This window comes from Semicossyphus pulcher, unplaced genomic scaffold (assembly GCF_022749685.1).
Source record: "Semicossyphus pulcher isolate SPU_LCO1_2020_fin unplaced genomic scaffold, fSemPul1.0.p SCAF_13, whole genome shotgun sequence".
NCBI lineage: Eukaryota > Metazoa > Chordata > Actinopteri > Labriformes > Labridae > Semicossyphus > Semicossyphus pulcher.
Window position 1 is genome coordinate 176,635 of NW_027211637.1, and position 63,366 is coordinate 240,000.

Consider the following 63,366-nt stretch of genomic DNA (forward strand, 5'->3'; position numbering starts at 1 on the left):
CCGCTTGTTTACAGTGTTAACATGAAGCGTGTTTACAGTGTTAACATGCCGCTTGTTTACAGTGTTAACATTAAGCGTGTTTACAGTGTTAACATTAAGCGTATTTACAGTGTTAACATGCCGCTTGTTTACAGTGTTAACATAAAATGTGTTTACAGTGTTAACATGAAGCGTGTTTACAGTGTTAATATAAAGTGTGTTTACAGTGTTAACATGAAGTGTGTTTACAGTGTGAACATGCCGCTTGTTTACAGTGTTAACATGAAGTGTGTTTACAGTGTTAACATGCCGCGTGTTTACAGTGTTAACATGCCGCTTGTTTACAGTTTTAACATGCCGCTTGTTTACAGTGTTAACATGAAGCGTGTTTACAGTGTTAACATGCCGCTTGTTTACAGTTTTAACATAAAGTGTGTTCACAGTGTTAACATGAAGCGTGTTTACAGTGTTAATATAAAGTGTCTTTACAGTGTTAACATGACGCGTGTTTACAGTGTTAACATGAAGCGTGTTTAAAGTGTTAACAAAGTGTGTTTACAGTGTTAACATGACGCGTGTTTACAGTGTTAACATGCCGCGTGTTTACAGTGTAAACATGAAGTGTGTTTACAGTGTTAACATAAAGTGTGTTTACAGTGTTAACATGAAGCGTGTTTACAGTGTTAACATGCCGCTTGTTTACAGTTTTAACATGCCGCTTGTTTACAGTGTTAACCTGAATCATGTTTACAGTGTTAACATGACGCGTGTTTACAGTGTAAACATGAAGTGTGTTTACAGTGTTAACATAAAGTGTGTTTACAGTGTTAACATGAAGCGTGTTTACAGTGTTAACATGCCGCTTGTTTACAGTGTTAACATGAAGCGTGTTTACTGTGTTAACATGAAGCGTGTTTACAGTGTTAACATGAAGCGTGTTTACAGTGTTAACATGCTGCTTGTTTAAAGTGTTACCATGACGCGTGTTTACAGTGTTAACATGCCGCTTGTTTACAGTGTTAACATGAAGCGTGTTTACAGTGTTAACATAAAGCGTGTTTACAGTGTTAACATGACGCGTGTTTACAGTGTTAACATGAAGCGTGTTTACAGTGTTAACATGAAGCGTGTTTAAAGTGTTAACAAAGTGTGTTTACAGTGTTAACATGACGCGTGTTTACAGTGTTAACATGCCGCTTGTTTACAGTGTTAACATAAAATGTGTTTACAGTGTTAACATGAAGCGTGTTTACAGTGTTAATATAAAGTGTGTTTACAGTGTTAACATGAAGTGTGTTTACAGTGTGAACATGCCACTTGTTTACAGTGTTAACATGAAGTGTGTTTACAGTGTTAACATGCCGCGTGTTTACAGTGTTAACATGCCGCTTGTTTACAGTTTTAACATGCCGCTTGTTTACAGTGTTAACCTGAATCATGTTTACAGTGTTAACATGAAGCGTGTTTACAGCGTTAATATAAAGTGTGTTTACAGTGTTAACATGAAGCGTGTTTACAGTGTTAACATAAAGCATGTTTACAGTGTTAACATGCCGCTTGTTTACAGTGTTAAAATGAAGCGTGTTTACAATGTTAACATTTAGCGTGTTTACAGTGTTAACATGACGCGTGCTTACAGTGTTAATATGCCACTTGTTTACAGTGTTAACATGAAGTGTGTTTACAGCGTTAACATGAAGCGTGTTTACAGTGTTTACATGACGCGTGTTTACAGTGTAAACATGAAGTGTGTTTACAGTGTTAACATGACGCGTGTTTACAGTGTTAACATGAAACGTGTTTACAGTGTTAACATGCCGCTTGTTTACAGTGTTAACATGCCGCTTGTTTACAGTGTTAACATGAAGCGTGTTTACAGTGTTAACATGCCGCTTGTTTACAGTGTTAACATTAAGCGTGTTTACAGTGTTAACATTAAGCGTATTTACAGTGTTAACATGCCGCTTGTTTACAGTGTTAACATAAAATGTGTTTACAGTGTTAACATGAAGCGTGTTTACAGTGTTAACATTAAGCGTGTTTACAGTGTTAACATTAAGTGTGTTTACAGTGTGAACATGCCGCTTGTTTACAGTGTTAACATGAAGTGTGTTTACAGTGTTAACATGCCGCGTGTTTACAGTGTTAACATGCCGCTTGTTTACAGTTTTAACATGCCGCTTGTTTACAGTGTTAACCTGAATCATGTTTACAGTGTTAACATGAAGCGTGTTTACAGTGTTAATATAAAGCTTGTTTACAGTGTTAACATGCCGCTTGTTTACAGTTTTAACATAAAGTGTGTTCACAGTGTTAACATGAAGCGTGTTTACAGTGTTAATATAAAGTGTCTTTACAGTGTTAACATGACGCGTGTTTACAGTGTTAACATGAAGCGTGTTTAAAATGTTAACAAAGTGTGTTTACAGTGTTAACATGACGCGTGTTTACAGTGTTAACATGCCGCGTGTTTACAGTGTTAACATGAAGCGTTTTTACAGTGTTAACATTAAGCGTATTTACAGTGTTAACATGCCGCTTGTTTACAGTGTTAACATGCCGCTTGTTTACAGTGTTAACCTGAATCATGTTTACAGTGTTAACATGACACGTGTTTACAGTGTAAACATGAAGTGTGTTTACAGTGTTAACATAAAGTGTGTTTACAGTGTTAACATGAAGCGTGTTTACAGTGTTAACATGCCGCTTGTTTACAGTGTTAACATGAAGCGTGTTTACTGTGTTAACATGAAGCGTGTTTACAGTGTTAACATGAAGCGTGTTTACAGTGTTAACATGCCGCTTGTTTAAAGTGTTACCATGACGTGTGTTTACAGTGTTAACATGAAGCGTCTTTAAAGTGTTAACATAAAGTGTGTTTACAGTGTTTACATGAAGCGTGTTAACAGTGTTAACATTCCGCTTGCTTACAGTGTTAACATGAAGCGTTTTTACAGTGTTAACATGCCGCTTGTTTACAGTGTTAACATGAAGCGTGTTTACAGTGTTAACATAAAGCGTGTTTACAGTGTTAACATGAAGCGTTTTTACAGTGTTAACATGCCGCTTGTTTACAGTGTTAACATGAAGCGTGTTTAAAATGTTAACAAAGTGTGTTTACAGTGTTAACATGACGCGTGTTTACAGTGTTAACATGCCGCGTGTTTACAGTGTTAACACGAAGCGTTTTTACAGTGTTAACATTAAGCGTATTTACAGTGTTAACATGCCGCTTGTTTACAGTGTTAACATGCCGCTTGTTTACAGTTTTAACATGCCGCTTGTTTACAGTGTTAACATGACACGTGTTTACAGTGTAAACATGAAGTGTGTTTACAGTGTTAACATAAAGTGTGTTTACAGTGTTAACATGAAGCGTGTTTACAGTGTTAACATGCCGCTTGTTTACTGTGTTAACATGAAGCGTGTTTACAGTGTTAACATGAAGCGTGTTTACAGTGTTAACATGCCGCTTGTTTAAAGTGTTACCATGACGTGTGTTTACAGTGTTAACATGAAGCGTCTTTAAAGTGTTAACATAAAGTGTGTTTACAGTGTTTACATGAAGCGTGTTAACAGTGTTAACATTCCGCTTGCTTACAGTGTTAACATGAAGCGTTTTTACAGTGTTAACATGCCGCTTGTTTACAGTGTTAACATGAAGCGTGTTTACAGTGTTAACATAAAGCGTGTTTACAGTGTTAACATGAAGCGTTTTTACAGTGTTAACATGCCGCTTGTTTACAGTGTTAACATGAAGCGTGTTTACAGTGTTAACATAAAGCGTGTTTACAGTGTTAACATGACGCGTGTTTACAGTGTTAACATGAAGCGTGTTTACAGTGTTAACATGACGCGTGTTTACAGTGTAAACATGAAGTGTGTTTACAGTGTTAACATAAAGTGTGTTTACAGTGTTAACATGACGCGTGTTTACAGTGTTAACATGCCGCTTGTTTACAGTTTTAAAATGCCGCTTGTTTACAGTGTTAACATGAAGCGTGTTTACTGTGTTAACATGAAGCGTGTTTACAGTGTTAACATGCCGCTTGTTTAAAGTGTTACCATGACGCGTGTTTACAGTGTTAACATGAAGCGTCTTTAAAGTGTTAACATAAAGTGTGTTTACAGTGTTTACATGAAGCGTGTTAACAGTGTTAACATTCCGCTTGCTTACAGTGTTAACATGAAGCGTTTTTACAGTGTTAACATGCCACTTGTTTACAGTGTTAACATGAAGCGTGTTTACAGTGTTAACATAAAGCGTGTTTACAGTGTTAACATGACGCGTGTTTACAGTGTTAACATAAAGCGTGTTTACAGTGTTAACATGACGCGTGTTCACAGTGTTAACATGAAGCGTGTTTAAAGTGTTAACAAAGTGTGTTTACAGTGTTAACATGAAGCGTGTTTACAGTGTTAACATGCCGCTTGTTTACAGTGTTAACATGAAGCGTGTTTACTGTGTTAACATGAAGCGTGTTTACAGTGTTAACATAAAGTGTGTTTACAGTGTTAACATGACGCGTGTTTACAGTGTTAACATGACACGTGTTTACAGTGTTAACATGCCGCTTGTTTACAGTGTTAACATGACACGTGTTTACAGTGTTAACATGACGCTTGTTTACAGTGTTAACATAAAGTTTGTTTACAGTGTTTACATGACGCTTGTTTACAGTGTTAACATAAAGCTTGTTTACAGTGTTAACATAAAGCTTGTTTACAGTGTTAACAGGAAGCGTGTTTACAGTGTTAACATAAAGTGTTTTTACAGTGTTAACATGAAGCGTGTTTACAGTGTTTACATGACGCGTGTTTACAGTGTAAACATGAAGCGTGTTTACAGTGTTACCATGACGCGTGTTTACAGTGTTAACATGAAGCGTGTTTTTCAGTGTTAACATGAAGCTTATTTACAGTGTTACCATGACGCGTGTTTACAGTGTTAACATAAACTGGTTTACAGTGTTAACATGAAGCGTGTTTACAGTGTTAACATTAAGTGTGTTTACAACGTGTTATTCTCCAGTAACACACTCTGCAGTGCTTTCCCATCGGAGCAGGAAGCATATCAGTTTTCTGCTCTGCAGCCTGTGTCCCTTGTGTATGTGTGTTAATGAGGTTACCATCTCTGATGTGACACTCTGCCCTGGTGAGCACAGTAATTATGGGAACCAGGAGTCACATTTAAATGCGAACAATATTTATAATTACATGAACCTCTCTGGGTGTTTGTTTTGGTGTTGTGACAGAGAGAGGATTATAAATCATTAAATACAGCTCAGTATCCGTGGGCAGAAACCTGCAGAGCAGCAGAGAAAGTGAACATAAACAAATGCTTTAAACACTGGTCATACCTGTTTTATACAGAAAATAAACATTTCCTTATTTCTACAGATTGATCGTCTCTGCACTAAAATATTTCTCTGCATTCAGTCAGCAGCTGGAATCATGGAAAGATTTATTAAAACCTGAAACAACAAAAGAATCATTAAAATAAACAATGGTACAGTCAGTAAAAGAATCAGACATGATGTAGGACAGTCATTGTATTTTGATCGGCTCAAAGGGTCTTTGTGTTTCACTAACAACATCTACATGCAGAGTTCAAACACTCACTGCTTCATAATAAATCTAATGAAGATGTATTGAGTACACAGACAGTGTCCAGAGCAACAAAACAAAATGCACAATATACACAAATAAAACGATAACACTGCATCTGATTCGGTCTGAACAAAGAGAAAACTGAACATGAAGAACAAACTGACCTGCTGTTTCTTCTTCTTTAAACTCTAGAGCTCAATGGAAAAAAAGTTGTCTGTTGCTGTCAGCAGCTTGTTTAACAGGTTGTTTTAACAGGTTGTGTTGCAGGTTGTTTAACAGGTTGTGCAGCAGGTTGTTTAACAGTTGTTTTAACAGGTTGTTTTGCAGGTTGTTTAACAGGTTGTGCAGCAGGTTGTTTAACAGGTTCTGTTGCAGGTGGTGTTGCAGGTTGTTTAACAGGTTGTGCAGCAGGTTGTTTAACAGGTTGTGCAGCAGGTTGTTTAACAGGTTGTTTTAACAGGTTCTGTTGCAGGTTGTTTAACAGGTTGTGCAGCAGGTTGTTTAACAGGTTCTGTTGCAGGTGGTGTTGCAGGTTGTTTAACAGGTTCTGTTGCAGGTGGTGTTGCAGGTTGTTAAACAGGTTGTGTTGCAGGTTGTTTAACAGATTGTGTTGCAGGTTGTTTAACAGGTTGTGTTGCAGGTAATGTTGCAGGTTGTGAAAGAGGTTGTGTTGCAGGTTGTGTTGCAGGTTGTTTAACAGGTTGTTTAACAGATTGTGTTGCAGGTTGTTTAACAGGTTGTGTTGCAGGTAATGTTGCAGGTTGTTAAAGAGGTTGTGTTGCAGGTTGTTTAACAGGTTGTGTTGCAAGTTGTGTTGCAGGTTGTTTAACAGATTGTGTTGCAGGTTGTTTAACAGGTTGCGTTGCAGGTAATGTTGCAGGTTGTTTAACAGATTGTGTTGCAGCTTGTTTAACAGGCTGTGTTGCAGGTAATGTTGCAGGTTGTGTTGCAGGTTATGTTGCAGGTTGTGTTGCAGGTTGTAATAGTAATAATAGTGTTTGTTCTTCTGAGGGCCCTTAATCTTTAACACCTGACAAGCATACAGGGCCACACCCTGTTTAGAGTCTTAGAAAGAGTTATTGTTCTACAAGGACTCATATTTTTTCCTAGCAGAGGCTGGTCAGGTAGAGAGAGAGAGATGTCTGAAGCTGAGTTTTTATATCCTGTGGAGCAGTGGGACACAATCTGCTCCTCTGGCACCTCAAAGAAAAAACATTTACACATACAGTAAGAACCTTTATCTGAACCAAGCGTTCTGTATGCAGGGTCCGTCTGTTGCTCATTAAGATCATACATGTACTTTACTGATGTTTGTATTTACAGAACATTTGTTGTCTTTGAAACACCTTCTGTTATTTTCTGTCTCATCTTTCACAAAGACAAACATGGAGACAGATAATGTGAGAAAACTGTGATGAGACTGTTCTGATGAGATTTATTTTATTATTCACAGACTAAAACATGTTTGACTTTCCCACATGATGTTAGTGAGACTCTGGCTGCTTCCCAAGTCTCTTAAATTGCATCCATGCTTCCTTCACTTGCGTCTTTCACTTGCTTCTTAGTCCCTCCCACCAGAGATGCATGGAGAGACGCGAGGAAACCAGGAGAGGAGAGAGGAAACCAGGAGAGGAGACAGGAAACGATGGAATGTTTTTAAGAGACATGAGACGTCCTTTCCGATGAAGCGTCACGTGCTGCGACGTCTGTTTGTGATGATCGCGTCAGCTGATCACCGCTGGATCAGCTGTCAGTCTGCTTTAACAGCTGTTTGTGTCTGCACACATGTGCTCTGTATTCTAATAAAACACACAGTAACAGTGTTTCCTCTCTGTAACCTGTTACCTGTGTAACAAACACCTGCACATGAAGAACAGGCTGCAGTCTGTGTTCCTGCTGCAGAGCCTGACGGACATTTCTTACCAGCACTGTGTCTTTATATTATTTGTTCATTATTTAAATTTTTGATCACTGATCATCTGATCTGAATTAATTATTTAATCAGCCCAAATACTGTCTGTTCATGAACTATGAACATTATTGATTAGGCTCAAAGTTTCAGGATAAATAGAATTCACGTCACGCTGATCACTGATGATCACGCTCACACGTAAGAAGTGTTACCTGCTGACAGAGAGACTCTCCTGCTCCCTCTGAATTCATTCATTCATCTGTGATAAAAGTTAGCAGGGAAATAACTGATCATGACATGAGGTATTATTTTTAATAGAAATTAATCTGTTTTTGCCACTTTTGATTTTTAGACAACTTATTTCTACTCAGATGTTGACCCAGAAAACAAATCAAATCTGCAGTTATTCACTGTATTTTATATATTTTACGACAAGTTATGATCAATATTTCGTTCTAAACGATCTCAGCTTGTCAGATACCGACTCATTATACCGACGTTGTTTATAGTCGGTTTCAAGGCGCCCTGTAAAGTCTGTTTTAAGGTCCGCTTCTTCCTCTCTGCGATATGAAACTCCGGTGATGTTGTGAAGTTTCACATCAGTCCGATCTGCTGCAGCGTCCAATCACTAACTGATCTGTAATAAGGGGGCATGTCGGCAAGTAAAAGACTTCCGTGGAGGCTGCTCTCGTGTATCCTTGCTTATCGCTCCTCTGAACTCCCTCCTCTCTCTTCGCTCCTCGCTCCTCCGAGCAGCGATAAGAGCTTTGAGACGATCCTCAATATGGCGGCTCCGGAACTACTTCCGGTTCGAGCAAGGAGCGAGGAGTGAGGAGCTATCAAATAAGAGACTTGAGAAGCAGCCAATAACTCACACATCAAACACACTGAGAGCACACACGGGAGAGGATTGTTGTGGGACCTGTCCTTTTAAATGTCTACTAATGCCGTTGTTTTCTGAGTGCAGCTGGTTGTATGTGATGTAATCCGTTAACACTGAGACGTTGGTTCGTTTCAATACGCCAGGTAATGATCAACGAACGTCCTCCACACGCAGATCATCTGCTGTTGTGAAACAGACTGCAGGTGGAAAAAAGACTCGAGTTGTGTTTTAAGGCGACTTCATGAAACGTACAGCTGATGGAGAAAGTCGTCAGAGCGGACACACACAGGGAGAAACAGAGAGAGGCGGGGCATACTGTGTGTGTGAAGACAGGAGAGGTGTGTGTGTGTGTGTGTGTGTGTGGTTGGGGGGCAGAGAGCTGGAGAAAGGTGAGCAGATTAAAGTTTTGTCAGGAATGAACAAAAATATAGTTAATAATTAATAAGGTTTAATCTGTGATAAAACAAATAATGTACAGGAAACAAGTTCATGCATTCTTGAACATATCTTGGATATATAAATGTCACCTGTGCTGCACGTTTCAATATGAACTCTTCACAGGTAATTTACAGAAAAAGTCCCATTAGCCAACTTTTAGCAAAAAATCAGCTTCAAAATGTCTCTAAGTGGAACAAAGCTGACCAAGTCTGCTCTACCAAGTCATAAACACAGATAATTATTGTTTATTTATAATTCAATGGAGAAGGAATATACTGTAGCATCACTAGTTTATTTCATCATTAGTGAAATCTATGAACATTATTCTGTGAATGCAGGAGCTATTTGAAGCCGTTTACTGACTAAACATTCTGTGACTCGCGAACCCCGTGATCATCCTCTGTGGTTCAGTTGCTGTTGTAGTTGAATAGTTTTGACCTACAGAGAAAGACTGATCACACTATCAGTCAACAAGTATATTTATGTATAACATGGCTTTATGGTACATGTCCTCTCCTCAGACAGGTGTGTGACTGTGATTTGTGGTTCTGCACATATAAACAGGAAGTGGTCCTTATATTCTGTCACAGTAATCTCTCACAGGTTCATTACAATCTGAACTCGTCTGTATCTGTTAACGTGCACAGAGTTCTAAAAACAGACAGACCTACATCAATCAAAACTTTCACAATAAAAGTCTCCCGGAACGAGATGTCTCTGTTTCACTCTGCAGTTTATCAAAGTTCAACAGATCGGGACTGTCGGGTTTGTTCCAGCAGGAGGAATCAATCAGAAGAAAGTAAATACACATAAATAAATACACATGAACCAGAGGACAGACGTATTACAGTGCTGCTCCATGAATCCTGAAAACACTGACCATGAAGCTCTCTGAGCTTTGTCTCTGGATTATTGAACATTTCATCAGTTACAGTTTGAAGCACACGACGTTGATGACATCATCTGAACCTGATGACTCATCACGTTTATATCACCTGTCAGTCTGAAGCTGAATCAGACAGGCGGCACTCGATGATAGAGAATGAAGAGCATCTGAGGTACAAAAGAAATCTTTCCCTCTTTGAAGTTTTTTTTGTGATCTTTGAAGTTTCCACTTTCAGTTTGAGTCCCTGAAGCTGAGTGGATGAGAAGACGCAGGTGAAACGGGTCAGTTATGTTTTCTTGTTTCTGTTGAAAGCCTGTTAATAAGAGATATCACATAAAGAGATCTTTCTGCACTTTTCTGTAATGATCTGAGATATTTTCACTGTTTAAACTTCTATAACAACTATTGGGATTCGGTTGGAGCAATTTGGTTATTAATAAAAAGTATTGTTAATAATAATTATGATTTTTAATATTAAAGAACATCAGTCAGAATGGCTAATTACGGGGCACCACCCTGGGATCAGGGAATAATGACCAAAAAGAAGAAAAATCAGTATCAATATTACACTTATAAAATGTCAATATTGTTATGAAATAATTAATATTGTACTGTTCTCTCAAAAGTGTTGACAAAGATAAAGTCAGCCAAACTCCTTTTCAAGAGCCAGGAGAGTGAGCGTCTTGCTCCTTTAATGACTTCATTCAGGTCAGGTAAATCAGCAGTCTAGCTTATAAACTGTAACAAATTAAACATCATGCTTTTACAAACTTCTCCTCATCAATATTAATTATATAAATTATAAAAAGCACATTTCACTCACAGCCAGAAGGACAGATGTGGATTGCACTCCAACAACTAAATAGATGCAGCCATGCTGTTTACACCATGCTTCATGCAATTCACTTCCTGTTTCCTGTTTCCTGTGTGATTACAGGTGTCAAAATAAAAAGCCTTGCAATAATCTGTGCAAAAAAAGCAGTAAAACATATTTCTCTAATCTAATCTATAAAACATATCTGAGAGCAGAACACTCCCCGTCTGGCAATAACTGATGCCACTCGAGACTTAACTGTCCTTACTTGACATTTGACCTTCTTTTGGCAGGAGCAAGACAACATCTGAGATAGGCCTTAAGAATGTCTTTACTTTGTCTTGTGAAGTCATCCGGACCTCGATTTTTCAGACCTTCCCATCACTGCTTGGGAAGCTTGAAGTTATCAGAGCCATTGGCCACTCGTGCGAGGTGATTGGTTCTGTTTAAGTAGCACAATGTCCCCAACTTGCATGTTACGACTTGCTGTGTGCCACTTGCACCTTGGTTGAAGAGTAGGAAGATATTCATTTCTCCATTGGGCCCAAAACTAATTTGCTAGTGCCTGCACTCGTCTTCACTGACATTCAAAAAGATCATTTTCATTGAAACTACCGGCTGGAGCAGGCACCCCTGGTTTTGGGTCAATAGCATAGCAGGAGTCAGCAGAAACGGTGAAGCAGGATTGGAGGAGATAGGGACTAATGGTCTTGCATTGATTATGGCAGACACCTCGGAGGTGCTCTCGCAGGGCATTGATACAACCAGTTGAATGCATGGACTCTATAACTTTTACATGCAAACCCCTTGTACTCATGCATGTGAACAGTATAGCCCATTGCTTGCTTTGAGCTGCGCCGCCTCTGGTGCATCGGGTGACAACTGTCCAGGGACCAAACATCTAATCCCACATATGTGAATGGCGGGGATGAGCTTAGACGTTCCGGAGGGAGGTCTGACATCTGCACTAAAAAACGCACTAAAAACTATACATCATTGGGCTTCAACATCAGCTCGACAGGAAGCTTCAACCTGGCTGTGAAAGATCTGAGAGACAAAGCAAGAAGGGCTTTCTATGCAATCAGACGAAATATAACCAAATAAAATATGGCTAAGAATGTTCCAATTTGTATTAGGACCAATGATTCTGTATGTCCGTGAAATCCGTCCAGAATCAGAATCAGAAACAGAATATCTTTATTGTCATTGTAACAGGTACACCGAAATTAAGTGCAATCCTTTGTAGTGCAAAAGATTTTATAAATAATAATAAAGAAGAAACACAATAAAAAAGAAGAAACACATCCATCCATTATGGGTCTGTTTCAAAGGGACGCCCCGGAAGACGTCCTAACCAGATGCCCGAACCACCTCAACTGGCTCTTTTCGGTGCAAAGGAGTAGCTTCTCTACTCCGAGTTCACCCTGAATGTCCGAGCTCCTTATCCTATCTCCCCGATCTCTAAGGCTCAGCCCAGACACTGTCCGGAGGAAACTCATTTCGGCCGCTTGTATCCGCGATCTCATTCTTTTGGTCACTACCCAAAGCTCATGACCACAGGTGAGGGTTGGAATGTAGATCGACTAGTAATAAAAAGCTTTGCCCCCCCTCCAGTGCCTGCTGGAGGTCCCAGTGTGTTGAAGCCCACAGGACGACACCATCTGCAAAAGGAGAGACAAATATTATGACAAATATATATTATTTTAATTTTTCTGTGAAGCACTTTGTGTTGCATTCTTTTTGCATGAAAGGTGCTATATAAATAAAGTTTGATTTGATTTGATTTGATTTGAAAATTCTGAGGTCCCCAAACTGGAAACCCTCCTCCCTCCGGCCGCGCCTTGACATCCTGTCCATGAAAATCACAAACAGAATCGGTGACATGGGACAGTCCTGGCGGAGGCCAACACGCAGTTGTTCCTCTTGTATCTGAGGTTCAACACTTGGCCAGAGCCTATCTTTCAATGTGACATTGAAGAGGCGTGTCAGCTAAGACAGCCCAGCAATGTCCAGAGGCTAAGGGTTAGTGACTAAGACTAAGTCAGGCATGGTTACAGGAGGACAGGACGGAAAGGTGTCTGAGTTGGAGGCCACAAAATCTCTGAGCTGTAAATACCTGCAGACATTATGGATATTACATTTATGTGATATCTGTTCAAAAGAGGCAAACCTGCTTTTGGTGTAGAGATCAGATAGTGCACCAACTCCATTTCTACACCAGATGTCGAAAGCTTCATCCATCACTGATGGGGCAAACATATGATTTTTTGTTACCGGTGCAGCGTGGGACATCCCGTGAAGATTAAAGGCATGCCTAAACTGGTTCCAGATTTTAACTGAATGGATAAAAATTGTATTAGAGGTGAAGGTTGAGATAGGCTGTTTAAATGGTTAAGTGGAACATAGTAAAGCTTCCAGGGAGGTAGATTTAATGGATGCTCTCTCTAAAGCTGTCCATTCAAGACCTGTAACATCACTCCTCATCCAATACAGCAAAGCTCTTATATTGGCTGCCCAGTAATAATACATGAAATTCATTAGTGCCATACCTCTCACCGTACGAGGCATCTGCAATATATTTTTATTTATCCTGGGATTCATGTTATTCCATATAAAGGATGATATCTGGCTGTTCAAACTGGAAAAAAAGATTTTTTTTTAAATATAGGAAGACACTGGAATAAATATAGAAACTAGGGAGTATATTCATCTTAACTGTATTGATTTTGCCCCTGAGGGAGAGAGGCAGAGGATCCCAGCACTCAAGGTCTTGCTTTAGGTTACACAGCAGGGGTTGATAATTAGCCTTATAGAGATCCTTGTAGTCACCTGTAACCCATATACCTAAATATCTGATCTTTTTGGGACTGACTTTAAAGGGAGTTGATGCGAGATTTGTCATGTCTCGTCATTTATGTTAATTTCACACCTTTCAGTTCAGTCCTGTCTTTTGTGTTTACCGTCCTGTTTTATTTTGTAGTAATGTTTCCCTCTCGTTTCGGAAAAGTTCACTTCCTGTCCTGATGTGTTTCCTGCCTTTGTGATTGTCGTTCCCGCCCTCATTGTTTCCACCTGTGTCCCATTACCTGGTGTGTGTATATATAGCCTGTGTCTCCCTTTGTCCTGTGCCTGTTCGTCTTGTCATGTCAGGTGTTTCCAAAGGTCAGTCAGGTTGTTATTTATTCAGAGTTCTTTTGTTGAGGATTTTTTGTGGCCAGTTTATCTTTGAGAGTTCTAGTTAATCTTCCTTTACTGATTTTTCCAGCCTTGCTGTGATTTTGTTTTGTTACTTTTGCTTTCTGTGCCACTACTATACTGTGATTTTCGGTTAACACTCTGTCTTGTTTATCTTTTACACTAATAAAGAGTCTTTTTGGTTGAACTTTTGAGTCGTGCGCCTGGGTCCTTTACTTGGTTCTTGTCAGATTTGTGCCATCCACGTAAGAAATAGGCATGAGTAGAGTCAGCAATTTAGGAAGACTCGAGAGGGGCTCCGATATAAACAATAACATATCATCTGCATAAAGGGAAACTTTATGTTCTGAGCCTGCCCGATGGATCCCCCTAATAATGGAGCTCTGTCTCAGGGCAAGTGCAAGATGTTCAAGTGTGACGGCAAATAAAAGTGGTGAAATAGGGCATCCACATTCTCAAGTCACTCAAAAACAGTATCCACATATCTATTCCCACATTTGGGCGCGGAGTGGGGCGTTTCAGCAGACTGCTTAGCTTGAACACCTGGCTGTCCTCTGCCTGTGTCGCTCACGGGATTGATTTTATTGACAATTTCAACATTTTCTGTGAGCGTGAGGACTGCTTGGTCCTGATGGCCTCCACCTGAACAAAGCTGGAGCTCAGATGCTTTGGCCAACTTATCTTTTTAAACTCTCCACCCTGGTGTGGCTCGCTGTGGCCAGCCGCGCTGTCCTGCTGCCTTCGTGACTGGAAACAATTGGTCCGACAGAGAATGATGCTCCTCAGGTGCTGTCTGCTTGGTACCACGCCTAACCACCTCTTTCCTACCGGACTCGGACCAGTCACAACACTTTCAACAACCCTTTGAAAATCACCTACAGATGTCGCCGTGTCCCAAAATCAAGAATCCCCATAAATCATAGAGATGGCAGCGTGATCTTAGAAAACGTCCGCTCTCTTCCATGGACACCGTCATCCGAAAATGGATATGCTGCCTCAATTAAGCTGGCTCTGATAAATGCGAGGTTGCTGTCTAATAAGACTTTTATTCTCAATGGCTTCTTCACGTCCCGTGGGTTAGATTTCCTGCTGGCTACTGAAACTTGGCTGAACTCAGGTCAGCTCAATCCACTTGTTGAAATACACCCGACTGTACATTTTTAAGGCGGGCGAGGCGGGGGTCTAGCAGCCGTCTTCAAAAATAATTTCAACTGTCACCTTTTAGCTCTTGGTTTGTTCTCAAGTTTTGAAGTACAGCTAATTAAAGTTGAAACAACAAATCAATTATTAATTGCTCTTGTGTATCGTCCGCCAAAGCCTCAAAAGTTGTTTATCACACAATTTGCAGACCTCCTATCGCAGACCATGCCGGGCTTTGATAGAGTTTGGATTCATATCCATGTGTGCCGTCCATCCAAACCACTGGTTTCTCATTTTATGCAACTGATTGAATCCTTCAATTTCATACAAACATGTTAATGACCCAACTCATAACCTTCGTCATACACTTGACTTGGTTTTGTCCTCCGGTGTTCCTGTTCACAATGTAGAAATAACTGACCCATGTCTTTAGGATCACAGTACTATTGAAGCATCTCCTCCCCAACTCAGCACAGAGGAACTTATTTCCTTGTTCAATACCGACTCCACCGCTCCACCATTCCTGACTCTGCTCCCCTCAAAATAAAAAAGCCTAAGCCTAAATCTCAGCCTTGGTTTAACGACACTACTAGAGCCCTAAGGCGGCTCTTTCTGTATCTGATGTGGGTACTGGAATCAGGCACTGTCTGGCTTGGGTGATCAGGCGATCCTATCACTAGAGCAGATTAATTGATTAGTTGTCAACTATAAAACTAATCGATTAATTTTTTGGAGAAAATAAAGTCAGGCTACAAGTGCTATACTTTCTATATTTTCTTAAGATTCCTCTTAGTCTCAGCCCTACTTTTGTCCCATTCATTTTATCCTGTCTTTTGTATTCAATGCTATGTTTTGTCCAGCTTTAAGAGGAGATCGGTATTTCATCGCTGGTGAGGCCATAGCTGTGAGCCTTGTTCATGGAGGTCCTCCACCAGGATTTTTGCACCAACACTGTATTCTTGTCTAGTTGGTGGCAAGTCCTCAGTAAAGCCTGTCTTGGAAGACATTGCTGACACTGATTGTATGAGAAGGTTAAAAAGGTAAATGTATTGTAAATATATCGTAATGTGCAATTCTTGGATGCAGCTCGTTGGTTACAGTAAGTCACGGCACAGTATGAACGCGCAGAACCTCTGATCTGCAGCGAGAGGCTGGAGGACAAATCATGCAATTTTTAAGTTAATCAGAACAGACACTAAAAGAAATTAATAATAGAAACATTGTTTGTTAAAGCAGTTTATATGACCACATCAACCCAAGCCATTTCAGTCACAAGTGTTTCTTATATTGTAAATGGTGACATCATATTGATGTGATTCTGCAGTGTTTGCATTGTTGTGCCTTTCAGGAGTAAAAGGTGAAATGCCACTGTTGGTAAAAAAATAAGTTGGCATGATGCATAGGATTAATAAGCCTCAGTAATCTGGGGTGTTCCACACAAACAGATATAATACGGAGTTATAACCAACCAGTCCAGTGTGTGGAGAAGTGTGTGACGTCGTCGCGGTGCAGCTGCACTAATCCAAAGGGAGGCTGCCGATCGGTCCGATAGGTTTCAGACTGTACATCTCAGGCCACTGACATGCAGAAGATCGACACCTGCTGGTTGAAGACGTTCTCATGTTTCAGGTGGTCCACAGAATCGGCGAGGCATTTGAAAGGTTTGTGTGACACTGTTGTCTAGAAACCAAATGAGTGACATTTTTTTACTTGAATTATAACAAAGACTAGGGCTGGGCAGTATTTTGTTCTCTGCAAAAATACAAGAAGAACAAAGCATATCAACATGTATATTCATATATATCTTTTATTGATTTGATTTAAATAGACTATTGTTCCCTGTGAACTAGGCCTACAAGTGCTGTGAAACAATAACACAAAAAACACAGACTCAAAACAGTTCTTGCAGTCAGCAGCCCATTACTGTCTGTAAAGTAAGCTATTTGTATTTTATGTTCATGCATTAAGACATATTACACATACAAAATATTGAAACACAACAATATATTCATTTAGTCTTTCCCGTGGTTCTTTGAAAAGGGAGACATAGATGACAAAGTTGAACTGGACTGAAAATCATGTTTTTAGATTTTCTAACTCTTATTCTGCATTGGTGATGCAAGACATCACTTTGCCCCTTGCTAGCCTATAAATGACAAACAATAAATGATTATCATACCGTCTGAAACAGACGTAAACATTTTTGTCTTTTTCATAGATTCAGGCACGGGCTGCCGAGCCTTGGTATTCTGGATACAATAGTTTCAGGCCCTTAATGTGCCACGAACCATCCGCACTCACTGTGGACTTAATGGATCACCTTTTCCACATCCAGCTGTCTGAAGTGGGAAGCAACAAGAGAAGGGCAGAGGACATTGGTTGTCCCCTTACCTTTCTCTTAGTGCCACCCTCTGGCTAACTTTTCAACTTCCTCTGCTTCCATATTTTCTCACTTTCCAACGTCTCTCTTTCATCTTTCATTCTATAGTTTGTATACGCTCTATGATCGTTCTATTTTCCTTACTTTCCCCTTCTTTTCTTTCACTCCTCTCTTTGCATCCTTTTCATCTCACTTTTTGTCTCTCTTTCTTTGTCTTTCATCCTTTACTTTTGAAGTCTTCTATATGGTTTTCAACTTGCTAGAATAATTACTGTAAATTGTCATTGTTTTTATAATAACCTTTATTTAATCAGGTAAGTCCCATTGAGATCAAGATCTCATTTTCAAGAGAGACCTGAGTACATAATAGTACAATAAAACATAAAACACATACATTTAAATGTACAATATCCATCAATAAATTACCATAATAAGTATAATACAATGAAAGCCATAAAAATAATACAGGTCAGTTAAAATGAGTTAAAGAAGTTAAAAACGATCACAACTGAAATCGATCAGACTTTTGAGAAGATTTCTGAATTGACCCATTGGAACCAGAGTGTCGAGCTTTAAGGTGCACTGTAATTTGTTCCAAGCATTCGGTGCGAAGAATTTAAAAGCAGTCTTTCCTAGTTCACTGTGAACTCTGGGGACATGCAGCACTAACCAGTCCTGTGAACGAGGGTTATGTTTTGCAACTCTCCATCCAAGAAGGGATGACAAGAAGATAAGAAGCCCTTTATAAATAAATAAAAACAGATGCTGTCTCTTCTAATGGAAAGAAAAGGCCAACCCACATTTTGATATAAAAGGCAGTGATGGGTTCCATAGTTGTCTCCAGTTATAAATCTCAGGCCTGAATGGTAGACAGCATTTAAGGGTGCAAGAGTGGATGTTACCGCATGTCTGTAGATAACATCCCCATAGTCCAGCACCGAAAGAAAAGTTGCTTCCACAATCCTCTTTCTACACAGCAGAGGGAAACAAGACTTATGTCTGTACAAGAAGCCAAGCTTCATTTTTAAATTTTTACTGAGTGCATCAATGTGAGGTTTGAATGTGAATTTGTTATCAACCCAGAGGCCAAGATATTTATATTGTTCGACTCTTATAATGACTGGACCAAAGTGCAGATTTGGAAGGTATCATATTCGATATCTTTGGCTCTGGAGAACAGCAGACATTTTGTTTTATCTGCATTCAACACAAGTTTCAGATTTTTGAGTGCATCTTGCAAAGCATTGAAAGGAAGCTGCAGATTTCCAGTAGCCGAATTGATAGAGTCAGCAGAACAGTATAAAATAGTGTCATCTGCATAAAGGTGGGCATCACAGGTTTGCAAAGACAAGACATCATTTATATAAATAGTGAACAGGACTGGTCCCAAGATAGAACCTTGTGGGACACCTTTTGTAACAGGTAGAAAGTCTGATCTAACATTACCTACTTTAACACACTGTTGTCTGTCAGAGAGGTAATTATTGAACCATCTTATGGCAATATTATCAAATCCTACTTCTCACAGTTTTTGTAGGACGAGGGAACGATCAGCCGTATCAAAGGCTTTGATCAATCAACAAAAAGAGCAGCACAGTGCTGACACAATATCATTTAAAATTAGAGAAGTAGCAGAGATGGTGCTGTGACCTGATCTGAAGCCTGATTGGTGGGGGGATAGCAAAGAATAACTAATTAAGAATGCTTTGATCTGATTGGTCACTAAGGATTCAAGGGCTTTAGATAGACGAGACAATTTTGATATGGGACGTTGATTATTTAGGTAGCTTTTTTCTCCTCCTTGGTGCGAAGGTCAAACATGAGCTGACTTCCATACTGTAGGAATTATGCCTGTTAAAACAGTCAAGTTAAAAATATGTGTTATGTCCTTATGGGAGCACAGAGTCTGAGAAGAAAAGGGGCCAAGTTGTCTTCTCCAGCTTTCTTTGAATCAATTGCTAAAAGAGCTTGAGTAACTACACTATCAGTGAAGGGATGGAGAGTAAACTGATGGGCACAGTTTAATGTGTTCACAAAACCATCATTGCTTGCAGGATTGACGGATCCCATACACTCATCTTCAAAAAGGTGACTGGCTGCAACAAAGTGTTTGTTAAAAGCTGCACATATTTCTTTCTCCTCCGTCAATGTGGATTTCCCAGAAATGACATGAGTGGGCAAAGAGGAAGCATTATTGTTTTTAGTGGAGTTAACTACTTTCCAGAATTTAGATGGATTTGACCAAGAGCTGGAGACGATGTTAAGTAGTGATTAGATTTAGCTGCTCTCTGAAAAGGTGCATTAATTTCTTAACTGTCTGAAAGCAAGCCAATGAGAGGGGTCCCCAGAATGCCTGCCTAGGGACCAAGCTTTATTTCTCAACTGCAGTAAATTTGATCATTCAGATTTGAACCAGGGGCTGGACCTATCTTTGATTCTTCACCTTCAGAAAGGAGCGTGTTTGTTAACTACTGAATTAAAGATATCTGAGAAATATTGTAATGCTGATTCAGGATCCGGGATTTCTGTTGTATGACAAAGATTACTTTGTTGGAGATCATATAAAAAGGCTTCTTCATTATAGCAATCTGAGTTTTGGATTTAGGCTGCCGAGTGTCTCTGATACATATTATTGGGCAATGATCACTCATATCCAATGGAAGTACACCACTGAGGAGATACTTATGGGGATGATTTGTTAGTATAATATAAATTAAGGTTGATTTAGAGGGGTCCTTAAAATTTGGTCGAGTAGGATCGGTGATCAATTGAGTAAGACCAGTATCAGCACAGATGAGCTTTAAACTGTCTGAGTAATCTGAGATCCAGTTTAGGTTCAGATCTCCCATAACAGTTACGTCTGAAGACATGAAGGGGGTTAAATTCTCAAAAATATCAGCAACTGCCTCTAAAGCGGCGGAGGGCGGGCGATATATACCAGCAACCGTGAAAAGATTATTTTTACTAAATTCTACGTTTAGTATCAAGATTTCGTATCTTTACGGAATTGATACACTAACTAACTTGGATATTTCGAACGTATATTGCGACACCTCCACCCTTAGTAAGCCTATCACATCTAAATAGATTGTAGTCATTTAATTTAATATCATCGTCTCCAATTGACATTTTTAACCAAGTTTCTGACAACACTAAGATGTCTGGATTGTTATTAAGAATACAAATATTAAGGTAATCCATCTTTTTCAAAATGCTACGAACGTTGATATGCATCAGCCCAAGACCCTTTCTCTTTTTGAAATCTAGAAATGAGTTCATGGAAGGGGGTGGGTTCTCTGACATGACAGGTCTAAAGTTTGCTCTGTGTAATTTCTTACAAGTTTGTTGACGTACAATATCAGAGGACATAACATTTTCCGGTTTTTGTAATTGCCTGTTGCTTATTAGGACAGGAATGTAGGCAATGCCATTTACTGGTCCGAGTCTGGTAGAAAGTTTACCTTTGTACGTGGTGGAACCATTGTGGTAGAGACTAGGACCTTGGGTTAGACCCACGACCGGTGGGTGGGCACGTTTCGATGACGTGACTGGCAGGTGGGAATGCGAGTACGGGGACATTTTGTTGTTGTTTGCTTTCTTATTTTTCTGTTTTAGAGCAAGAGGGACCATCAAAGCTAGGTAAAATCCTAGCCTTTGCAACTGGTACAAGTGTCATCCCTCCAGTTGGCTTCTCCCCTCAGCCATCTATTGATTTCCTGCACTGTCATTCCGTCATGCCTATGCCTAACACCTGCATTAACTGCCTTAAGTTGCCACCTCTTGACACATATGAGGGTTTCAGGGAGAACATGGCCTTTGCAATAGGTAACACACAGGGTTTTGGTAGAGAATAACTGACAAACATTATTGTTTGTTCCCACTACCCTGTTGAGGATGTATCAGTTAAGACAGGTTTAAGACACACTGTGAACATATGAGCTTCTGATTCTCCATGCCATGGTCACAGCGTATTCTTAAGGGAAGGCCAAAGCTCTGTACACCGGTACATAACAGTTCCAATACACTTGATGCCCTGTTATTATTGAGACACTGCAAGTATATGATGGTACGACTAAAGCCGCTCTTACTGGCTTAACTTATTTAAAGTTAAAGCATCAGTTATAGTTATATATAGATAGTTCCAATGAACACTATGTGCACCGAGCTCTGTTAATTATCCAGAGTAAAAGGGTTGCTTGTTTACAGACATGCTGCTGTTGATTATTTTTTAAATATAATTGTTCATTCTGTAAGCATGACAAAATAAATTCTATTAAACTCAATTGTAATGTGGTGGTGGTAAATATCTTGCAGCCATACAACTTAAAAACCTGTACATATTAACATGAAATCATCCGAATGGCTTCATACTACATGAGGTGAAGTGAGGAAAGGTTTGACTCAATGACTGTCTGTATAGATGGACGACGCGTCTCCATCTGCTCCCATTGTACGAAAGTGATGCAAAATAGCCCCTGTGATAGGCGCTGCCGTCTTCTGATGGTGACGTCATTTGGAGCCAGAGTCTGCGCAGTAGAGATCGGCGGGTGAAGCGGCCGTAGCCACTTCCGCTAACCCAAACACACACTTAACTTACAGCAAGGATCCCGCACGCTGGCGTGATTAACAGCAGAACAGCTTCTTGTGTTGGTCTGAGGTTAAAGTTCACAGGTATGGAAACTTCCACCCCCCTTTCATCCTCCGCTCTGCTAATCAGGAACAGATCGGCTGCAGGAGCCGTATTAGTCAATAGAGCTGTCAATCATCATTTTGACAGCATCAAATAACTAAAAAAAATAAACTTGTGACAAAAATGAACACTGTGACATAAATCAGCTGATAAGAACTAACTATAATGACAGAAACCATGTTTAAGAAAAATGTATTTGACGTGTATTTTTATTTTATAGTTTGACTCATGTCCCCTCTGTTAACATGGAGGAGGCGGGCTTCATGAGCTATACTACAGCCAGTCAGCAGGGGGCGATACAGAGGGTTTGGCTTCACTGTTAGGGAGCTGTCATGTCGGCCATCTTTTTATACAGTCTGTGGTTTTACTACATCTCTAAACTAAACTCTTCATACAGTATTTTGTGGATTTCTGATGCTTGATGCTCCACTCAGACTGCTTCGCACTTTGTTGAATTTCTGTCTGTTGATTGTCTTTGTTCAGGACAGCATGTTGCTCAAAGACACACAGAAAGGACATTTTGGCATCAGAAGCACATGGTAAAGGTGATCTGTTGTTGACAGTTGCTGTGATGCTTTTAATATTGTAAGCTTAACCCCTTTTCTGCTTTCCATGTGTGTCAGGTCAAACAAACATGATAGTGTGTGTCTGAGAGTCATTTCCACAACCTGAGGTAAAAAAAAACAATCCGAAATAGTTCTTTATCATGAAGATGCAGTATAAGGCAGAAACATACCAGACACATGTCAACTTATTTTTAGAAACAGTTTACACAAATGTTGCACAATTGTGTGGCCATAAAATGACTGTTTCTAACAAAAGTTTGAGAACTCTTCCTTATGTAACGTTGTATGTGGAACCATCTCACGAACAATGTCAGCCAAGACCTCATCAGACATTCCCGTATAGGTCAGTTGCCCAATTTCAAGCTGTTGCCTGTGTCTGTACAATGTCCTCCTGCTGATTCCAAAGCAGCCATCCTTCATTCCAAGGGACAAACAGTGGTTTGCTCATGTAGTATTACCACTGATCTTGATTTTTTTTATATGAATCGATAATGGAACAGAAACATGCATACAAGGTTCCCAGTTCGCCTCATCTTTCGTCCTCCTCATTAGCACGTAACGTCTACAAACAAAAACTGACCTGGAAAAAGCAGGTAAATAAGTAGAAATATCATGGCTTCCCTGCTGCTGTTATAACAAACTGTAAAGTTTTCCTTAAAAGTGCTGCTGCTTGATTTAAATGCTCCTTGTAGCTCCAATTTAGCTAGCAGTATCAAATCAAATCAAATCAAATTTTATTTGTATTGCGCCAAATCATAACCAGGGTTATCTCGAGACACGTTACAGAAAGAGCAGGTCTAGACCGGCTCTTTGTTCTTTCTTTTTCTTCTTTGTTATTTAAAGAGAGGCCCAACATGAATCACCATGAGTAGCACTTAGCAACATTCGGCACATTGGCAGAAAAACTTCCTTTAACAGGCAGAAACCTCGAGCAGAACCAGACTCATGTTGAACAGCCATCTGAAGAAACTGGATGGGCCGAACATGGGACAGAAGGAAAGCAGTACTCTGAGCAGGAACTGGCTTTGTTTTCAAAGCTGTAAGCCAATCAGGGAATGAGTATAACTGTCTTCCTGTTCGATCAATCTAACTTCCTTTTTAATTAGACTCTTACACACAGCACTTTATCTCCTCACATAAACCATCATAAGTTCTCAATGACAAAAACATTGTCTCTCACTTAGATTATCCTTCCCTGTCAAACAAACAACTATTTTCATCTTGCATACATCATTATACTTATTCACATGCCCGACCATTGTCTCTACACACACTACTACACTCTCTCACATACTCTACAATTTATCTCAGGCCAACAATATCATTCTTTCTCACACACACCACTATTCTATCTTACATACACTGTGATACAGAGTATGATGGTGTCTGTTAATGAGAATGTTGGTGTTTCTAAGAAAGTACAGCTGTGTGTCTAAGTAACTGTGATTTATGAGCCAGATAATTCTGTGTGTGAGAGAGTATGCTTGTGTATGTAAGTATGTGTATGTATAGTAATATGTGTGTGAGTATAGTTGTGTCTGTGCAAGGCTAGATATAAGTGTGTCCAAGAAAGTATGAATTACGTATAACGCTGCATCTGAACATGTGACCTCTGACAACGCTGCATCCGAACATGTGACCTCTGACATCGCTGCAGCTGACCATTAACCAGAACCATTTAGCCTGTGAGAGGACAGAACACTGTGACTCAGTGCCACCTGGTGGAGAGGAGTGGAGCAGCAGGACTGACAGAGAGGATGATTTACTTCAAGTAACTGGTTCAAAATATAATCAGTGTTTCTTCATGTCAGTACACTTTGATCAGCTCTGATCAAAGACCCTCTCTCCTCTAAACATCAAAATATACCATGTTTATATTATTTACACCATATTATTATATTATTTACACCATATTTAGACCATGTTTATATTATTTACACCATATTTTCACCATGTTTATATTATTTACACCATATTTTACACAAAGATTGAAAAAAATTAAAGCGTCTTCTTTTCTTCCATGAATCGTCTCCTGACCCCCCACATGTACAACACATCCAAGTGTTTAAAGCAGCTTCCACCTGGGGAAGCTCAAACTGTTAGGAGCATCAGAATTGTGTGTGTGTGTGTGTGTGTGTGTGTGTGTTATTTTACCTTTAATCTGTCTGTTTTAACAATAAGTTCAGTTTCTACTTTTCTTTGTTGTTTTTCCTTTGTGTTCTGGGAAGCACACACACACGCTCACACACACGCACACACACACACACACACACATTAAATAATCAGAGACACACACAGTCATGTAGTTTAGTTTTTATAAAACAGTCGACATCTTTCATGGTTTCATATAAAAAACGTCTGAAGTCTGTTTCAAAAAGTGAAAGTACCAAAAAAGAGAAAATTAATGTACAGAAGCTTTAATTAGCTGATTGGACAGAATAACAATGTTCACACTGACACCATGAGCTCTGACCACAGAGACACACACAGGAAGCAGCTTCCTGTTTGCATCACACAGAGGAAGAAGAATTACAAAATAAGAGCCGATGACGAATAAATGACATTAATAAATTCTTTCTGACAGTGGGCGGAGCTGCTTTGGCACCGTGTGGATGTACAGTACTGTGATACAAACACCAACCATCATTACTGCATCATGCTCAGGCTTCCCAGAATGCACCTCTGCAGGCCAGCCTCTCACCAGCAGCTTCAGTCTCTTTAATAAATCAATGATCAGATTCAGTCAGGTGGATCAGTGCTAATTCTAATGATGAGTTCATGTTTGACCTTTGACCTTCAGCTCTGTTTGCTGACAGAGTTGACCTTTGACCTGATGCTGATTTGGATTAAGGTCTGATGGATTAAAGAAGTAAGTCAGTTAGATGTGATGTTACACCTGTGAAATCAATCAGTGCTGATGTTCCGTCTCTGCTCTCCTCAGTGACCTCTGTCCTTTTCTCCCGTCATAATTCCAACCGCCACGAGAGGGTGCTGCCTAACTTTAGATGTAAAAACAGCAGTAACAATCTGTTCCTCAGGGACAATGTTTAACAGTCCTGAAGGTTTTAGTGTCACTTTGTCTCAGACACGAAGCCAACAAGCTCAGACAGCCTCGGACTCTGTGTTCATCAAAGGTCAAAGTTCACCATCTGTGCACAGGTCAACATTGATGATGATCAGACTGATTCAGAGTGTGTTGTTTTAAAGCTGCAGTGAGCTGCACACTGACTGCCGTCCTGTTCAGTGCTTTAGTTTAAAGTGCAGCAAAGTGATTTCAAATCTCTTTAGAATAAACGAAACAAGAATTCAAACCCAGTTAGTTTAGAAATGCTCATTATAATGTTCTACTTTTAAATATAAACCAACAATAATCATCATTAATCTCTGTACATGTGCTTCTCTGTGCTGCTGCTCTGACCTAATTATATCAGTGTGTTTAGTGGCTTTAATATTCAATATTTAATATTTAACATTTAACATGATGTTTGTTTGAAGGCTGCAGAGATCATGTTCATCTGTGAGGGAACAAAACACACTTCACTGACAGGAAGGAACAGAAGGAGAGGACGACATAAATGCTGTTTACATCATAAATGCTTCATACACATGAAGTACAATAAACACTCACACACACACACACACACACACACACGCACAGACATCAGCTGGTTCAGTGTGTGTGAAGGAAGATAAAACAGAATCATCAGACGTTCATTCAGTTCTGATGTAATGTCACACTGAGACAGTGCTCCTTAAAGACTGTCACACACACACACACACACACACACACACACACACACACACATACACACAGCAGGAGAGTGTGTGTGCATATGTATGCGTGTGTGTGTGTTCGTTTGTGTATGTGTGTGTGTGTCTTTGTGTATGTGTGTGTGTTTGGGGTCATTATGGCTGACAGAAGGCTGTTGGTGTAGAGAGGCACCCCATCACCACACACACACTCTCAGACTTAGTCGGGTGTTGGGGGCGGGGTCTGTGATGTCATAACCTGGCGTGCAGGTTGATGATGACTCCATCCTCTGGCAGGTCTTTGATTGGCAGGTCGCTCAGGTCTCCTCCTCCTCCTCCTCCTCCTCCTCCGTGGTCGGTGCTCTCACAGCTGCTGTGAGGAGACTCAGGAGGAGGCGAGTACAGCACGCTGGCTAACATGAAGAACAGGATCCCCAACACCTAAACAGCAGGTCACATGACATAAGAGAGGATCCAGGTCAAAGGTGTACAGAAGATAAGTCGCTGTGAATAAACATGTAACTGAAGAAGTCTGAGTTTTACTCCTCTGCACAAACACACAGTCAGCCAATGACTGTTAGAGTTTGTTGAACCTGCTTTGTGAAACGGACCCCTGTTACTCTGTGTTTATTATTGTTACCTTATAGATGACGCTAACAGCTAATGTCCTGTTACTCTGTGTTTATTATTGTTACCTTATAGATGACGCTAACAGCTAATATCCTGTTACTCTGTGTTTATTATTGTAACCTTATAGATGACGCTAACAGCTAATGTCCTGTTACTCTGTGTTAATTATTGTTACCTTATAGATGACGCTAACAGCTAATATCCTGTTACTCTGTGTTATTTATTGTTACCTTATAGATGACGCTAACAGCTAATGTCCTGTTACTCTGTGTTTATTATTGTTACCTTATAGATGACGCTAACAGCTAATATCCTGTTACTCTGTGTTTATTATTGTTACCTTATAGATGACGCTAACAGCTAACGTCCTGTTACTCTGTGTTTATTATTGTTACCTTATAGATGACGCTAACAGCTAATATCCTGTTACTCTGTGTTTATTATTGTTACCTTATAGATGACGCTAACAGCTAATGTCCTGTTACTCTGTGTTTATTATTGTTACCTTATAGATGACGCTAACAGCTAATGTCCTGTTACTCTGTGTTTATTATTGTTACCTTATAGATGACGCTAACAGCTAATGTCCTGTTACTCTGTGTTTATTATTGTTACCTTATAGATGATGCTAACAGCTAATGTCCTGTTACTCTGTGTTTATTATTGTTACCTTATAGATGATGCTAACAGCTAATGTCCTGTGTTTATTATTGTTACCTTATAGATGATGCTAACAGCTAATGTCCTGTTACTCTGTGTTTATTATTGTTACCTTATAGATGACGCTAACAGCTAATGTCCTGTTACTCTGTGTTTATTATTGTTACCTTATAGATGATGCTAACAGCTAATGTCCTGTGTTTATTATTGTTACCTTATAGATGATGCTTACAGCTAATGTCCTGTTACTCTGTGTTTATTATTGTTACCTTATAGATGATGCTAACAGCTAATGTCCTGTTACTCTGTGTTTATTATTGTTACCTTATAGATGATGCTAACAGCTAATGTCCTGTTACTCTGTGTTTATTATTGTTACCTTATAGATGACTCCAGCGATCAGCGTGTAGCGGCTCATGGCTGAGTTGTGGTACAGGTAGCAGGAGCCCTGCTCACCACACTGATCCTGCCACAGCAGGCAGGAGAGGTCGATCACCGAGCCGAAGGCAATTGGTCCTGGAATACCTCCTGAAGAGAGACAGAAACAGAGAGTGTATCAGTGGTGTATCAGTGTTTGAAAAGAGATTCAGACACAGAGAGGACGTGACCCGTGTGGACATTGTGGAGTTCTGTGATCTTTATATGGAGGTTAAAATTAAACTTAGTAAAATAACAGATAAACCTACCAAATGTACGAACCACAATCCACTGGATGCCCAGTCCAAAGGACCTCTGGCTGTCTGGGACACACCTGCACAGAGCATACAGATGAGACACGCATGTTGTTTTGTCTGTACACAGTTTGTCCTGACAGCTGTGAGACACTGACAGACATCTCCTGGAGTCACGAGAGCACATCAACGGGGACAACTAACTCACAGAGAAGGTGGCTGACATCTTTATCATGAACAGCACTGTACTGTGTGTGTTTTACAAACACAATAGTATAATGGGATTTGGTCCCAGTGCGGGCTAACAATAATGCAGCTAGGAGGCAGAATTTGACTGTGGGTGTAATGATCAGCTTGTCTCTACACCTGTGGTGACCCACCTGAGCGTGGCGGTGAGAGCGGGGATGCTACACAGGAAGGTGAAGGAGATGAGGATGAAGAAGAGGGAGAGGAAGGCTGGCATGTGGTGACAGGAGCTGCTACACTTTCCTGCCAGAGCGAAGCCTTCATCAGCACCGGAGACATTACCCTCCACACAGCTGCACCCAGAGTACACCTGCAGACACACACACACACACACACACATGTACAGTCACACACTGAAGCATGGTGAACAGACTATACTATATATACCAATGTCTTCAGGAGTCTCTATACCTGTCTGCCTGAGGGGTGCTGGCTGTGGTTGATGGAGCTGCAGCCGGCGTGACAGGGGGAGTAATACATCACTCTGTCCGCCCCACACACAGGGTTATACAGCTCTCTGACACACCTGCAGTCTGCATTACAGCCCACTGACAGGGACTCCTGCAGGGAGGAGCTGAACACAGGAGGAGAAGGGGGGAGGGAGGAGGAGAGGGAGAGGGAGAGAGACAGAAAATACAATGGTTGATACTAACTGTGGATTAGAATATGAAAGGACAAATTCAGGGACACACCACCTGACAGAAACACACCTGTTTGTACTGTGCAGCTTCCTGAGCTGCTCATACTGGTGCTCAGACTGGTCCTGCTGCTGGGGGGGCTCGGACCAGTAGGGGGGGTTTTCAGAGTGGTAGGTGGCAGTGACCCCGGCCATGGGCAGGTTGGGGCAGTGTATGAGGAAGATGAAGTTGGCCAGCAGGCTGACGGTCGCACACATCATGCAGAACCGGATGATACCTCGACAACGTAGGTTCAACCTCTTCACAATGTACCCGCCCAGGAAGGTGCCCCCCCCTCCTGCTGGGACCACCATGTATCCTGGAGGGGGTTCATAATACACGTGCACACTTAAAAGGCACGTACACATTCGCATCAGATCACATGACAACACTGTCTTATGATGTGATGGGGGGGTGCACTACTACACATTTTACGTCTGCTCTTCAAAGTTCAAAAACAACAAAACAATTTCAGTTTCATGAGAACAGATTAATGTCAGAGGTCAGTGACCCGATGAGTCTGTGCTGTAAAAAAACACAAAGGACATGAAGCTGACTCCTCCTCTCCCTGATAACTTTCCTCTCATTGGCTCGACGTCCTCGCTAACACTGTATGAGTGTTCAGTTAAACTCATTGTTTAATGACAGTGAAACAGTCACAGATAAAGATGTGTCTTAGAAACATTAGAAAGCACATGTTCTGTAAGAGACATGTTGCTGTTTGTTCCGTCACAGCTTAAAGAAACTGTTTTATTCTAAAGATTGATAAAAGTCCTCTGAACATTTTCCTCTGCTGGAAGGATAAACAAAGGGCACTTCCTGTTTCTGTAAAATTCAGGAAAATTTAAGTAAAATGTGTTCGATTAAACATATTTAATGTATCTAACTCTTTAAGAGGGTCCACCTGAGGTTTGCCTTAGGTGTAAATCCAGGTGTGTCAGCTCACCGAACCAGGTGGCGGCCTCTGAGGCGCTGAGGCTGAACTGAGACTCCAGGAACTTTGGACCAAAGGTGGACATGCCAGCGATCAGGGTGGCCTCCGTGGCGCCGGCCAGGCAGAGGAAGAGGAAGGTGGGGTTCTTTAGAAGGAGCAGCACGGACCTGCAGATAGACAGGTAGAGAGACAGACAGTCGGACAGAAAGACGGGGATGAATGAACAAATACATTTTTATTAACAAGACATTCTGAGCAGTCATACTTAAACATTGCTCCTCAATAATTTTGTTTTTTTCTGTTTGAAAGATGAGATAAACACTGAAAAAAATGTAAAAACGCTGACACTGAGCCTCTGACGGAGCATTCAGAAGATCTGAACATCATGAGGGAACAGTTCTGGCTGAGAGAGTTTCAGCAACATAGAGCCATTCAGAGGAGACAGCCAGACTCCCTCAGTGAGGAGGTGAAGCAGCTCACAAGGGACAGACAGGAGGTAGCTACACTGAGAGAGGAGCTGCAGGAGAAGGACCGAATCCTTCTCAGTCTTCAGGAGAAAATACAGAGTGCTCTCTAACCACAACCACCTCTCAGAGCCAGACTGTCTCCACTCAACCCAACTCTGCACCTGCTCCACCCTCACCAAGCCCTACCCACAGGAGCTTACCCCCTCGCACACAGCCAGCTTCATCCTCCAGCAACAACCCTGCTCCACCCTCCACTGAGTCTGCACCCATCCCACCACCAGAGGATCCAACTCCACCCTCCACGGAGTCTGCACCCATCCCACCACCAGAGGATCCAACTCCATCCTCCACAGAGTCTGCACCCATCCCACCACCAGAGGATCCAACTCCACCCTCCACAGAGTCTGCACCCATCCCACCACCAGAGGATCCGACTCCACCTCCACGGAGTCTACACCCATCCCACCACCAGAGGATCCAACTCCACCCTCCACAGAGTCTGCACCCATCCCACCACCAGAGGATCCAACTCCACCCTCCACGGAGTCTGCACCCATCCCACCACCAGAGGATCCAACTCCACCCTCCACGGAGTCTGCACCCATCCCACCACCAGAGGATCCAACTCCACCCTCCACAGAGTCTGCACCCATCCCACCACCAGAGGATCCAACTCCACCCTCCACGGAGTCTGCACCCATCCCACCACCAGAGGATCCAACTCCACCTTCCACTGAGTCTGCACCCATCCCACCACCAGAGGATCCAACTCCACCCTCCACAGAGTCTGCACCCATCCCACCACCAGAGGATCCAACTCCACCCTCCACGGAGTCTGCACCCATCCCACCACCAGAGGATCCAACTCCACCCTCCACAGAGTCTGCACCCATCCCACCACCAGAGGATCCAACTCCACCCTCCACAGAGTCTGCACCCATCCCACCACCAGAGGATCCAACTCCACCCTCCACAGAGTCTGCACCCATCCCACCACCAGAGGATCCAACTCCACCCTCCACAGAGTCTGCACCCATCCCACCACCAGAGGATCCAACTCCACCCTCCACAGAGTCTGCACCCATCCCACCACCAGAGGCAGCACCAGCACACACAGGCAGAAGTGCTGAAATCCTCCTCCTAATAGACTCTAACAGGAAGTTCCTAGATGAACAGACAATTTTTTCCGAGGCACAGAGTAAAGAAGATCTGGTGCCCAAACACCCGTAGAGCCCTGGAGCTGCTGCCTGTTGCTGAGCTAGGTTCACCCAGTCATATTTTAATCCACACAGGTGCCAACAACCTGAGGTCCCAACAGGAGAGAGTGGCAGACTCACTCAGGAGAATGATTGAAAAAGCCTCCACAACTTTTCCAACCAGCAGGATCTCCATCCTCCTGCAGTGAAGAGACTTCCACCTTCACACCAGCCACAGGGTGAACGCCAGCGTCTCCAGGGACTGTGCTGTGAAGCCCAATGTGTTCCTGGCTCACCACCCAACACTAAACCTGGACTGCCTGTATGACCATGTGCACCTGTACAGAGACGCAGTCCCCATTCTGAGACCTCCCACCCCCACTCCTCTCAGCAGTTCAGCCAGCTCTACAGCCCCCTAACCCTAACTCACAACCTACACCTGCTCTGCTCTAACTTATTACTGAATAATAGAAAAACAGAGACAGAAACATATTTAAAAAGATACAATGAAACATGATTACAACATAATCAAAAGCCAACACCACTGTACATTCCACGGTCATTTACCTGTCTAACAAGATCAATTTAATTCATTTAATCTAGAGTTATTATTTCTTGTTTTCAGTATTTCTTTACTGTTTGTTTCGGTCTTTGTCTTTTTTTAAAAATCAGAACACATTTAAAAATGAAATCTTTTAAAATAACATGTTGGAATATGCAAGGTCTCAAACCGTCTGCTTTTGGATGAAAAAGCAGAAATGCTGATTTTCTGAGAGAGATAAGAGACTCTGATATCACTGTCACACAGGAGACATGGTGCAGAGGAGACGGCTCCACTGGTCGTCTTCACTGTTACACTGAGATTATAATCCCATCCATCAAACTGAACTGTCCCTCAGGGCTGGGACTCAGGAGGCATGATTATCTGGTACAGATCAGAACTTAACCCTGCAATCCAAACTACTAAAAGGAGACTCCCACATTTGGCTTAAAATTAACAAAGAAATAATATGTGCAGATCAAGATGTCTACCTGTCTGCAATTTACATCCCACCCTCAGAATCCCCCTACTACAATCATAGAGGGGGAAATCAATCCCTTCAAAAGTTTGTGAAATGTTCTGATCTGTGGGGATTTAAATGCTCTAACAGGAGAGAAAGCTGATACAGTTAACTTCCAGGGAGACAAACACCTAGGTCTCCCTGCAGAAGCCTGCTTTCCTCTCTCTGAACTCCCCCACAGACACAACTCTGATAAAACCACAAACACAAGTGGCTCTCAGCTTCTGGAGCTCTGCCACACGCTGGGTCTGTACGTCGTCAATGGTCGGCTACGAGGAGACTCTCTGGGCCGTTTCACTTTTAGTTCAGCTCTCGGCAGCAGCACGGTGGACCACGCCATCACAGATCTAGACCCAACGTCTCAGAGCTTTCGCAGTCAGCCCACTCGCTCCACTGTCAGACCACAGTAAGATCACGGTCTATTTAAAGAAGGCTCTCACTAATTATGAGGCCTCTGAGCACAGCACACTTTACAACGCCACACATTCATATAAATGGAAATCAGACAGCATGGAGAGATACCAGAAAGCTTTCCAAACCCACAAATCAAACATGCAACAGATTTATTTCTCTCCAAATTCTTTCCCCACAATAAAGATGGAGCAAACTCTGCTCTGGGCCAAATCAATGCAATCTTTGATACAGTGGCGTCATTATCAAACCTGAGAACACCTCATCAAAAACCAAAGACAATGAATCATAAATGGTTGATAACCCAAATATAAGATGTGATTACCATGAGACCTTAAAACAATACAAACACACACTGAGAGCAAAGAAGGGACAGCACACCAAGCAGCAGCTCTGACAAACACAAGACTCTTTAGAGTCCAAACCGGCTCAAATGGAACCAGCTGAACAGAACACATCAGGATCAACTGGCAATACAAAATGGCAGCACCTGGGTTCATTATTTTACTCAACTTTACAGCAACATTACAGAGAATGCTGAACAAAAGAAAATACACAACGAATGGGAAACTTTTGAATCAGCGATCAAAGACAAAAGCCTCTGGATGCATCTGTAACAGAGCAAGAAGTGATGGAGAGCATGCAGGCGCTCAGACAGAACAAGGCCCGTGGTGTGGACAGCATATTAAATGAAATGATAAAGTATTCTGATCATACTTTCTAATGTGCTTTACTGAAACTGTTTAATATTATTCTAACTGTTGGTGTTTTTCCTGACCTGTGGAACAAAGCTTTGATAACACCCATTTATAAAAACGCCCCCTCCATGAATCCCCGCCTTAATGTGGTGGAGGGGTTTGCGTGTCCATGTGAACCTGGTAGCTGTGTTGTCTGGGGCACTAGCCCCTGGTAGGGTCTCCCAAGGCAAATTGGTCCCAGAGGAGGGACCAGACTAAGAGCGGTTCAAAAACCCCTATGAAGAGGCAACAACATGGAAAAGCTACCTTGCCCAGATCAGGGAGACTGGGGCTACCTCCTGGAGCCAGACCTGGGGGGGACGATCGTTGGCAAGCGTCTGGTGGCCGGGCTTTTGTCCATGGGGCCCGGCTGGGCTCAGCCCGAACGAGCAACGGGGAGACGCCGCCTTGTGGGCCCACCACCTACAAGGATACACATAGGGGTCGGTTGCATTGCAAACCGGGCAGCAGGCAAATCCTGGGGATCAAGTGCTGATCCCCCGCAGCATAGACTGGTTGTTGGCACGTGGAATGTCACCTCCCTGGTGGGGAAGGAACCGGAGCTGGTTCGGGAGGTGGAGCATTACCAACTAGAGATAGTCAGGCTCACCTCCATGCACAGCTCTGGCTCTGGAACCAATATCCTGGAGAGGGGTTGGACTCACGCCTTTTCCGGAGTTGCCCAGGGTGAGAGGTGTCGGGCGGGTGTGGGGATACTCACAAGACCCTGGCTGAGCGCCGCTGTGTTAGAGTTCTCCCCGGTGAACGAGAGGGTCGCCTCTCTGCGACTGCAAGTTGCAGAGAGGAAGGCTCTGACTGTTGTTTGTGCCTATGCACTGAACAGCAGTTCAGAGTACCCGGCCTTCTTGGAGTCACTGGGGGACTTTAACGCTCATGTGGGCAATGAAGGAGAAACCTGGAGGGGGGTGATTGGGAGGAACGGCCTGCCCGATCTGAACTCAAATGGTGTCTTGTTATTGGACTTCTATGCTCGTCATGGATTGGCCATAACAAACACCATGTTCGAACATAAGGTTGTTCAGAAGTGTACCTGGTACCAGAGCACCCCAGGCCGTAGATCAATGATCGACTTTGTGGTTGTTTCATCAGACATGCGGCCGCATGTTTTGGACAATCGGGTGAAGAGAGGAGCAGAGCTGTCACCTGATCACCACCTGGTGATGAGTTGGATCAGATGGCGGGGGAGGCTACGCGACAGACCTGGTAAACCTAAACGTGGAGCGAGGGTGAACTGGGAACGTCTGGCGGAGGCCCCTGTCCGCGAGGTCTTCAACTCCCCCCTCCAGAAGAATTTCTCTTGCATCCTGGGGGAGGTTGGGGACATGGAATCCGAATGGGCCGTGTTCAAAGCATCCATTGTGGAAGCGGCTACAAGGAGTTGTGGCCAGAAGGCTGTCGATGCCTGTCGTGGTTGCAACCTGAAAACCCGTTGGTGGACACCAACAGTGAGGGAAGCCGTCAGGCTGAAGAAGGAGGCCTTTCGGCCTTGGTTAGCCCAGGGGTCTCCAGAGGCAGCAGACGGGTACCGAGTGGCCAGAAGGGCTGCAGCTTCTGTGGTTGCGGAAGCAAAAACCTGGGTGTGGGAGGAGTTCTGGGAGGCTATGGAGAAGGACTTTCGGTTGGCGTCAAAGAAGTTCTGGCAAACCATTGGACGACTCAGGAAGGGGAAGCAGGGATTGGCTCAAGCTGTTTTTAGCAGGGGTAGAGAACCGACAGGGCTGTCCCTTGTCACCGATGCTGTTTGTGATTTTCATGGACAGGATCTCAAGGCGCAGCCGGGGGGAGGAGGGTTTCCAGTTTGGGGACCTCAGGATTTCATCGCTGCTTTTTGCAGATGATGTTGTCCTCTTGGCTTCATCAAGCTGGGACCTCCAGCAGACATTGGAGCGGTTTTCAGCCGAGTGTGACACGGTTGGGATGAGATTCAGCACCTCCAAGTCTGAGGCCATGGTTCTCTGCCGAAAACCGGTGGATTGCCCCCTCCGGGTGGGGAGTGGGTCTTTGCCTCAAGCGAATGAGTTCAACTATCTCGGGGTCTTGTTCACGAGTGAGGGTAAAATGGATCGTGAGATTGCCAGGCGAACCGGTGCAGCATCAGCAGTAATGCAGGCGTTGTACCGGACCGTGGTGGTGAAGAGGGAGCTGAGCCTGAAGGCAAAGCTTTCGATTTACCAGTCGATCTACGTTCCAACCCTCACCTATGGTCACAAGCTTTGGGTAGTGACCGAAAGAATGAGATCGCAGATACAAGCGGCCGAAATGACTTTCCTTCAGAGGGTGTCGGGGCTCAGCATTAGAGATAGGGTCAGGAGCTCAGAGATCCAGGGGGAGCTCGGAGTAGAGCCGCTTCTCCTTCGCGTCGAAAGGAGCCAGTTAAGGTGGTTCGGGCATCTGGTTAGGATGCCTCCAGGGCGCCTCCCTTTAGAGGTTTTCCGGGCACGTCCAACTGGGAGGAGACCCCGGGGCAGCCCCAGAGCTCGCTGGAGGGATATATCCCGTCTGGCCTGGGAACGCCTCAGAATCCCCCAGGAGAAACTGGAAAATGTTGCTGGGGAGAGGGACGCTTGGGTCACTTTACTGAGTAGGCTGCCACCGCGACCCGGCCCTGGATAAGCGGGAGATAATGGATGGATGGATGGATGGATATAAAAATGGGGACAGATATGACCCCAATAATTACCGTGGAATCTGTGTGAACAGTAACCTGGGAAAAACCTGCTGTGATATTCTGAATAAGAGGATTCTCAGTTTGATCATAGACCACCAGGTTTGAAATAGATGCCAGATTGGATTCCTAACAAATTTCTGCACCACAGAGCACATTTACACCCCCCACACCCTGATCGGACAGGAGTTGGAGCAGAAGAAAGGAAGGGCCTCTGCATGCTTCAAAGGCTTTAAGAAAGCATTTGACTCTGTGTGGCATGAGGGTCTACACACTCCTTCAGAGTGGCATTGGAGGAAACACATATGATGTTGTTAAGTCTGTGTACACCAACAGTGAGTGTACTGTTAAAGTAGGAGACAAACACACAGCCTACTTCTCCCACGGCCGAGGAGTGAGGCAGGGATGTAACCTCAGTCACATCATTTTCAATTTATATATTAATGAATTTGCTAACCAATTATATCAGTCCACATCACCTGGCCTCACCCGGAATGAGACAGAGGTCAAGGGTTAACCCTAACCCTAAGTTCCAGCCTCATGAACACAACACCCCACCCCCCAAATCTGACCAAACCAAATTATCAAGCAACAAAAAGAAAAACCCACGAGCTGTTGGAAGGAAACAACCCAGATGGATCCGAGCACTGTAAAACACGGTCCTGATGGTGGACAGACTCAGCCAGCACAGCCTGGCTGTATAGACGGGTCGCCATAGAAAGAGCTCCCATGTGTACCAGAATTATTATATTGATTATTGCTTAGGTATTTAAATTCTATTTGTATACTTACTTGATGCTTTGGCAATATTGTAACTGTTACACCCACGCCAGTAAAGCTTATTGAATTGAATTGACAGTCATACAGACAGAGACAGACTGACAGACAGAGAGACAGACAGCATGTATGTGTAAATCTTCCTTCTCTTTAATTAAAGCAGTCTCTCTAATCTGAGTGTGCTGCAGAAATATCGTGTTACATAATGTGTCCTGATTATCGCCTCACTCTCTCACTCTGTAATCCCACATATACAGTGATGTCACACTGATGACATCACAATAAACAAACAAGAAACTCTGCAGTCACAAACAGCTCATATGGAATCAGACAGGTTACTACTAAAGCCTGATTTATGATGACCTGTGTTGCTCTGTAGTTACTCCGCAGCACACCGGATGGCAGTAGAGTCTCTGTTGAGCTTTTTGTGCTTCTTTGTGTTAAAAATGTAAACTGTTCCTGAGCGGGTCTTGTTGGAGCTGCTTCAGGCAGCAGATAGTGAAATTCCTGTCACAGAATAACCACACACAGCACATGTCTCATTAATAAATCTGTGAAGGCTCTCAGTCATCAAGGTCAGGTTAGAGGGTACTAACGACTCTCAGTGAAACTAGGTCAACAGCTCAGGTTTACAACTCACCCTTGATTACACATCTAATAGCATACTAATGACCTACAGAGGCTTATTTCTAGCTCTGTCAGTTTAGAAGTCTTTCGGATGAGAGGTGAAACGCTTCAAGGACTTCAACTAGTTCAAGTCCACTGGACTTTGCCAAGCTTAGAATCTTGTTAATGAACTGAGTATTTTATTATGTTCTGTTTCTCTGACGATGTTTTAAACTTTTGAAACTTTTATTAGTTTGGCTCATATTGCCAGCGTATCGGTCGTGTTTTTTTCTGTATGTGATGTCACTGTAGAGCACTTTGTGACCTATGCCTGTGAAAAGCATTATATACATTTGACTTACTTACTATACACACTGAGAAACAGACTGTAGCAGTTAGCTACACGCTAGCATAAAGCACAGAGTCTCAGTGGTTTCAGAGACAAACTACCAGGCGGACCAATCACAGCTGTTGTTGGGTTAACACCACAGAGACCAGTAACACTAGCATGTTTAACATGTATGATACATGTCTGATACATGTAAGTCCTGCTGTAGCTAAGAGCAGGATGTTAGCAATCATAACATGTACAGTATGAACTTCCTGCTGTTTGTTATCTTATATACCAGCACTGTCTGTCTGAACATGAAGTTTATCTGCAGGTTCATCAATCAGTCTATGATGTCATCAGTCATGTGACTCATCAGTTGCTGTGATTCTGTAAACATCATCTTATTATATTTCATCAAACATCGATTGATGTAATTGCCATCCTTAACTATCATCAGCTCCATCATCAGCTCCATCAGCTCCATCGTCAGCTCCATCATCAGCTCCATCATCACCTCTATCACCAGCTCTATCACCAGCTCCATCAGCTCTATCATCAGCTCCATCAGCTCTATCATCAGCTCTATCATCAGCTCCATCATCAGCTCTATCATCAGCTCCATCATCAGCTCCATCATCAGCTCCATCATCAGCTCTATCATCAGCTCCATCAGCTCCATCATCAGCTCCATCATCAGCTCCATCATCAGCTCTATCACCAGCTCCATCAGCTCTATCATCAGCTCCATCAGCTCTATCATCAGCTCCATCATCAGCTCTATCATCAGCTCTATCATCAGTTCCATCATCAGCTCTATCATCAGCTCTATCATCAGCTCCATCATCAGCTCTATCATCAGCTCCATCATCTCTATCATCAGCTCTATCATCAGCTCCATCATCAGTTCCATCATCAGCTCTATCATCAGCTCTATCATCAGCTCCATCATCAGCTCTATCATCAGCTCCATCATCAGTTCCATCATCAGCTCTATCATCAGCTCTATCATCAGCTCCATCATCAGCTCTATCATCAGCTCCATCATCAGCTCTATCATCAGCTCCATCAGCTCTATCATCAGCTCCATCATCAGCTCTATCATCAGCTCCATCATCAGCTCTATCATCAGCTCCATCAGCTCTATCATCAGCTCTATCATCAGCTCCATCATCAGCTCCATCATAAGCTCTATCACCAGCTCCATCATCAGCTCTATCATCAGCTCCATCATCAGCTCCATCATCAGCTCTATCATCAGCTCTATCACCAGCTCCATCATCAGCTCTATCATCAGCTCCATCATCAGCTCCATCATCAGCTCCATCAGCTCTATCACCAGCTCCATCATCAGCTCTATCATCAGCTCCATCACCAGCTCCATCATCAGCTCTATCACCAGCTCCATCATCAGCTCCATCACCAGCTCCATCATCAGCTCTATCACCAGCTCCATCATCAGCTCTATCACCAGCTCCATCATCAGCTCAATCACCAGCTCCATCATCAGCTCTATCATCAGCTCCATCAGCTCTATCATCAGCTCTATCATCAGCTCTATCATCAGCTCCATCATCAGCTCCATCAGCTCTATCACCAGCTCCATCATCAGCTCTATCACCAGCTCCATCATCAGCTCCATCGTCAGCTCCATCATCAGCTCCATCACCAGCTCCATCATCAGCTCTATCACCAGCTCCATCATCAGCTCCATCATCAGCTCTATCACCAGCTCCATCATCAGCTCCATCATCAGCTCTATCACCAGCTCCATCATCAGCTCCATCATCAGCTCCATCAGCTCCATCATCAGCTCTATCATCAGCTCTATCATCAGCTCCATCATCAGCTCCATCAGCTCTATCACCAGCTCCATCATCAGCTCTATCACCAGCTCCATCATCAGCTCTATCACCAGCTCCATCATCAGCTCCATCGTCAGCTCCATCATCAGCTCCATCACCAGCTCCATCATCAGCTCTATCACCAGCTCCATCAGCTCTATCATCAGCTCTATCATCAGCTCCATCATCAGCTCCATCATCAGCTCCATCAGCTCTATCACCAGCTCCATCATCAGCTCTATCACCAGCTCCATCATCAGCTCCATCACCAGCGCCATCATCAGCTCCATCATCAGCTCCATCGTCAGCTCCATCACCAGCTCCATCATCAGCTCCATCAGCTCCATCATCAGCTCCATCATCAGCTCCATCATCAGCTCTATCACCAGCTCCATCATCAGCTCCATCATCAGCTCCATCAGCTCTATCACCAGCTCCATCATCAGCTCTATCACCAGCTCCATCATCAGCTCTGTCATCAGCTCCATCATCAGCTCTGTCATCAGCTCCATCATCAGCTCCATCATCAGCTCTGTCATCAGCTCCATTAAAATTGGACTTTCTCTCCATCTCCTCATGAGAACACAGAGCTGTGACAACATCACTGGATGCCAACCGCCCTGCAGCCTCTTACCTTGGCATGTCTTTGACTGATTTTCCAAACTGGGGGTCAGAGGCTGTGGTGTGACTGCCGTCCTTCAGCTGGTGGGCTTCAGAGACCCGCATGGACACAAACTCCTGAGAGCCTGCAGGACGACAGACAACAGTTTGTGTGTGTCTAAGATGTGGCTGATCTTTAGCTTCCTGAGAGAGGGTATGGGCCCTATTTATACAAGTGATTTAGGGCGTGTCTGACGCACATTTGCTTGTTTGACAGCGTACAATTTGGGCACTAACTAAGGCGCAAGGCGCAAAGAGGTTGGCTTAAGGGCCCGTTTTGCAGGCTGTAAAACGCGAGACGCACCGCACTGCCTTTTTTGTTCTCTTAGAGAGAGTGTATGTGTGTGTGTGTGTGTGTGTGTGTGTGTGTGTGTGTGTGTGTGTGACTGTTTCTGTGTGTATTAGAGAGAGCGCAAGATGGAGAGCTTGGTGTCTCTGCAGTTTTTGGTCCGTGTGTGGCTCGAGCCAGAATCTCCCTGAGGTGAGGCAGGTGTGTGTAGAGGCAGTGGTGAGGTTGTCCACGTCTTCCTGCCCTTGTCAGCAGATCGGTAACAAACTGAAAGCATCATGATTTAAGGAGACGAGGGAAACCAAAGCTTGCAGTCTGTCCCTTAAACAACGTATTTTCACTGTATCTGTAAACACACTGCTTTTTCCTGACGAGTCAAAGCACTGCTGTGCATCCCCGTGTGAGTGACAATCAGAGACTTGTGTTGTGAACTCTCCGATGTATGTCTATAATGTGTCTGTAATGCGCCCTTTAAATGGCAGAGACAGACTGCGCCACAGACTTAAGACCAGGTTTTTGGTGGTCTATGGCGCAGTGGCTTTCTGTGTTCTCAAGATAGCAACACGCCACCGGTTTGCCTGAGCTCACCTAATTTCACCTAGGCACTAACGGTGGTGCACGATCACTTTATACCATTTACACAACTGCGGGAAAATAGCAACGACACTTGGGCTGTTTGCTTTGGTGCTTTGCACTGGGTGTACGATAGGGCCCTGTGTGTGTGTGTTTAAGTTGTGTATGAATGCAACAGGCAGGTGTCTTACCTGGAAGCTGCCGGGGGTATCCCAGGATGGGGAACGCTATCAGCAAAGCTGCTGCTCCTCCTGCCAGGAAGCCGATCCACCAGGCCCCAACCCAGAGGGGGTTCTCCGGAGTCATCTCAGTCCTGACACACACACACACACACACACAAACACACACACACACACACACACATCAGCCCTTTTAACACATGCACTGCACTCCTGAACAGACTTTCTCCTGCCAGCGACCCAGTATCATGCTGGAAGAAAGTCCTGGTCAGACTGGTCCAATGTGTAAACGCACCAGGAAATACTCAGGAACATTTTTGTTTAAAGATTATGATTTTGGCTTTTGTCTTTAATTTGTAGGACAGCTGAAGATAGACAGGAAATGTTGGGAGTAGAGAGTGGGGGATGACATGCACCAAATGATCAGCAGACTGGGAGTCAAACCTGCGATCAGTGCGATGAGGACTGCAGCCTCTGTACATGGGGCGCCTGCTCTACCAACTGAGCTAAACCAGCGCCCCACACTCAGGAACATTCACAGCCAGCGAGTGACGGGAGGTGGAGGGGGCGGGGGTCACACTATTTAAAGACAGTTATAACTCCTTTATGACTGTGCTTCAATCTTCTCCACCATATGTTACTGTTTGTTCACAGGCTACTTTAATCTGCTCACCTCGCTTCTCTTTAGTTATTTCTCCCCACACACCTTCACCTGCTGTACTTGCTCACACCTTCACCTGCTGCATACAGCAGCTCTCTCTGTATCGCTCTCCCTTTGTGTCTGATCTATTCACATTCATCATGAGCTGCACGTTTTACAAAGTCGCCCAAAAAAATGCAACTCGTGTTTTGTATTTTTCACCTGCGATCTCGTTTTCACAGCAGCAGGGGAGCGGAGCAGAGTCCCCAGCGGCTCGTTGTTACTTGTCAAAACGATCAAACCCGACTAATGACAGCGACACGACACAGCTGCACTTACAATCTTAAAAAACAGAATAAGAAGCTCAGTATACATAGCGAACGCGTGTGGGAGACGCTGCTGCAGGTATGGGAGACAGAACATGAGGAACGAGTGTCCAGCAAGTTAATTGATCGTGGATGATGATCTTTTAGACAGACTGAAAAAAAGACACATGACAGAATTCATCGCTAAATAAACTTGCCCCCCCTCCTTGCCCCCGCCCCCCTCTGCGTCTGATGGGGAAAATCTACTGCTGTGAGGAACATGTGTGAATGGGCAACTCTGGGTAATGTCGGGGTCAGGCGATCCTGACACTGTCAGGAAAATGTCAGGAGTGCATGTGTGAAAGAGGCTATTAAGGAGTCACTATCGGTAAATCACAGTAGCCTCTGTGACACATGCGCTGGCACATGGTTGTCCTCTACATCCTGTGTTTAAGGGATGTGATAAAACTCTGGTGGTGCATCTGCAAAGATTCATATTCAGTTTATTCATGAGTGTGTGTCTCTATGATAGTCTACTAGAGTCTACTGTTGTTTGTTCTACTCTATCAAACTCAGTCCTCTTCAGACTCACGTCAGGCTGATCTCTGTGTAGATGTTGAGGAAGTATCCTCCCAGCAGGTATCCTGCTGCTGGACCCAAAATGGCCGCTGTGTAGAAGATCCCTGAGGAGAGAGAAAATACATTGTCAGGGTGTGTCGGCTCAGTTACAATCTACTTCCTATTTCCTTGTTCCCTATTTCCTGTTCTGCAGGTTTAAAGGCTCCATTGTTCCTGTCTGAGTTCACACAGTTCATGAAGACACAGAGTGAGACTCTGCTGCCATCTGAGACAGACTGAGAGACACACTGAGAGACACTGAGAGACAGACTGAGAGACACTGAGAGACACTGAGAGACACTGAGAGACAGACTGAGAGACACTGAGAGACACTGAGAGACACACTGAGACACACTGAGAGACACACTGAGAGACAGACTGAGAGACACACTGAGAGACACTGAGAGACACTGAGAGACACACTGAGAGACACACTGAGAGACACTGAGAGACAGACTGAGAGACACTGAGAGACACACTGAGAGACAGACTGAGAGACACACTGAGAGACACACTGAGAGACACTGAAAGACACTGAAAGACACTGAGAGACAGACTGAGAGACACACTGAGAGACACTGAGACACACACTGAGAGACACTGAGAGACACACTGAGAGACACTGAGACACACACTGAGAGACAGACTGAGAGACACACTGAGAGACACACTGAAAGACAGACTGAGAGACACTGAGAGACACACTGAGACACACTGAAAGACAGACTGAGACACACTGAGAGACAGACTGAGAGACACTGAGAGACAGACTGAGAGACAGACTGAGACACACTGAGAGACACACTGAGAGACACACTGAAAGACAGACTGAGAGACACTGAGAGACACACTGAGAGACAGACTGAGAGACACACTGAGAGACAGACTGAGACACACTGAGAGACAGACTGAGAGACACACTGAGAGACACACTGAAAGACACACTGAAAGACAGACTGAGAGACACTGAGAGACACACTGAGAGACAGACTGAGAGACACACTGAGAGACAGACTGAGACACACTGAGAGACAGACTGAGAGACACACTGAGAGACACTGAGAGACACACTGAAAGACACACTGAGAGACACTGAGAGACAGACTGAGAGACACACTGAGAGACACTGAGAGACAGACTGAGAGACACACTGAGAGACACTGAGACACACACTGAGAGACAGACTGAGAGACACACTGAAAGACACACTGAAAGACAGACTGAGAGACACTGAGAGACACACTGAGAGACACACTGAGAGACACTGAGAGACAGACTGAGAGACACACTGAGAGACACTGAGAGTCAGACTGAGAGACACACTGAGAGACACTGAGAGACAGACTGAGAGACACTGAGAGACACTGAGAGTCAGTCTGAGAGACACACTGAGAGACACTGAGACACGCACTGAGAGACAGACTGAGAGACACACTGAGAGACACACTGAGAGACAGACTGAGAGACACACTGAGAGACACACTGAGAGACACTGAGAGACAGACTGAGAGACACACTGAGAGACACTGAGACACACACTGAGAGACACTGAGAGACACACTGAGAGACACACTGAGAGACACTGAGAGACACACTGAGAGACACTGAAAGACACTGAGACACACACTGAGAGACAGACTGAGAGACAGACTGAGAGACACTGAGAGACACACTGAGAGACACTGAGAGACACACTGAAAGACACACTGAGAGACACTGAGAGACAGACTGAGAGACACACTGAGAGACACTGAGACACACTGAGAGACACTGAGAGACACTGAGAGTCAGACTGAGAGACACACTGAGACACACTGAGAGACAGACTGAGACACACTGAGAGACAGACTGAGAGACACACTGAGAGACACACTGAAAGACACACTGAAAGACAGACTGAGAGACACTGAGAGACACACTGAGAGACAGACTGAGAGACACACTGAGAGACAGACTGAGACACACTGAGAGACAGACTGAGAGACACACTGAGAGACACTGAGAGACACACTGAAAGACACACTGAGAGACACTGAGAGACAGACTGAGAGACACACTGAGAGACACTGAGAGACAGACTGAGAGACACACTGAGAGACACTGAGACACACACTGAGAGACAGACTGAGAGACACACTGAAAGACACACTGAAAGACAGACTGAGAGACACTGAGAGACACACTGAGAGACACACTGAGAGACACTGAGAGACAGACTGAGAGACACACTGAGAGACACTGAGAGTCAGACTGAGAGACACACTGAGAGACACTGAGAGACAGACTGAGAGACACTGAGAGACACTGAGAGTCAGTCTGAGAGACACACTGAGAGACACTGAGACACGCACTGAGAGACAGACTGAGAGACACACTGAGAGACACACTGAGAGACAGACTGAGAGACACACTGAGAGACACACTGAGAGACACTGAGAGACAGACTGAGAGACACACTGAGAGACAGACTGAGAGACACTGAGAGACACTGAGAGTCAGTCTGAGAGACACACTGAGAGACACTGAGAGACACACTGAGAGACACTGAGAGACAGACTGAGAGACACACTGAGAGACACTGAGACACACACGGAGAGACACACTGAGAGACAGACTGAGAGACAGACTGAGAGACACACTGAAAGACACACTGAGAGACACACTGAGAGACAGGCTGAGAGACACTGAGAGACACACTGAGAGACACACTGAAAGACAGACTGAAAGACAGACTGAGAGACACACTGAGAGACACTGAGAGACACACTGAGAGACAGACTGAGAGACACTGAGAGACACTGAGAGTCAGTCTGAGAGACACACTGAGAGACACTGAGAGACACACTGAGAGACACTGAGAGACAGACTGAGAGACACACTGAGAGACACTGAGACACACACTGAGAGACACACTGAGAGACAGACTGAGAGACAGACTGAGAGACACACTGAAAGACGCACTGAGAGACACACTGAGAGACAGGCTGAGAGACAGGCTGAGAGACACTGAGAGACACACTGAGAGACACACTGAAAGACAGACTGAAAGACAGACTGAGAGACACTGAGAGACACACTGAGACACACTGAGAGACACTGAGAGACACTGAGAGTCAGACTGAGAGACACACTGAGACACACTGAGAGACAGACTGAGACACACTGAGAGACAGACTGAGAGACACACTGAGAGACACACTGAAAGACACACTGAAAGACAGACTGAGAGACACTGAGAGACACACTGAGAGACAGACTGAGAGACACACTGAGAGACAGACTGAGAGACACACTGAGAGACACTGAGAGACACACTGAAAGACACACTGAGAGACACTGAGAGACAGACTGAGAGACACACTGAGAGACACTGAGAGACAGACTGAGAGACACACTGAGAGACACTGAGACACACACTGAGAGACAGACTGAGAGAAACACTGAAAGACACACTGAAAGACAGACTGAGAGACACTGAGAGACACACTGAGAGACACACTGAGAGACACTGAGAGACAGACTGAGAGACACACTGAGAGACACTGAGAGTCAGACTGAGAGACACACTGAGAGACACTGAGAGACACTGAGAGTCAGTCTGAGAGACACACTGAGAGACACTGAGACACGCACTGAGAGACAGACTGAGAGACACACTGAGAGACACACTGAGAGACAGACTGAGAGACACACTGAGAGACACACTGAGAGACACTGAGAGACAGACTGAGAGACACACTGAGAGACAGACTGAGAGACACTGAGAGACACTGAGAGACACTGAGAGTCAGTCTGAGAGACACACTGAGAGACACTGAGAGACAGACTGAGAGACACTGAGAGACAGACTGAGAGACACACTGAGAGACACTGAGACACACACTGAGAGACACACTGAGAGACAGACTGAGAGACACACTGAAAGACACACTGAGAGACACACTGAGAGACAGGCTGAGAGACAGGCTGAGAGACACTGAGAGACACACTGAGAGACACACTGAAAGACAGACTGAAAGACAGACTGAGAGACACTGAGAGACACACTGAGACACACTGAGAGACACTGAGAGACACTGAGAGTCAGACTGAGAGACACACTGAGACACACTGAGAGACAGACTGAGACACACGGAGAGACAGACTGAGAGACACACTGAGAGACACACTGAAAGACACACTGAAAGACAGACTGAGAGACACTGAGAGACACACTGAGAGACAGACTGAGAGACACATTGAGAGACAGACTGAGACACACTGAGAGACAGACTGAGAGACACACTGAGAGACACTGAGAGACACACTGAAAGACACACTGAGAGACACTGAGAGACAGACTGAGAGACACACTGAGAGACACTGAGAGACAGACTGAGAGACACACTGAGAGACACTGAGACACACACTGAGAGACAGACTGAGAGACACACTGAAAGACACACTGAAAGACAGACTGAGAGACACTGAGAGACACACTGAGAGACACACTGAGAGACACTGAGAGACAGACTGAGAGACACACTGAGAGACACTGAGAGTCAGACTGAGAGACACACTGAGAGACACTGAGAGACAGACTGAGAGACACTGAGAGACACTGAGAGTCAGTCTGAGAGACACACTGAGAGACACTGAGACACGCACTGAGAGACAGACTGAGAGACACACTGAGAGACACACTGAGAGACAGACTGAGAGACACACTGAGAGACACACTGAGAGACACTGAGAGACAGACTGAGAGACACACTGAGAGACACTGAGACACACACTGAGAGACACTGAGAGACACACTGAGAGACACACTGAGAGACACTGAAAGACACTGAGACACACACTGAGAGACACTGAGAGACAGACTGAGAGACACTGAGAGACACACTGAGAGACACTGAGAGACACACTGAAAGACACACTGAGAGACACTGAGAGACAGACTGAGAGACACACTGAGAGACACTGAGACACACACTGAGAGACACACTGAGAGACACTGAGAGACACACTGAGAGACACACTGAGAGACACTGAGAGACACACTGAGAGACACACTGAGACACACACTGAGGGACAGACTGAGAGACACACTGAGAGACACACTGAGAGACAGACTGAGAGACACACTGAAAGACACACTGAAAGACAGACTGAGAGACACTGAGAGACACACTGAGAGACACACTGAGAGACACTGAGAGACACACTGAGAGACAGACTGAGAGACACTGAGAGACACTGAGAGACACTGAGAGTCAGTCTGAGAGACACACTGAGAGACACTGAGAGACACACTGAGAGACACTGAGAGACAGACTGAGAGACACACTGAGAGACACTGAGACACACACTGAGAGACACACTGAGAGACACACTGAGAGACACTGAGAGACAGACTGAGAGACACACTGAGAGACACTGAGAGACACACTGAGAGACACACTGAGAGACACTGAGAGACAGACTGAGAGACACACTGAGAGACACTGATAGACACTGAGAGACAGACTGAGAGACACACTGAGAGACACTGAAAGACACTGAAAGACACTGAGAGACACTGAGAGACACACTGAGACACACTGAGAGACACACTGAGAGACAGACTGAGAGACAGACTGAGAGACACACTGAGAGACACTGAGAGACACACTGAGAGACACTGAGAGACAGACTGAGAGACACACTGAGAGACACTGATAGACACTGAGAGACAGACTGAGAGACACACTGAGAGACACTGAAAGACACTGAGAGACACACTGAGAGACACTGAGAGACACACTGAGAGACACACTGAGAGACACTGAGAGACACTGAGAGACACACTGAGAGACACTGAGAGACAGACTGAGAGACACACTGAGAGACACTGAAAGACACTGAGAGACACTGAGAGACACACTGAGAGACACTGAGAGACACACTGAGAGACACACTGAGAGACACTGAGAGACAGACTGAGAGACTGAAAGACACTGAGAGACACTGAGAGACACACTGAGAGACACTGAGAGACACTGAAAGACACTGAAAGACACACTGAGAGACACACTGAGAGACACTGAGAGACACACTGAGAGACACTGAGAGACAGACTGAGAAACACTGAGAGACACTGAGAGACACACTGAGAGACACTGAGAGACAGACTGAGAGACACACTGAGAGACACTGAGACACACACTGAGAGACACACTGAGAGACACTGAGAGACACACTGAGAGACACTGAGACAAACTGAGAGACAGACTGAGAGACACTGAGAGTCAGACTGAGAGACACACTGAGAGACACTGAGAGACACTGAGAGTCAGACTGAGAGACACACTGAGAGACACTGAGAGACACACTGAGAGACACACTGAGAGACACTGAGAGACACACTGAGAGACACTGAGAGACAGACTGAGAGACACACTGCTCTCAGTGAGACACACACTGAGAGACACTGAGAGAAACACTGAGAGACACTGAGACACACTGAGAGACAGACTGAGAGACACACTGAAAGACAGACTGAGAGACACTGAGAGACACACTGAGAGACAGACTGAGAGACACACTGAGAGACAGACTGAGACACACTGAGAGACAGACTGAGAGACAGACTGAGAGACACACTGAGAGACACTGAGAGACACACTGAATGACACACTGAGAGACACTGAGAGACAGACTGAGAGACACACTGAGAGACACTGAGAGACAGACTGAGAGACACACTGAGAGACACTGAGACACACACTGAGAGACACATTGAAAGACAGACTGAGAGACACTGAGAGACACACTGAGACACACTGAGAGACACTGAGAGACAGACTGAGAGACACTGAGAGACACTGAGAGACACTGAGAGTCAGACTGAGAGACACACTGAGAGACACTGAGAGACACTCAGAGACACACTGAGAGACACTGAGAGTCAGACTGAGAGACACACTGAGAGACACTGAGAGACACACTGAGAGACACTGAGAGACACACTGAGAGAGACACTGAGAGACACTGAGAGACACACTGAGAGACACACTGAGACACACACTGAGGGACAGACTGAGAGACACACTGAGAGACACACTGAGAGACAGACTGAGAGACACACTGAAAGACACACTGAAAGACAGACTGAGAGACACTGAGAGACACACTGAGAGACACACTGAGAGACACTGAGAGACACACTGAGAGACAGACTGAGAGACACTGAGAGACACTGAGAGACACTGAGAGTCAGTCTGAGAGACACACTGAGAGACACTGAGAGACACACTGAGAGACACTGAGAGACAGACTGAGAGACACACTGAGAGACACTGAGACACACACTGAGAGACACACTGAGAGACACACTGAGAGACACTGAGAGACAGACTGAGAGACACACTGAGAGACACTGAGAGACACACTGAGAGACACACTGAGAGACACTGAGAGACAGACTGAGAGACACACTGAGAGACACTGATAGACACTGAGAGACAGACTGAGAGACACACTGAGAGACACTGAAAGACACTGAAAGACACTGAGAGACACTGAGAGACACACTGAGACACACTGAGAGACACACTGAGAGACAGACTGAGAGACAGACTGAGAGACACACTGAGAGACACTGAGAGACACACTGAGAGACACTGAGAGACACACTGAGAGACACACTGAGAGACACTGATAGACACTGAGAGACAGACTGAGAGACACACTGAGAGACACTGAAAGACACTGAGAGACACTGAGAGACACACTGAGAGACACTGAGAGACACACTGAGAGACACACTGAGAGACACTGAGAGACAGACTGAGAGACTGAAAGACACTGAGAGACACTGAGAGACACACTGAGAGACACTGAGAGACACTGAAAGACACTGAAAGACACACTGAGAGACACACTGAGAGACACTGAGAGACACACTGAGAGACACTGAGAGACAGACTGAGAAACACTGAGAGACACTGAGAGACACACTGAGAGACACACTGAGAGACACTGAGAGACACACTGAGAGACACTGAGACAAACTGAGAGACAGACTGAGAGACACTGAGAGTCAGACTGAGAGACACACTGAGAGACACTGAGAGACACTGAGAGTCAGACTGAGAGACACACTGAGAGACACTGAGAGACACTGAGAGACACACTGAGAGACACACCGAGAGACACTGAGAGACACACTGAGAGACACTGAGAGACAGACTGAGAGACACACTGCTCTCAGTGAGACACACACTGAGAGACACTGAGAGAAACACTGAGAGACACTGAGACACACTGAGAGACAGACTGAGAGACACACTGAAAGACAGACTGAGAGACACTGAGAGACACACTGAGAGACAGACTGAGAGACACACTGAGAGACAGACTGAGACACACTGAGAGACAGACTGAGAGACAGACTGAGAGACACACTGAGAGACACTGAGAGACACACTGAATGACACACTGAGAGACACTGAGAGACAGACTGAGAGACACACTGAGAGACACTGAGAGACAGACTGAGAGACACACTGAGAGACACTGAGACACACACTGAGAGACACACTGAAAGACAGACTGAGAGACACTGAGAGACACACTGAGACACACTGAGAGACACTGAGAGACAGACTGAGAGACACTGAGAGACACTGAGAGACACTGAGAGTCAGACTGAGAGACACACTGAGAGACACTGAGAGACACTCAGAGACACACTGAGAGACACTGAGAGTCAGACTGAGAGACACACTGAGAGACACTGAGAGACACACCGAGAGACACTGAGAGACACACTGAGAGACACTGAGAGACAGACTGAGAGACACACTGAGAGACACTGAGACACACACTGAGAGACACACTGAGAGACACTGAGAGACAGACTGAGAGACACTGAGACACACACTGAGAGACACTGAGAGACACACTGAGAGACACACTGAGAGACACTGAGACACACACTGAGAGACAGACTGAGAGACACACTGAAAGACAGACTGAGAGACACTGAGAGACACACTGAGACACACTGAAAGACAGACTGAGACACACTGAGAGACAGACTGAGAGACACTGAGAGACACACTGAGTGACACACTGAGAGACAGACTGAGAGACACACTGAAAGACACACTGAAAGACAGACTGAGAGACACTGAGAGACACACTGAGAGACAGACTGAGAGACACACTGAGAGACAGACTGAGACACACTGAGAGACAGATTGAGAGACACTGAGACACACACTGAGAGTCAGTCTGAGAGACAGACTGAGAGACACTGAGAGACACACTGAGAGACACTGAGACACACACTGAGAGACAGACTGAGAGACAGACTGAGAGACACACTGAGAGACAGACTGAGACACACTGAGAGACAGACTGAGAGACACACTGAGAGACACACTGAGAGACACACTGAGAGACAGACTGAGAGACACACTGAAAGACACACTGAAAGACAGACTGAGAGACACTGAGAGACACACTGAGAGACAGACTGAGAGACACACTGAGAGACAGACTGAGAGACACACTGAGAGACAGACTGAGAGACACACTGAGAGACAGACTGAGACACACTGAGAGACAGACTGAGAGACACACTGAGAGACACTGAGAGACACACTGAAAGACACACTGAGAGACACTGAGAGACACACTGAGACACACTGAGAGACACTGAGAGACACACTGAAAGACACACTGAAAGACAGTGAGAGACACACTGAGACACACTGAGAGACACTGAGAGACACTGAGAGTCAGACTGAGAGACACACTGAGAGAGACTGAGAGACACTGAGAGTCAGACTGAGAGACACACTGAGAGAGACTGAGAGACACTGAGAGACACACTGAGAGACACACTGAAAGACACACTGAAAGACAGACTGAGAGACACTGAGAGACACACTGAGAGACAGACTGAGAGACACACTGAGAGACAGACTGAGACACACTGAGAGACAGACTGAGAGACACACTGAGAGACACTGAGAGACACACTGAAAGACACACTGAGAGACACTGAGAGACACACTGAGACACACTGAGAGACACACTGAAAGACACACTGAAAGACAGTGAGAGACACACTGAGACACACTGAGAGACACTGAGAGACACTGAGAGTCAGACTGAGAGACACACTGAGAGAGACTGAGAGACACTGAGAGACACACTGAGAGACACACTGAGAGACACTGAGAGACACTGAGAGTCAGACTGAGAGACACTGAGAGACACTGAGAGTCAGACTGAGAGACACAGAGAGACACTGAGAGACACACTGAGAGACACACTGAGAGACAGGCTGAGAGACAGGCTGAGAGACACTGAGAGACACACTGAGAGACACACTGAAAGACAGACTGAAAGACAGACTGAGAGACACTGAGAGACACACTGAGACACACTGAGAGACACTGAGAGACACTGAGAGTCAGACTGAGAGACACTGAGAGACACTGAGAGTCAGACTGAGAGACACAGAGAGACACTGAGAGACACACTGAGAGACACACTGAGAGACAGGCTGAGAGACAGGCTGAGAGACACTGAGAGACACACTGAGAGACACACTGAAAGACAGACTGAAAGACAGACTGAGAGACACTGAGAGACACACTGAGAGACACTGAGAGACACTGAGACACACACTGAGAGACAGACTGAGAGACACACTGAGAGACAGACTGAGAGACACACTGAAAGACACACTGAAAGACAGACCGAGAGACACTGAGAGTCAGACTGAGAGACACACTGAGAGACACACTGAGAGACACTGAGAGACACACTGAGAGACAGACTGAGAGACACACTGAGAGACACACTGGGAGACAGACTGAGAGACACACTGAAAGACACACTGAAAGACAGACTGAGAGACACTGAGAGACACTGAGAGACAGACTGAGAGACACTGAGAGACACTGAGAGACACTGAGAGACACTGAGAGACACTGAGAGTCAGACTGAGAGACACACTGAGAGACACTGAGACACACACTGAGAGACACACTGAGAGACACACTGAGAGACAGACTGAGAGACACTGAGAGACACTGAGAGTCAGACTGAGAGACACACTGAGAGACACTGAGAGACACTGAGAGACAGACTGAGAGACACTGAGAGACACTGAGAGTCAGACTGAGAGACACACTGAGAGACACTGAGAGACACTGAGAGACACACTGAGAGACACTGAGAGACACTGAGAGACACACTGAGAGACACACTGAGAGACAGACTGAGAGACACACTGAGAGACACTGAGACACACACTGAGAGACACTGAGAGACACACTGAGAGACACACTGAGAGACACTGAGACACACACTGAGAGACAGACTGAGAGACACACTGAAAGACAGACTGAGAGACACTGAGAGACACACTGAGACACACTGAAAGACAGACTGAGACACACTGAGAGACAGACTGAGAGACACTGAGAGACACACTGAGAGACACACTGAGAGACACTGAGACACACACTGAGAGACAGACTGAGAGACACACTGAAAGACAGACTGAGAGACACTGAGAGACACACTGAGACACACTGAAAGACAGACTGAGACACACTGAGAGACAGACTGAGAGACACTGAGAGACAGACAGAGACAGACTGAGACACACTGAGAGACACACTGAGAGACACACTGAGAGACAGACTGAGAGACACACTGAAAGACACACTGAAAGACAGACTGAGAGACACACTGAGAGACAGACTGAGAGACACACTGAGAGACACTGAGAGACACACTGAAAGACACACTGAGAGACACTGAGAGACAGACTGAGAGACACACTGAGAGACACTTAGAGACAGACTGAGAGACACACTGAGAGACACTGAGACACACACTGAGAGACAGACTGAGAGACACACTGAAAGACACACTGAAAGACAGACTGAGAGACACTGAGAGACACACTGAGAGACACTGAGAGACAGACTGAGAGACACACTGAGAGACACTGAGAGTCAGACTGAGAGACACACTGAGAGACACTGAGAGACAGACTGAGAGACACTGAGAGACACTGAGAGACACACTGAGAGACAGACTGAGAGACACACTGAGAGACAGACTGAGAGACACACTGAGAAACACTGAGAGACAGACTGAGAGACACTGAGAGACACTGAGAGACAGACTGAGAGACACACTGAGAGACACTGAGAGACAGACTGAGAGACACACTGAGAGACACACTGAGAGACACTGAGAGACAGACTGAGAGACACACTGAGAGACACACTGAGAGACACACTGAGAGACACACAGAGACACTGAGAGACAGACTGAGAGACACACTGAGAGACAGACTGAGAGACACACTGAAAGACACTGAGAGACACTGAGAGACAGACTGAGAGACACTGAGACACACACTGAGAGACAGACTGAGAGACACACTGAGAGACAGACTGAGAGACACACTGAGAGACACTGAGAGACACACTCGTTGGCTGTTAGTTCACTTGTTCACTCCATCTGAGGCAAACAAGAAATATTACAAATCAAGCTGCCAAGAGTTTTTCTGAAGTCATGCTTCCTGAACATGTGTTCTCATTATTCCTTCAATCCAAACTCTTTAAAAGGGATTATCAGTCAGACACAGAAACATCAGAAACACCTTCAGAGTCCAGCTGTTACTGTGAGCTCAGACTCTGAGCTGCAGACTCACTGTGACACCTGGACCAGGTGTTTCTGTCTCTGCAGGAGGCTGAGAGGAGAGCTCAGTCAGACACCAGAGGCGGAGAGGCAGTTTGTTCAAGCTTGTTTTAATAAGTCAGTATAGGATGAACTACAACTGTGTTTATTATTAACCCTCCTGTTATCCACATATTGCACGCATTGGTGTTCCTCTGGGGTCAATTTGACCCCAAGCTGTTTTAGCTGTGTAAAACTTGTCTGTCTGTGTGTGTGACCTGACATCCCCACACCTGCAGGTGCAGAGTTGATACTTTTGAGTTGATACATAACGGGGGGGGTGGGAAAAACAACTCTTCCCACCAGAACTTTGATACTTTTCATGGTGTGGGCATGTGGGAAACAACTTGACTTGTGAACTCCTGCCAAAATGAGGAAGCCAATGTAGGCTTGCGAGTTGATCACATCCAAGTCTTTCCAACTACACATACCCCTCTCAAATTATCCCCTCTAAAATGATCATCTCAAGTACAATATGTTCAATTGATGGTTAAATGAAGAGCTCGAATAATGACTTCATGTCTTCAACATGGCTGACTGTGTGTCTGGTGGGACACACTCTTAGCAGCACGTCTACCTTGTTGTTGAAGTCAGTAGAGGGACCATCATTTTCCATGTTTTGTGCTAACATGACATGGGGGAGGGGGAGACAATATTCTCATGAGAACTTTCCATCACCATGGGCATGAAGGTGTGTGTGTGGAGGGCGGGGTATTCCCGCAAGGACATTGCATTCTGACATTCTGAGACAGAGGATTGTGTTGAGGAGGACCCTGACTCTGAGGCCTTCTCATCTGATGAGAATGAGAGTGTTGACCCTCCTGTTGTCTCTCAACCACCAGCAGACACGATCCCTTCCAAACATGGAAAGATATTATGGTCCTTTCCCCACTTCAACAGCAGGGTAGACTTAGTGCTACTAATATTATCAGAATGGTTCCAGGCCCCACCAGATATGCAATCAGCCATGTTGAAGACATCAAGTCATCATTAGAGCTCTTCATAACACCATCCATTGAAAATATTGTACTTGGGATGACAAATTTGCCGATCCCAAGCCCGGATAAGAAAAGAGGAGGGGTGAGTGAGACTTTATAGTGACGAACCACAAATAGGTTACAAAAAAAGGAGATAAAAATAATTAAATAAATATGTTTATGAGAGGAAAGGGGGGGGTCACCAACATCAATCAATATGGTTCATTAAGTGAGAGTCATGAATGTGCACCCCAAATTAGGAAAGATTTGGATGAAATATTTTAAAGATACACTAACTCTAAAACTGAAAGTTTGACCTGATGGTGGCGCTACAGGAAAGGTCATATCATCACCAAAACCAACAGGGTTCATACTCTTGTGATCATTAATGTTGTCAGTAAATTTGAGAAGATTTGTATTAAAATTTTTCAAGATACATTAATTCTAATTTAAAAGTTCGGCCTGATGGTGGCGCAAGAGAACAGGTCAACTCACCGATAAGTTTCATTATCGGTGAGTTGACATGTTCTCGGGGTTATTTATGTATTCAACAAATAAACAAAGTGCCTGACACAAAGACTTGGTCAACAATTTTATGTAAATCATTTTCTGGAGGCAAATATCCCTGGGGTCAGATTGATCCCAGGGGTAAAGTGTGTTAGTTTATTTGAGGATAATACGAGGGTTAACTCATGTCTGTAGTGGGTCTCGACCTTTAAACAGGAATACCTGTAGATGGACAGGTACGTATGACTACAGAGTGAACTGAAAGGCATTTGATCTCACGGCCTTACAGTTGTTACTCTGGTGTTGAAGCGCAGTAAAAAGTCATCCTGACATCAGGAGGAATTTTACATTCACTGATAACAGCCTCAAAGTAACTCAGACCTTCAGCACTGCCCTGCTGTAGATAACTGACTGACTCACCGATGTAGACGGGGGCGTAGTTGGACTTGACGTTCTCGTCCAGGTATGTGACTCCCAGCGTGTAGAGCGGTGTGGCCCCCACACCGTGCAGGAACTGACCCAGCATGAACACAAAGCGGTAGCTGGAGAGCCCCGCCCCTTCCTCATCTCGGCACGGGGTGGAGCGGTTGGCGGAGCAGAGTCCCGAGCGCTCGGGCAGGCTGACCTGGTAGGGGGGCGTAGTGAAGTGCGGTAGGGCGAACACCAGAGAGCCCAGCGCCATGATGAGCACCCCCCAGCCCAGCCAGCGCGGCTTGTGTCCCGTCCCCCCGAAGTAGCTGACAAAGGCTAGGCAGAGGCAGGCTGCGATATCGTAGGAGCTGGCTATGAGGCCGGCCTGGTAGCTGCGCAGATCGAAGCGTCGCTCGATGGAGGTGACCACTGTGTTGATGAAGCCGTTGATGATCATCCCCTGCAGAAAGGACGCTGCGCACAGGAACAGCAGCACCCAGCGGGGGGTGTTAAACACCTGCACCACCTGGGGGGTCAGTGCACCCCACCCACACAGCTGCTCAGAGTCTGTTGAGACCAGGTCCAATCCCCGGGGGGGCTCCAAATGAGGTCCTGCCCTCCCCCTGTACAGCTCCCCGGGCAGTGTGGTAGCCCCCGTGAAAATGTGGGGCCGCAAGGGGCCATCAGGGCTGGGGGGGCTCCCGGGTCCAGAGTCCACTGGGCTGGCGGTCTGAGAGTCGGGGGGGCTAGGGGAGTCCAGAGATGGACCCCCACTGAGAGGAGTGTCCTGCAGGTCCAGGAGCTCCTGCCTGGAGCTGAAGGAGGCGTCGGCATTCAGCAGGATGGGCATCTCCCCTCTGAGGGGTGCTGTGGGGGTCCTGAGGCTCGGGGGGGCAACAAGGGGGGCTGTGAGCTGAGGATGTACAGTGATGATGAGAGTCTGAGGGGCTCTGAACAGACTATAGGATCTATTCCTTTTCAGAGTCGTCCATCTGTCCTCAGGTGATCCAGGTTACCTGTACAGGTGCGTGTGTGAAGGTGGGGCATATGGCTTAATTCTTACTCTGAGTGACGTCATCCTGAGGAGAGAAATACAGAGAGGATTCATGAATGAATGTGCAGACACCAAAGATTTAATGTTTGTATGAACAGATGAATCTGTGACACAGCTGAGACACACACACACACACACACACACACACACACACACACACAGCAATAATGAAGATAGAGACATGAAGATGACATATTACAAACTGTTTGTACATGAACATTAAAGTAGGAACACTGTGATTCATCCATTCAAGCTTCACTGTTCCGATTAGGTCTGATTGAACTCGCTCACTTTTTTCACTGCGCGCGCGTGTGTGTGTGTGTGTGTGTGTGTGTGTGTGTGTGTGTATGTGTATGTGTTAGAAGAGGGAAATACTTAACAGTGTTAAGATCTCAGTTATACTTTAATAATCGTCACACTTCACAGTTACAGGAGATCATTTCCAGAAAAACACATGAACACTATACACTAAAAAGGCAAACAGAGTTGTTAAATAAAAAAAAATAAATGTAGTCAGATTAAATCGTACCTCCTTTATCCTTCAGAGGAAAACCAGCAGGTCTGATTAAATACAATCATGATAAAAGAAAGAAAAAAGATGACTCCATGCTCGCTCCTCCAATCCACTCTAAAAGCCTCTTACAGTCCAGTGCTCTCGCAGCACATCCTCATCATCATGTCCTCTCCCTCTGACAGCCTGCAGCTGACTGATCCCAGACCTCTTAATCCACACAACTCATCACCAGAGAGTTCTATTGCCCCCCACTGGAGCTGTGCTGCCCTCACTGGAGCTCTACTGCCCTCACTGGAGCTCTGCTGCCCCACACTGGAGCTCTACTGTCCTCACTGGAGCTCTGCTGCCCCACACTGGAGCTCTACTGCCACTCTGCACTTCCACACAAAAACAAAATTAAATCATCCTTTTTATTTATTTATTTGTAAATGACAGCAGTGACAGCAGCAGTGCAGTGACAGCAGCAGTGACAGCAGCAGTGACAGCAGCAGTGCAGTGACAGCAGCAGAGACAACAGCAGAGACAGCAGCAGTGCAGTGACAGCAGCAGAGACAGCAGCAGTGACAGCAACAGTGACAGCAGCAGTGCAGTGACAGCAGCAGTGACAGCAGCAGTGCGGTGACAGCAGCAGAGACAGCAGCAGAGACAGCAGCAGTGCAGTGACAGCAGCAGAGACAACAGCAGTGACAGCAGCAGTGCAGTGACAGCAGCAGAGACAGCAGCAGTGACAGCAGCAGAGGCAACAGTGCAGTGACAGCAGCAGTGCAGTGACAGCAGCAGAGACAGCAGCAGTGCAGTGACAGCAGCAGAGACAGCAGCAGTGCATTGACAGCAGCAGAGACAGCAGCAGAGACAGCAGCAGTGCAGTGACAGCAGCAGAGACAGCAGCAGTGACAGCTGCAGTGACAGCTGCAGTGGCAGCAGCAGTGCAGTGACAGCTGCAGTGACAGCAGCAGTGCAGTGACAGCAGCAGAGACAGCAACAGTGCAGTGACAGCAGCAGTGACAGCAGCAGTGCAGTGACAGCAGCAGAGACAGCAGCAGTGACAGCAGCAGTGCAGTGACAGCAGCAGGGACAGCTGCAGTGACAGCTGCAGTGGCAGCAGCAGTGCAGTGACAGCTGCAGTGACAGCTGCAGTGACAGCAGCAGAGACAGCAACAGTGCAGTGACAGCAGCAGTGCATTGACAGCAGCAGTGACAGCAGCAATGACAGCTGCACTGACAGCAGCAGAGACAGCAACAGTGCAGTGACAGCAGCAGTGCAGTGACAGCAGCAGAGACAGCAACAGTGCAGTGACAGCAGCAGTGCATTGACAGCAGCAGTGACAGCTGCAGTGACAGCAGCAGTGCAGTGACAGCAGCAGAGACAGCAACAGTGCAGTGACAGCAGCAGTGACAGCAGCAGAGACAGCAGGAGTGGAAACGTTAGATACAGCTCCTGTGGACGTTGAAACAGAATTGGAAAGTTGGCTTAAGTTATGACTAACTAACAGCTGGCAAGCTAGCTAAGAAGCAAGCACTGCTAATGCAAATAAAATCTGATCCATGGGTGCTGGAAGTAGCTAACTGTATGCTAACGTTAGCTGTACAGCAAAATGTTGTGAGATAACTGCAGCTTGTTTTGAAGTTTTGCTGCCTCCTGAACTCATTAAATGTGATTCTGATGAAACACTCGATGATTTCGTCAGTGTTTGAGGAAAATCCTTATCAAGTGTGAAAGCTGCATGAGAGGAGAGAATCAGGTGAGGTGGGACCTGCAGAGTTTAACCAGGACACAGCGAACAATGAACCACAGACTGTCTCTGACTGAGTGTGTGTGTGTGTGTGTGTGTGTGTGTGTGTGTGTTTTCCCACAGGCTTCTGTTTATTGTTTATTTGATGTTTTTGGTTTCTTGTTTCATGTCTGATTCTGCGTCTCTTCTTTTATTTCATGTTTTCGAAGTGAGATCAGAGCGCTGAGTTGATATTAATAATCACTCAGTGTCTCTGCTTTGTCTTCACAGCATGAACTGTATTTACTCTGGACACACACAGTTTCCTCTCTGAGCAGCACAAAGACTTCTGAAGCTTCAGCCCCTCTCATGTGGAAACCTGAGGAACAAAAGAGTCTTACACTAATACAGAGCTGGACACACACTGATACACTGTGTGTGTGTGTGTGTGTGTGTGTGTGTATGTGTGTGTGTGCGCAGGTGGGTGTGTGTGTGCGTGGGTGGGTGGGTGTGTGTTTGTGTGTGTGTGTGTGTGGGTATGTGTGATCTCTCTGTGCTGGACACAAACACCCTATGCTAACACTGTGGTGAGACTGTAGTGGAGTCAGCTGACAGTGTGATGAAGGTCTGACAACAACAACAACAACAACAACAACAACAACAACAACAACAACAACAACAACAACAACAACAACAACAAGAACAATAACAATAATAATAATAACCTCCAGTTCACCAGAAATGGTTCTGATAAAGTCTGAAATGTAATATCTGGTATCAGCATCAGACTGAAAAAATATTTCTACTTCTCTGGTTGAAAGCAATGACTGTATAGATGGACGACGCGTCTCATCTTGCGATTGTGTTGGTCTGAGGTTAACGTTCACAGGTATGGAAACTTCAATGACTGTAGTGATTGTTTTAGTTACGTCTCCTCTCGCTGTTCGTCCTCCGCTCTGCTAATCTGGAACTGATTTTGAATTTGTCAACAGAATCAGAATCAGAATCAGAATCTGTGTTTATTGCCAAGTAGGTTTACACATACAAGGAATTTGTTTCGGTGATTTTGGTGCAGAACGATTAACACAGAACGAGAATAAAATTAAGTAAAAGACTTAAATAGAATAAGACAAAAAATAGGAATAAGAATAAAAATATAAAAAGCAATATGTATAATACAAATAGTACAGAATATGTACAACAGGTGTGATTAAAAACTGTACATGTGTGCAGGATATTGAACAGTGCAAAGAGCTTACAGTATTAATTTAAAAATAGTGCAGTGTATAGACAATAAAAGTCCAGTGTGCATTAATGTAACGCATAGTCCGAATTACAGACTTAACACTCGTCAAGTGTGAAGTGACTGAGGGGCTGGGTGAGAGTCCGTGTCACGTGGGGGGGTGGAGGGGGCTCGGGGCCTTGTTGACGAGGCAAAATCCCTGACTGTGTGCAAGTTTACCGACAAGACTTGATGCTGTTTTGAAGGCAAAGGGTGGTCACACCAAATACTGATTTAGATTTCTCTTCTGTTCATTCACTGCATTTTGTTCATTGATGGAAATAAACTATGAACACTTCCATTTTTGAAAGCATTGTTAGTTTACAGCATTTTTTCACACCTGCCCAAAACTTTTGCACAGTCCTGTATGTCCAAATGATCTGGGATTGTCCACCTGTTGCCAAATTCTGGCAGGAGGTCTCAGCTACACTGTCAGTAGTGTCCAACAAAGTACCTGTGACCTTACCATTCTGGATTTTGAATTAACTCTCTTTGCTACATATAACTAATCGTCAAAAGTGTATAGTGCTTGGATTGCTGTGTGTTGGAAACCACCACACTCATTGACTAGAAGACAATGGATGCCAACATTCCTAGACATTATATACATGGAATTATCGACAGCTCGTGTGAACAGGACTAAAGAGGCCAACATAAATAGCTGGATTGCAACCGCTGAGACTTTGACTTTGACTTTGATGTTATGGCTTGCGTTATCAATGTGCATACCATT

At 44.7% G+C, this 63,366-nt stretch overlaps 1 protein-coding gene across 1 annotated transcript; it reads right to left on the bottom strand.

Moving 5' to 3' along the window:
- Window positions 1–25,383: 25,383 nt before the first annotated feature.
- slco4a1 (solute carrier organic anion transporter family, member 4A1) lies at window positions 25,384–58,921 on the bottom strand. Its single transcript, XM_069660333.1, has 11 exons — window positions 58,081–58,921; window positions 43,413–43,503; window positions 41,888–42,009; window positions 40,809–40,920; window positions 30,074–30,228; window positions 29,161–29,446; window positions 28,862–29,024; window positions 28,585–28,760; window positions 28,220–28,284; window positions 27,913–28,061; window positions 25,384–26,684 (listed from the first exon to the last, which is right to left on the bottom strand). The coding sequence occupies exons 1-11, from the start codon at window positions 58,919–58,921 to the stop codon at window positions 26,496–26,498; spliced, it is 2,349 nt and encodes a 782-aa protein (XP_069516434.1). The 3' UTR covers window positions 25,384–26,495.
- Window positions 58,922–63,366: the final 4,445 nt, after the last annotated feature.

Excerpts from the sequence above, each read along its gene's own strand:
- slco4a1 (XM_069660333.1), bottom strand. The coding sequence starts at position 58,921 with ATGCCCATCCTGCTGAATGCCGACGCCTCCTTCAGCTCCAGGCAGGAG. Across the intron at positions 28,285-28,584 it reads GCTCTCACCGCCACGCTCAG|GTGTGTCCCAGACAGCCAGA; the intron begins GTGGGTCACCAC and ends TGCTCTGTGCAG. Across the intron at positions 26,685-27,912 it reads TCGCTGGAGTCATCTATAAG|GTGTTGGGGATCCTGTTCTT; the intron begins GTAACAATAATA and ends CCTGCTGTTTAG.